At 39.1% G+C, this 54761-nt stretch overlaps 4 protein-coding genes and 1 pseudogene across 5 annotated transcripts; 4 read left to right on the forward strand and 1 right to left on the reverse strand.

Moving 5' to 3' along the window:
* The first annotated feature begins 406 nt into the window (after window positions 1–406).
* On the forward strand, window positions 407–2594 carry ndufa7 (NADH:ubiquinone oxidoreductase subunit A7). Its single transcript, XM_079220466.1, has 4 exons — window positions 407–491; window positions 770–819; window positions 1470–1607; window positions 2383–2594. The coding sequence occupies exons 1-4, from the start codon at window positions 441–443 to the stop codon at window positions 2468–2470; spliced, it is 327 nt and encodes a 108-aa protein (XP_079076592.1). The 5' UTR covers window positions 407–440; the 3' UTR covers window positions 2471–2594.
* A 1173-nt stretch (window positions 2595–3767) lies between these two features.
* Window positions 3768–18215, forward strand: LOC306739573 (low-density lipoprotein receptor-related protein 8-like; the record flags this gene model as incomplete). Its single annotated transcript, XM_079221593.1, has 13 exons — window positions 3768–3828; window positions 4699–4833; window positions 6354–6710; window positions 7499–7618; window positions 7806–7931; window positions 9441–9612; window positions 11038–11253; window positions 11947–12065; window positions 12310–12449; window positions 13912–14053; window positions 14241–14369; window positions 15057–15217; window positions 18180–18215. 13 exons carry the CDS (start codon window positions 3768–3770, stop codon window positions 18213–18215), a joined length of 1914 nt encoding a protein of 637 aa, XP_079077719.1.
* Window positions 18216–25351: 7136 nt separating this feature from the next.
* Window positions 25352–27105, forward strand: LOC306739574 (potassium voltage-gated channel subfamily V member 2-like; annotated as a pseudogene). Its single transcript has 2 exons — window positions 25352–25884; window positions 26824–27105. The product of its transcript is annotated as a potassium voltage-gated channel subfamily V member 2-like (transcript).
* Window positions 27106–33937: 6832 nt separating this feature from the next.
* Window positions 33938–35290, forward strand: LOC306739575 (N-acetyllactosaminide beta-1,3-N-acetylglucosaminyltransferase 3-like; the record flags this gene model as incomplete). The annotated part of the gene is made up of 2 exons (XM_079221594.1): window positions 33938–33978; window positions 34141–35290. The coding sequence occupies 2 exons, from the start codon at window positions 33938–33940 to the stop codon at window positions 35288–35290; spliced, it is 1191 nt and encodes a 396-aa protein (XP_079077720.1).
* A 6408-nt stretch (window positions 35291–41698) lies between these two features.
* jak3 (Janus kinase 3 (a protein tyrosine kinase, leukocyte)) lies at window positions 41699–53636 on the reverse strand (the record flags this gene model as incomplete). The annotated part of the gene is made up of 23 exons (XM_079220542.1): window positions 41699–42206; window positions 42555–42668; window positions 42809–42926; window positions 43177–43349; window positions 43936–44057; window positions 44801–44990; window positions 46113–46237; window positions 46465–46615; window positions 46876–47027; window positions 47248–47386; window positions 47493–47617; window positions 48002–48089; window positions 48194–48325; window positions 48469–48593; window positions 48782–48962; window positions 49315–49426; window positions 49510–49667; window positions 49789–49908; window positions 51834–52137; window positions 52326–52471; window positions 52868–52985; window positions 53193–53310; window positions 53438–53636. The coding sequence occupies 23 exons, from the start codon at window positions 53634–53636 to the stop codon at window positions 42087–42089; spliced, it is 3330 nt and encodes a 1109-aa protein (XP_079076668.1). The 3' UTR covers window positions 41699–42086.
* Between the last annotated feature and the right edge of the window lie 1125 nt (window positions 53637–54761).

Here is a 54761-nt window from a genome sequence, read left to right on the forward strand (position 1 = left end):
ATTTGTATTTCTCTTTGACTCATTAATCTGACTCCACTGGTGTTTTATGTACTGTATCATTGTTCACCAAAGAGAGGTATTAGATTAGATATTCCTTTATTAGTCCCGCAGTGGGGAAATTTGCAGGATTACAGCAGCAAACAGGGTAATGTGTACACGAGACATAGTAAAGAAATACAAACAAGTAATATAAATAAAAAACTGTAAAAAAAACTGTATTATATTTTCTCCATTAAAGGCACATGAACTACAAAAGCGGAACATAAATATAATTGAATTTCAAACAAGTACATTTCCCAGTGATTTATTAAGTTACATTTCAGGAATAATCGTTTTAAAGCTGCTGCCGTTTCTCTTTCTAACCGCCGGGTGTCACTCTCGTGCCGAGAACCGTTGTTTCACGATGTAGAAGAAGTCCAGTGTCCTTCACAACAGCAAACATGGCAACTGCTACCAAAATCATCCAGAGACTCCGAAATGTGTTATCAGGGGTGAGAGACGTAACCATAAACAAACGTTATACATATGGTGAAAGACAATATAGATTATCATTGGGTTATTTCTCGCAAAAAGAAAATTCTGAACAGGACTGATTTAACGGGCAGGAATTGCAAAGTATAGCTAGCGTTAGCTCTGAAGACCTTGCCTGAGTTGGATGATTTGCTAATGTTACATAAGAAAGATGATTAACTAGCCATTATGTTGTTATAGTGTGTTTATATCATGTGTTTTTATATTGTGTTTTTTAGCAGTGCGGTTTCTTTTTCAGCACGACTTGCAAGGCAAACTGCAGCTGAGATATGGGGAGATTGCAAAGAGGTAAGACTTCCTCCACTAGCGTTAACCTGTGAAACTAAGGCAACTGTATTAATTCAGCTTCTCCACAGTGCTGTTTCACACTAAGTTAAAGACAGTTGTATTGTTTCTTGCAACACATACAACCCAGTTAACAGTAAAATTTAAGTGGCATGGTGATCTAGCTAAGTTATCAGAGCAGGAGCTGGATCACCTGCCTCGACACAGGTGAACTATAGCAGCTAATCAGGGGATAGGAAACTGAATTTAATCTTTTTTTTTATTATTATTTTTTAAGTGGTCTAGTTATGGCATTTATGTCCCTTGAAATTGGGCTCTCAGTACCTGCCTGACTATGCACTGTTCCAGTAAATCTAAATAAATATTTCTGAATATGTTGCAAAGCTTTTATTACATTATATTTTAGCATCCAATAAGCCCTCAAAATCAGGGATCTGTTACTCAAACTGACCATCCTCAATCCCCCTAGATCATATTATATGTAATTTCACCACCACCTGAAATAACATTCCCCCACAAGGGCCTAACAATCCTGGCAAAGAGAGAAAGTACTGGTGCTGCTAAAATCCATCTTATCACTTGTGGACAGCTGGAAGTACCTGTTTTCACTGCAAAGATACAGGTACATTCTGATCAAAATGTGTTTTCTATAGGACGCAGCCACCACCCAAACTGCCAGTGGGCCCGAGCCACAAGTATGCCAGCAACTACTACTTCAGCAGAGATGGACGCAGAGAGTCAGTACCTGCCACAGTCATCATGTCTTCTCAGAAGGCTCTAACAGCTGGCAGGTAAAGGATTCAGTCAGTGTGTTTATGTACAATTATTATAACTAGATATGGAAATTATTCAGATTATTACAACATATTAAACAGCTTGATTTAAGGTATAAGAAGAACCCAATGAGAAGGCCGGAAAACTCACCCATCTTTTTCTTTTTTCCTTTTCTAAAAGTGACCTTATTTCTGTTTACAACCAAAAAGATGATATGGTCACAGAATGAAGGAAAACTTGTTTGATCTATGCTGCAATATGCACCTGCGGCTCCTCATTTAGATTGCCAGTTGTAAAATCATCAACTGTAGGAAAACCATGAAAAAGATCCCAATTGAGAGCAACCTTTAACCGGCTGACAATTACTCACTTTTCCTGCAGTAGTTTGTTAAAAGCTTTAGTCAATTTGTCTTTGCTAGAACTTTATTGTTTACAAACGGCACAGGAAGTGCTAAGTTTGCACTATCGCACACTGATAAGATAAAATATTGTTCTATATGCTATACTGACATTGAGTAAGCTAATGTGAGTAATATGTTAACAATCATAATACAATTATGTTAATTAAGCTATATTCATAGATGCTATATCATCTAGCTGTATCAGACACCTGCCAAAGATGCTCCAATGCTTAAATGTATTGATGGCTGCTCATGTGCTAATGTCTCTTGCTGCTTCAGCGTGAAGTTAATTAAACGACTTGTTTACATACATTTACTCCTTGTTAAGTGACATATTCTATTTGTAGTCAATATTGAAATACTATCATAAATTGTCTCTGATCTCTTCTAGTCAAGTTGCTGAAGTCCCAAAGCTTCCAGTGACCCCCGGTGCTGTATATAAGGAGCTACCACTCTCCACAGACCAGCCATACCTCTGAGAAGCAGGATTACCTCCTTCAACATCAACAACCTAATGTCTCCATCCAAACCTGCTGTGGAGGCCTGACCCCTGCATGTGTTGGTTGTACAATAAAAATTGTGAATAAAATATGTTCTATTTCGGATTTCTGTGGTTATTGTGTCATGCTATATTGTGAACTGAACAAATATGAAATATTTTCTCACAAAAATCCTCAAAACAGTTTCAGTTTTATTGCAATTAGTTGACAAAGGAGAACAAATGGTAAACACCCTTTACATGAAATAGAAAATCAGGATGTCTCATGCATTGTTCTGATAATTGTATTGTCTATTAAGTATCTTTATCATTTAAAACTAACATCAGGTTTGAGAAATGAAGGCCCACAACCAATGTATGATACATTTAACAGAGCATCCATTAAAGGGAATGCTTCTTGTCATTTTAAATTAGTTTGGTTGTTGCTGCTTTGCTTCTGTGAGTTAGACCCTGGATTATGTCGCATAAAACTGAAATAACAAATACCCTATGAAAATTATTTATTTTTTAATTTAAAAGTGTTATCAGTGAGATTAGAGTCGGTACACATTTACAATCATACTTGAGACACTATTCTTCAAACTACATACTTTCGTACAGCTGCAAGGTCAAACGAAGCATCAGATTATTTAAGTGTATCTTCTCAACAGGTGTGAGCCTGTTCAGACTGCTTCACTGACATTCTCTAGGCAGTAGTGACATTAGCCAACAGCAGCTACTTCAACTGGAGAGCAGGTCTAATCAGCAAACAGCTGGTGCAGACATCTATTATGTGCTGATAAGTCGTTGATGACTATAGTTACCGAATAATACACTTTAAAAGGTGAGCAGTTTTACGACAGGAGCTTTGTATCCAAGACGTTGTGTAATATAATGTGTAATATTTAGTACCAGAAAACTATAATATGAAAGTACACTGTTTAGTGAGAGAATGTTGTATGTGTTTCAAGGTCATGCTGGCACACTCAGCTGCATGTCAGTGTTTATCAGCGCAATAAAAACACTAAACGACTTCTATGGAGAAAACCAAACGTAATTCATATCACGTAACGTTAATTCAAATACTATAAGTTATTTAAAAAAAAAGTGAATTATTCGACGTCAACTAAACAAATAACATGCATAAATAAAATGAAGGAAAAATCAACAGAGGCGATATTAATTTAAATTGTTAAACTACCTCGACCTTTTTAAATCACCTACAAACAGAATCAACTCTTGCGTCATATTTCCGCGCCGCGTGCGAGCGAGCGATGCAACTGTGGAGGACATCGAGCATGGGACACCTTGGAGGGTTATTTCTTCTGCTCACGCCTTTAAGCTGGTGCCATATTTGGGGTAAGAAGCTGAAGTTACTTGTGCATGTGTGGCTTTAAAGAGGTGCTTGTTTTAAGTGCTTGTTTGTGTTTTTAAATGGAGGGACGCACTCGGTGGGAGTTTACAGTCGAGCAGACCTGTCAGTTTGAATGAAGTCCGTCTACATGCAAACAGTCAACTTGGAAAACACTTGTAATGTTCTCTTCGTTTCAGTGTTGCTTAACACATGTAGAAAGTTACAGGTAGCCTGTCTAAACCCTGTCATTTTGTTTTTGTGAAATATATGTGCGAAATGTGCCAATAAAGCTAGAAAAGATGAAAAAGAAGAGGGTTATTTCCGGATGTTAACTGACCCCCATCGTTACATATCTGCATTTTCAGGTTTGTCTGATGTATACATAATACTGGCATCTCAAAATTAAATATATATTTAATAATTACAGTAAGTGGAACTGTTTCAATGTAGCTCTGTAAACCCAATGAGTCCAAATTAGAGCATTAGCTCTGAGATCAATTATTTAAATCCCATGTTGAGCAGGATATTTAAGTGAAGAAGATGGGCTTTATTTTGATAATTTCTTAAATAACTTCAGGATTACCTTTTTTATAGGCTTTAATTCACCATATGACATATATCATAATGTACGACCAGAGGATGATCACATTGTTTTGTTGTTTGACATATGATATTTTTTGTATCAGTGCATGTTGTATTGACAACATTATATTATTAATTTTATAAGACACAGCATACAAGATGTAGCCTATAAATGAATTGTATCCTTTTGTCTATTATGGAACTATTATATTGTCCTTTGTGATGCCTTTGACCATCTTATCCACTGACACACTGCACATTAACAGTAAATCGTCTATTTTTATGGGTTTCAGGTGCTGCAGTTCTTTCACTGCCCGTCTGCCACCAGCAGCTGGAGTTCAGGTGCAGCGATGGTTTGTGCATCCCGAGACCGAGTGTGTGTGACGGACATGCAGACTGTGAGGACGGATCAGATGAACACCGCTGTGGTGAGTACATTGTTGACATGTTCACACACACACACACACACACACACACACACACGCATAAGCAGTATGTGTGTAGAATAAACCAAACCAGTTATGTAGTGATTTAAAACAAGGAAAGGCAGGCTAAATTTTAAAGCACATTTGAACAACAAGGCAATTCGCTGTGCTTTATGTAAGACTTGAAAAGGCATTCAGACAAGAGATGCAAGAAAAGCAAGGCAGTATCAAAAGATTTTTTCAGTTTCTGCTCCGTGCATCAGTGGCTTCACGAACACAAATGGTTCAAAGTCTGAACAGGTTCACACAATCGCTATCTCTAATTATTGTGTTGCCCTTTTACTTACACCGTCTTATTCAACCTACAGTATTGTGTAATGCAGTGTTAGCTGATTATAACAGACTCTTGTCTAATTTTCCTGCTCTGTGTGGTGAAAATACCATTGCAGATTTTGGTCTTATAATCCCGATGAGGTAATTAGAGACTTTTTAATTTGAATTCCGGAGGGATTTTGTGTTGAGCATGAACCACAAGCTGCATAACTTTAGCAAAGAAAAAGCCTGCAGGAGAAAGTGTTCTGCGATTAAACATAATGTTGACAGCAGGTATGAATATCGACAGTGTTGCTTGAGATGTGAGACCTGAAAGTCGCTGGTTTGAATGGCAGCCAGGAAAATGAAAATGAGTGAACAAAATGTACTTTCCATCACTCAGAAGTGGAGTAATTTCTGGTTCTACTGGGATGCAGTGGGACTAGATCAAATGGATAATTGCGAGATGAAATTATCTGTTGTCAATCATAGAGCAACCCAATGAAGTCCATTCAGATTAATAAAGAGTTGGTCAATTTAGTAATTATGGGTCTATTAGGATATTTTGGTATTGGTTAAGCATCACTGCTCCAATGTGATGATTTTGAGTTTTCAGTGGTTGATTTGCTGGGGCTCATAAAACAACTGCTTTTTTTTTACCACTCATTTTACTTTTTACAGTTTCTCAGTTGATATTCTTGAAAATGTACTATATCACAATAAACATCAATATTGTGATATAAAACTTCATATACCATGAAAGAGCATTTTTATGAATATTTCTCACATAAAACCAAGGTGACGATCTGGATGGTTGTGATCTTCTGGGTCATTGCTTATGAACTAATGTGATGGACCCATTCGACAGTTGGTTCTGATGATAAACATGTATTGGGTTTCATTAGCCTGCCCACATAGATTCGCCCCGACCAAACTTTTTTTTCCATATTCTTTTCTAATCTTTTTCTCAATGTCGTTCTCTCTGACGTTGCATTTTTCATTTGGTTGCTATCTTGAGTTACTCTGAAACTGCAATTAGAGATCTAATTGTACTGAATTGGACATTAGATACCAAGCTGTGGGAAGCCCTGATGTTTCTGGTAATGTTAGTGGTCTGAATGAAAATTTCACTAACTATATCATGTAAAAACACTTCTAAGGGCTTTACAGAGTTACTTGTTGATGTAACTTGTGACTCTCACTCTTCACAGGTTTCTTTTTGTGTAAGAACGATGAATTTTCCTGCCGCAGCAGACAGTGTATAGCTCCACATCTCCGTTGTAATGGCGTGGACGACTGTGGCGACTGGAGTGATGAAGCTTCCTGCCATAACTGCGCCACCCCTGACTCTTTCTTCTGTGGGCTGTCTGACATCTGTCTGCCCAGAAACAAGCTGTGCGATGGCCGAACTGACTGCAGAGATGGACGGGACGAGGCTCGACAGTTGTGTAGTTTGTCTCAGTGTACACCGTCTGAGTTTCAGTGTGGAGATGGACAGTGCATCCGCCACACCTGGAGGTGTGACCACTCACCAGACTGCTCGGATGGCAGCGACGAGGACAACTGTGGTGAATGACACAGCTTCACTTCTCACACTTGAATTCGCAAATAAAAGAAAATCAGTGTCAAGTAAACGATACAAAAGTATGTAGACAATCTTATCCAAATATGTTTTTGTACTTTGGTACTGAGGCTGTTTCTACATGGTTTAGGCTCTTAGTCCCAACTAGAACAATGACCACAAGCCAGGTCTTCACAACCAAACGTCAGCGTCCGAGATAAAGGCAGTGGTTTGCTCGAACACGTTCATAATCGTTCAAATGAGGATAACGGAGCACAATTTCTGACCGGCTCTCCTCAAAGTTATTTATGCTGTTGCACTCAGTCTTTCACATGAAAGCAGCAGGAGTAGAGCATCGTGGAGGTGAGAAGGTTTCAGATGCTGTTTGAACATCCGACGAGCACTTCTGTTGCAGACTGACATACTGATTGTGACGCCTTCAATGCTGCTGTGCCTGAGAACGAATCGTTGCTGCCAAGTACTTGATTTTAATAATCAGCCAGCAGAGGGCAATGTGGCACCGCTGCTTACTGCACCACTGCTTTACAGAAAAGCTTTTAGCACCTTCATCTCCTGAAGTTTGCGGATGACAACACCCTCATTGGACTCATCTCGGGTCTATGTACATTCCTTTCATCCAACATTAGTTTGTAATCCACCTGAACACAATTTGTTTTATTTAGGATGCCATGGATGTAACTCAAAACACCGTTCTGTATGTGAGCATGAACAAAACACAGCTTCACATTTATCATGCTGCTCACTGATGGTGATGTAATGTTTTTGTTTTTGCAGATCAGAACGAGTGTCAGGTCAATAATGGCGGCTGCTCTCATCAGTGTGTGGACCTCCCGCTGGGTTTCCACTGCGACTGCCCCAACAACATGAGGCTGGTCGGGGACAGCCAGTGTGAGGGTGAGTGGCAGCCTGATGGAGCAGCTTCGTACCTCTTTCACGTCAACAGTCAGAATGATTTGTCCTGATATATCGCACCGTATTTGCTGTTGAGTAACAGGAACCGTACTTCCATGTACACAGTTTTTAACACATTCCTAAGCTGCATCCTTGAAACTCTTTATCAAATGTCCGTTCTTTCATCTAGAGGTCGACAAGTGCCTGGAGAGCGATGTGTGCGATCAGCTGTGTGTTCACGCGAACGGCAGCCTCACCTGCGACTGCAACAAAGACTACCGGATGAATCTGACAACCAGAGAGTGCAAGGCCAAAGGTGAGAAACAAATTATTAGAGCATCTGGGAACCTGTCAGTGACACCATACAAGTGTTTATCTTACCACAGAGATCCTAAGTTTGAGCTAAAGACCTTCCTGCTTGTATTCTTTTAATTGTTCTGGCTAAAACAAACACCCATAACAAAACCCTTCAACCTCAAGGCAGCATGAATTTTAAATTGTAATGCTCTTCTGTCTGAACTGTAACAAAGTAAGCATTTTCCCCAGAATACACTGACCAGGAGGCAGAGTGCAGCCTGTACAGGTCACCATTTTATCACAGGACCAACACATAAGACTATATGCAGACTACATGACACGGTTTTTTTTTACATCCGAGGCAAAAATCCTTCAATCATATTTGATTATATCATGGGACGCTATTATGGGATGGGATATGAAGATGCAGTTCAGTGCAAGCACAACAGGAAGCTTGGGGCTGGGAAGGAGAGTTTCTCAAACTGAAATAATCTTGTGCTTCCTGCCTGAGACCGATCAGTTGTGATGTCTCTGCACCACAATGGCAGAAAAAACAATGTATTGTGGTTTGAACATCACAGCTATGATGATTTTTAAAGTCTTGCCGTTTGCACTAGCTTTAAATTGACACTTTTATATTCATTTTTGACACCAGCATGTTACAGACTCCAATTTTGTTAAAGCTGCTCTAATTAGTATTTTTATATTAACAATTTATCAAATAAAAAAGTATAATGGACTATAAAGGGCTCACCTATCATTTGACTCCACAGTTCTGCAGCACCTAACTCACTTAAACCCAGCGTAGATGGTCTGGTTTAATAACAACATAGAATTTTTACATTGGTGAAAACATTTTCAATAAACGTGCCCCTAATGTCCCTCAAAACACGATGAATAGAGCACATGGTGTGAAGGGTTGGTTTCTCACTGCTGGGAGCCAAATCGGAAGTGCATGCCGTCATGATATTTGTATAAGAACTCACCAGAATACATGTTTGCACGTGAATTTGTATTTCATCTGTAATATATGTAAGACGTTTGTTCTGGTTTGAGTACTTTGTCAGGACATGTTCCACTTTATTGAACTTGGACTAATTTAAAGAGTACACTACCACTAGCATCACTGTTCAGTGTGGTTCCTTCATATTCTTTTATTAAAGTCTTATTTTACACTGATATGGATTACATGTTGAGTAGCTTTAATTTTCCACTTTAATTGCATATAGTTAAGCACTTTTTAAAACCGCACGCCTCATTGCCACCATGTTAGTTTGATACTTATTTGAGAACTAGCATTAAGGAGGTCAACTCGAAAGTTAAAACGACAGCAAAATATGTCCAACACACCCATTACTGGCATACAGTGTAACAAGTAACAATAAGTGGATCAAGTACCAAGCATTACATGTGACAATAAGCATTGAATGAATACATGAAGACTGGCACACAAGCATCAAGCTCAGGACATCTTTAGACATGAGACGAGAACTTTGTGTATTTTGTGCGTGTGTGTGTCTCCTTCCAGGGGATGAGGCTCAGCTGGTTTTCCCCTCTTCTAAAGGAATACGATGGCTAAGCATCACTGGCTCTGAGAACAGGGAACCAGCTCCACATTTAATGGGGCCAGGGCCGGTGGCGGCTTTGGCCTCTAACCGAACACTGTACTGGGCCAGGCAAGGACGAGGCTCTGTATACAGGTAACCGAGTGGAGTCCAAACTCCACTTTATATTACCTTACGAAGCCAAAGCAATGCTTGACGTATACGACAGTGGCAACTAAAGCGCACATCCTTGATGCATACAGAAAACTCCACCCATCCATTATTTATCCATTATTCATCCTTGTGTGATTACGGGCCGCTGTGGCAGCAGGATAAACCAGATAACAGGATGTTTTCCCTACATTTGTCCTGCTTCTCCTGGGCCATCCCAAAACTTTCCCCAGACAGATCTTCATTGCTGGACATGACTGGAATACCTCCAGAAGGGACATTTATTTAGTGTATTTTTATTTCGTTTTTTGGAGAGTTTTTGTCTGTAGAGTATGTCATCACTGGCCAGATGGTAAAAAGAGAACAATACAACATATCTATTCATATACACAACATAATATAGAGGCATATTATCGTACAGTACACCTCCGGCAATAAATCTGAATCAAAATAACAGGAATAACAGAGAGAGATCAAGATGCAGAGAAAACTACTAATAGTGTGACTTGTTAATTTATTAATGAGCCACAGCTTCAATTAAATGGTGAAAGAACTGAAGAAATGTTATTTGAGCGTGGATAATACATTTAATTATTTTCAGTTTAGCTTTCAGAAAAGGTCGCTATCTGATCTTATAATCTGAGCTCTGACAAAATCACTTCAGTGTAAACCATCAATTATTCTAAATGTTATCTTTTTACTGATTTTATCTATGGAATTCATTTGTAGTTTTATTTCTGTATTATAAGCACCCATGTCCTTTTAAGATTATTGCACACTTATAAAGGAAAGGTCTTTGCATTTTACTCCTTGTGCTGAACATTACCCTCATAAAGAACCTCCTGATTGAAAATAAACAGCCAATCAGTTAGTAAATGGGTCCTTGCCTTGAACCAAATCCTCACATCAGCATGCGAATGTGCTCACAATGACTATGCTAACATTCTGATGTTTAGCACGTATAATGTTGTTTACCATGATCACCATCTAGCATGTTAGCATTCTGGCATTTCCTCGTTGACGTTAAACTCGTAGTACAGCTGAGGCTGATTAATGTCATTAGTTTTGCAGGTATTTTGTCATAAACAAAAGCCAACATGTCAATTTTGACCTGATGATGGTGATAAATGAAAAGTCAAAGGATCACCTAAGTCATGAGTCTTCATCCTCTGGGGGACTTTAATATCTGTATACAATGTCTCAATCCATCCAGTAATTGATGATAGAAGAAGATATTTCAGTTTGGATCCAAAGCTGGCTAAAAACAACACATGTTTGTAATAATTTGGTTGCATTTTGCTATAAAGTTTTCAGAGTTTACAATCATAATGGGAAGAGATGAATGAACCCTTTGAAGGATGCAGTCATGTATCGTCTTACTCAGTATCTTACTATCTGGATGTTTTTCAGAGTTTCTGTGGATGGAAAGACGGAGGATTCAGAGTTGGTGCTAAAATTTCAAGGTTCAGCGTCGGGCCTGGCTGTGGACTGGATCCACCAGCTCCTCTACTGGACCAGTATGGAGAGCGGTTCTGTTAACGTTGGCCTGCTGGACGGTTCAGCTCAGCGCCAGCTCATTACAGGACTGGATCAACCTTCTGCGGTGGCTGTGGATCCTCTGCAAGGGTAGGATGGCCAAGTTGTTTACTTTTAATTTTGATCAACAGTTAACAGCATCATCAAGGAGGTTCAGTGTACTCGAGTCAGCAGGACTATGGCTATTCAAACTTTTGCTATGATGACGTATTGTTTTGTCGTGATCTTCAGATTACAACGTTTGCTTTAAAGGTTTTACCTGGATTCACTTCCAGTAAGAGCTTGTTAAATACAATACTTTTTAATGGCATGCATTTACCCAGGGAAGGGTAATATGGTACAGATATACAATACATTCAACAGATGGCAGCTGCACAGTAATGAAAGCTACACTTTTGTTCTTAACTCTAATACATTCAGGTCTAACCACTTGGATTCAGCTTAGTTTGAGTTTTAGCGTATCCATTTTATCCGTTTGTTTTTTCTTTGTTAAAGTGCGATTTCTTTGGCAACTTGGGGGGAAATAAAAGCTTACTTTGAATTTACTTCCCTGGGTTTTAAAATATAGAGCTTCTGCTATCTTTAAATAATAATGATAATAAGACAACTTTTTATATTGCACATTTCATAGAACAGGTGGACTACAATGTGTTTCACAAAATTGTACATATACATAACTAAAATGCAAGAAACAGGAATTTACAGAAGATCCTTTTAATAACAGCAAGAATATATTTATATAATATAAAAACAGCATTTTTCATCCGCTGTGTGTTTTCTCAGGCTACTCTTCTGGGCTCAGTGTGGCAGCGCTCCAAAGATTGAGAGAGCTAGCTTGGACGGAAGGGACAGGATGGCTTTGGTCATTTCCTCACTACGCCAGCCTGTCGCTCTCTCTCTGGGTATGTCTGACATTTCACAGAGATAATGATAGTGAGTTTGTTGAACTTTCCGAAGGTGTATAAATCTATGCAAATTGTTTAAAAATAAAAGAGAAATACCCACAGCTTCCATTTTTTTTTCTTTTTTTAAATTATATAAACTGGAACTTTATATATGCCCTTAGCAGAAGTTAGAGGGATGATGCCATCACAGTTCAGAGTTGCTCAATGTTGCCGCTCATATTGCAATTTTGTTTTTTCCTAGATATGCCTCGTCAGCTGCTGTACTGGGCTGACCAGGGAATGAGAAGCATCTCGAGAGTAAATCTAGAGGGCCGTCATCGCAAAACAGTGGTAGAGTCTAACGGTTATCTTGACCGGCCCTTCGGACTGGCTGTGTTTGAGGTAATAAAAACACTTAACAGCCCTATGATGGAATGGAGACTGGTGTACCCATGTCATCCTATGCATCCGGGCTATACTGGAGAATTAAAGTAACAAGGCATATACAGTGTGATGGAAAGGTCATAACCATTATGAATGAATGAATTAATATATACTTTATTAATCCCCGAGGGGAAATTTGGTGTCGAAGTAGCAGCAATTTACAGACAAAAAATAAGATATAAAAACAACAGGGGTGTGTGTGTATGTGTGTGTGTATATATATATATATATATATATATATATATATATATATATATATATATATATATATATATATATATATATATATATAAAAAAATAGTATGCAGGACAAAGGGAAGTACAGGCTCGACTCATTTCCTTTCATATCGAACCTCTGGAAATCCTTGAAGGTGCTTCAGGCCAGGAGCAATACCTCATAGAAGTCAAATATCAGACAAACAAATGTTCTTCTCACATTTTCCTTTTTTTTTTTTTTAATCAAAAAATGGTTTGCTACACACACTTCAAGTGTTGAAGACAGAGCCCAAAATAATTGTGACTGTTAATGAAAAGAAACTATTAAATAAAAAATGCGAGAAGATAATGTGTGCGTGTTTTCCGATCGTATGTGAATCCCATTACCCTCATCAATACCTTCCCAGTCCGAAACAAGCCTCTTTGTTCATGACACCAAGAAATCAGGAAGAAATCTCAATGTTATTAAGTTGTTCTTAATCCTTGAATAACCTTTTTTTTTAAATAGTTTTCAGTACATACTCACAACATACAGAGAGAAAATGTACATGCGCAACAGACACATCGGTATACACACGCACAAGAAAATAAATGATTTAAACTAGGTTTCCTCTTTAGCTAATCAGTTTCCTGTTACCATTTTGCTGAGTGTTTAAAAGTGATATGTTTGTCTCTACTGGCCCCTTAAAACTGCAATCCCATCTGTGGAAATAAAGAACCACATGATAGGAAGAAAACTATTTATTATATATATATTTTCCCCTTTCTTTCTTTGCTTTTCACCTTGTTTTTATTTTCTGTACAGACAGAGATTTTCTTTTTACTAAGTTAACAGTGGAGTTCTTGACCACTAGTGGCATTGTAATGCAAAGAATTTAGGCAGACAAATGGCTGAAAATGTCTTATCTGCTGCCAGCTAGGCTAAACATAAAATCAACCAGTGTGATGTTGAATTAAACTTTCATTTGGCATCTATTGGTTTCAATGAAGGAAATGGATTCAAGACGTTTGTTATGCTCCGTTCACACCAAAAGCTTTTGGTGTGAACACAGCATTAGACCTACACAACATGTAGTTGAGAATATAAACACAACTGTTGGCCACAGAGCCCCTTTAGCTCAACCTTCAACTGATAATAAAAGTTATTTGATCCCATTTTTGCCATGAAATAACAGCTCTGCTCACTCGCTCCATTCTGCTTCAGGGTTTTGTATATTGGAGTGAAGAAGTGACGCGCTCCATCTGCCGAGCCAGCAAACACAACGGCGTCAACCTCCAAGTGCTGCTGTCAAACATCACCTCACCAGGTGGTGTGGTTGTCATTCAACCTGTTCTCCAACCCAAAGGTATGATTCGTCAAAGAAATTAAACATGCGCGTCTCACACTTTATGGTGATTTAGCAAAGGGGTTTATTTAGTTTTTGAAAGAAGCTCAGGGATTGATTCAAGTGTATTGAGAAATATTCTGTTTGTTCTTCTGGCCGTTGACTTTAGAGTCACAGTAATGCTGTCTTACCTTTGCCTGGTTCTTAGGGCCATCTGAATGTGGACGTACCGGGACAGTGTGTTTGCACGGGTGTGTTGTGGACCTGCTGACTGAGAGCCTAGAGTTCAGCTGTACTCCTTCAGATGCTACATTTGCTGGAATCCTCTCTCTTATCGGTAAGAAGCTTTTTATTATACCAAAATATTTTGTCAAAACCTCCTGTTCTTATCTCTCTTTTTTCTTCTTCTTTTTTTCTTTTGTTTACACTGGAAAACGCTAGTGTTTAAAAATAGCCAATTTCCTGTCACACGGAGAGTCAACACAAGTCTCCAAATGAAATGCTTCATGAGTTTAATGTCACTTACAATTTTCTACTGTGAAGTACAGGATATAACGGTGACGTGACCGTACACTGAAGTCGACATGGTCACTACCCGATGAGTCATAAACATGCAACAGTCAGTAGTCGGGGCACACTGAGCAACTCGTTCCACATACAGAGTCATTTAGCATTCAGGAATATGTTTACAGCTACAATTTTAAAGGCTGTAAAAGAGAAAAGCAAGATTTTCAAAAGTTACAACCCTTCCTTGGTTTTAAGCTACATCTATATGTACTTACTTAGTTCATCATGTAATCTGTATTTCAGTATGTAGAGAAGCAAATAAAGTATTTTAGAATGATTGTTATTGTTGTTTATGTGTTAAATTAAGTTATCTCTATTCAGTCACAACAGCCACCTTTTTAGTTTGTCTTCTCAGAAGGCGAGGGGGCGATATGCAGATGTATTTAGATGGCCTCTGTCAAATCTGCAGAGGCTCCAGAGAGTGATCTGTGTGTGTGTGTGTGTGTGTGTGTCCCAGTGTTTCTCAGTGTGCTGCTGGTAGGAATGGCTCTGTGGTGGTGGAGAGAGGAGTTCAGGCCGTTCAAGTCTCTCACTGAGCAGAGCGTCTCCCTCAAAGAGTCCCAGGACCCACTCATCATCCAGAGTTTGCACATAGGTCCAAACACATGTCCCGTCAAGGTAAAATAAGTTTGGACACACACACACAAGCAGACACACACTCAAAAAAAGCAGACACACACTCCTTCATTCATCTTCAGAGAGGAGATACCATTCATTCAGCAACACAAGTACACTCAATGTGTGTCTATCTATCTATCTATCTATCTATCTATCTATCTATCTATCTATCTATCTATCTATCTCTGTATCTATCTCTGTATCTATCTATCTCTGTTTTAAAAGAGTTGTTTGTTTGTTTATATATATAAATAAACAAACAAACAGCCATTCAACGATGAGAGAAGAAGACTTTTAAAAGTACAGTAAGTCTCTTGAATGTCTTTCCTTTTAAAAGACCCCAAAAACGTTTTTCCTGAGATCAGCTTCTTATCTTAAAGAGACGGTTTCCTCACATGGACAACATTTCCTGTTGGAGCAGTTCTGGTAGTTTCACATGCGCCTTTTTTTTGGAAATATGTTTTATTGCTTTTCACAGTTTTTATCCCACCAGAGAAGAGGCTTCACGCATGTCTGAGGACAATTACAGATTGAAATTGAAGACCTCATTCACGACCCTACCCACACCAAACACCCCACCCATCCACTTGTGCTCACAGGGCAGGTGTTGAGTCCACAGGTGTCCTATTTACCATGATCCTGGATAAACTGGAGGGTGTGACGCATTTAGTTTGATTGCTTTTTATTGAATTCTCCTCAGCTTTTATCTAACCTTCATCTTAGCAGATGGATTTAACACCATTCACAAAATTGACAAAAGGTACAAGGTCAGAGTCACAAAGTAGATCCAGTCTGTTTGTATTACTGCTGGCTCGGCAACAGATTGCCCCCAGGTATAATACAGATGACCTCACCTCAACCGCATTGTTAAATCAGGAGGAGGATACGACTGACATTAATAAACAAACAAACCAACCAATCTCAAACACATTATTTGGAAATTGTGGTTTTTGCCAGCAGAAATCCAGCTTTCATAAGAAATATTTAAGAAATATTCTGAGATGAACACTAAATATTATTGCCATGAAAGTAATCTGCAGCTATTTTGACACAAATTATCAGAATCGTTTATTTGACAAGTACTTTGCACATGCAAATAAGTTGACGATGTTAAAGGTGCAGAACAATAAACATAGACCGAGAATGAAAGAATAAACGTATAATAAAAAGAATAAACATAGTGCAATAGTAGATAAATGTGGTAAATAACAAACAGAAAAAAGTACTTTAGAACAAGTGTATATATTATTAAATAAAAGTGGCAACTGTATTTTAATAAGAGAAGAAAAGATGTGCAAGGGTGTTTTGAAATTGTCCTGGGATGTCAGAGTCAGAGTCCGTGAGAACTGGAATGGGTGGTTGTGAGGCATAGGCCCCAGCTGAGCCGGTTATTATGTAGATGTAATTTGTTTACTGTAACAAATTCTGTTTGTTATTGGCAGTTTTCAAACTATTTTTGAGAGAACAGTTTGAAGAATCCCTTCTTGGTAAAATCAGTGTCATCAGTCTGAAGGAAGAAAGTCGGTTGTTTTCATCCTTTCTGTGATCTAAGAACTGATGTCGGTGCAACCATCGTCTCTGGCTGAAGAAAAGCAGCTGCTCCCGAGTCACCGGATCAACAGGTGTTTCCTCCTCAGGAAGTCACGCTTTTCCCAAATTTGTGTTTTCATTGTTATCCATGTTATTCTTTGTGACCATGGTGAGAAAATATTCATTCTCAAAATGTGTAAAGCACGACGAGACAATTGGAATTTAGACGTAAAAGTACAGTCTGTGTTGTTAAATTGCTTGTCAGTTAAAATACTAAATCTTTGTCACTTAAGTAAAAAAACAAATATCAGGAATGGTAGGAAGCCCGAGGACGAGCTGTAGTAATGAAAGTTCTGCAAATAGCAACCACAACTGCAGTGTGTGACATGAGACATCTATCAATCAGGCAAAGATAACCGTTAAAGCTGTAATAACTTCTTTAATAAACAATCATTTTCAAAATCGCCACCAAAACGCAGTTGAGATGATCATATTATTGGTATTAAAAAAAATCTATTTATCTTGAACTTGTGTAGCAAATTCCATGGCAAACCATCCCATCAGTAATATCACGCAACCCGTCAGTGGATCATCAAAGTCAATAGGATTCGTCCTCTGGGGACCATGAATGGCCTAAAAATGTCATGCCGATCCAATAGTTGTTGAGAAATTTTAGACCAAAGTCCCGGCCCAAAAGGTCAACACAGCCCTTTTTAACCATCCTCTGGAGATGGCTTTGATTTTGGAGTGAAGTCACTTAAGTAGAGCCAGTAAGGATATATGACTGCAGCCTGCGACCCAGACCCTTCCTCTCCTCACTCACCACATTTCCTGTCTTTGTCTCCTCAAGAGTAGCTTTTGATAGGATTTGAGGACACCTGAAAACGTTTGTGTTCCAGCTTTTAAAGAGATTGAATTTGTAGGTCTAATAAATGTGTTAACACAGCTTATGGTCATGTTAAGAGGTGTTGAATTTTCTCCCGTCAAGTCTGACTGATACAAACCTGTGATAGAAATGCAGCAATAGTTATAAGGAACTTTAAAATGCATGAACTGCTACATAACGGTTCTCTTTGAGTTTTGAACCATTGGTCGGACTTAACAAGACATTTTAAGATTTCTCCACGGTCCTCTGGGAATTGAGATGAGCAATTTAGTTTTTTGCTGACATCCTGTCGACCAAATTATTATTTGAGTGATCAAGAAAATAATCGGTAGCTGAATTGATTTAAAAAACAGCCTTCGCTATTAATATTTCTCGGTTGTTTTTGTTTACTGTTAATTTTGAATTAAAGTTTAGTGCAAACATTTTACTGTTTATTAGCTATGTGTGATTTAAATATATTTGCAGCTTCCCAGAAACTCTCCCATCAGGTTGAAGGCTTATTGGGGTGCAGAGTGTCGACTAAGCTGCATATTTCTCTCTCGCCAGGAAACTCTGCTTAAGGTGGACTTGGATGGCGAATGAAGAGGTGCGACACGGATGACCAGCTGACTGGGCTTCACCCGCTGCCGTCTCAACCCTCACAGTGATCCCAGGGCTGCAGGTTAAAATCACAAAAGAAATGACACGTTGGTAAATACTAGAGTTCAGATGGGTAAAAGGCTTTCAAACGGTTCTGTTTTGAAGTTTTACTGTCAGTCCTCCAGAGTTCCCCTCCGCTGCGGTTGATGTATGTTTGTTCTAAATGATCAAAACAAAAATCATCACGTTTTTTTGTTCTTTGAATATCAGCACAGATGACATGTTTGCCTTATTTTAAGAACCCTGTTATGAACCATTTACTTCAGGAGGTTACTGGTTATGTTACAACTGCATTTCAGTGGGGTTTGGATTATTTGATGAATCGCTTATTCATTTGACAGATTTTTTTTTTTTATTGAAGTCAAAAAGTAATTTTCTAGTTCATGTGGTTTTCGGACTGTTGATTGGACAAATCAAGCAATCGAAGACTGCATTTTTCATTATCTGAGATTCTACTGCCCGAACGATTCATTGATTGATTGACTAATTGATAGTGGTACTGCAGATTTTTTATTTTATTCTTAAATAGCACTTTCCCTCAACATTTATTTAATCTTAATCCAATCAAAGCTATCTAACGATCTTCTCGTCTAAATCCCTGTATTAGGTGGCGAACGGACAGATCGACATTTTCATTGAAACATTGCCTTTGTTCTGTACGTTTTGGGAGCTTTGATCCCACGTGCAGTTACTCTATTTGTCTTTCATTAGTTATCCTGCCCCTTGCCTGCAGTAAATATAGGACAGGGTGTACGCACAACTAGCTGTAAAATGTCGTACATAGTCATAAACTGGCAGTGATGAGTGATGTAGCATTAATGTGCCTATTCATAACCTCTTTTTGCAGTCTAATAGTCAACTTGAAGTGGCCTTTTAAAGTTAAATCAATAGAACAATACTGTAGGTTTTATTTTCAACGGAGACTAATACATCTGCAATAAACACATCTGGAAATGTGTAACTGTAGCACCCTTTGGATGAAATCATCCATTGATTAACTACAGGGTATAGATATCTGCTTCGTTACACTCACACTTTTTACTGAATACTGAACTACTGCTGTTTTTTTTGTTTTTTTTTGGCTCTCCGAGAAAAAGAGAATTGAGTTCTGTGACATTTTCCTCTTGTCTGTCTTTTGAATGTTGGTAGAAATGATCTGGTTCTACATTGGGAACAAATTGTCCAGAGGTGAAAGTCTGTTGGACCGATATATAAATCCATCTGCAATAAGTGAGAGAACTCTGTGCTCAAACTGCTGAATTATGTGGTTGGTATTTATTTATAACAAAAGGTTTTATTTATTTTAGGTCAACATTACATCAAGTGTTGTAGTTGATTTGCACCATGGATAAAACTGTCAAATGCTGTAAATTAATGAAATAAAGTATTTTTGTTTTTTTCCTACATATTTATCCATAAATCATTATTAGATGTTGAGTCTTCTCTGCGACGTCTCAACTTGACTAACAAATGTCTGTAGTTGATTAACCACTGTGTAAACGCAATTACCTGAACCCATGCGAATTGTGCTCGCCTAGGGCTACGAGCCAGATATTTATCAGTTTATTTCTAAAACTTAACCTAAGGTAATTGTCTGAGTATTCAGCGTGAGCAATGTATCAGGTGACACGATCAAGGAAGGTTTTCTACTGTCAAAGAATGAATAACAACAAATGGCATACAAATATAATCTATTTGTCAACCCTTTAAGTCCCCTTATTTAGTATTTATCAGCGATATCTTAACATTTAATAAATTGTTCATAACAGACTTTAATGTATGCATAAAAAGGTTTTTGTTTTTGTCAACAACTATTACTCCTTCTATGCAGGCACTCATAAGTAGTGTTTGGTGTAAAAAAACAGATGCAAAATTAAAGCAGTAAAATACAGTTGTAGTAATTTAGGGTGTCGGTCCTAATTGCTGACAAATGCAGTAATAAACACTTAATGTCCTCATATCTACATAAAACTACATTAGTGTTTGTATACTTGTTTGATTATTAAATCTAATTGCTGTCACTTGTTAACTCTCACTAACTGAACAAAAAGAAAATGAACAGCATTTATCCGGTTGCTGTTTTTTCTTCCAGTGGTACAACTATGTAAGAACCAATAAGATGAGCACAGATCATAGAATAACATTTGTTGTCAACATTATGACGAATTAAATTCCATAAATGAAGCATCTTCTCTTGACATTGTCCGATTGGAGATTTTGACGACTAACACACACACTTTCTGTTTCTTGCTGTCATCACTTTAGATTGCACAATAAAGATAGTCAGGAAATGGAGCATGTAGTTTTATTGCTTCTCCATCCTCAAGTTTTAGATGACATTTGTAGGTTGTAAAAAGTGTTGTAAAGTGATGCTGCTTATTACCACTGTCTTAGTGGAACATCTTCTGACTGTGTACAGATTGTCCTAAGGTGTTCACTCTGAGATATGAGTTTACAGTTTCCCATAAAAATCAGGCCAGTCCGACTTTCCTGGTCAGGTTATAATCTGATGATCAATCATGAGTCTGGACAAATGGGTTAGTGAGACAGTACTGCAGCTTTATGTGACGACAAGACTACAAAGTGTTATTAAACATTTATAAAGTGTGTTTTTATTCTAATTCATCTAACATACTTTGTGTTAATAAAAGCCACTTTTGTTGTCTATCAAAAGGTTTACATGATTTATCGTAAATCCACCATACATAACAATATAAATACAAAGCTCATGTTAACCCAAATAAATATGACCCTGAATAATCTAATGTAGTGCTAGTTAAGTCTAATTAACCTACTTGACGAGGTTAAGGCATTAGCTTTGCGAGTTGTAAGCAACTCCATGTTGTAGCAAGCTAGGGAATGTTAATATGGTATCTCAACATGGCAAGACCTCCTGAGATGAGGTGCAACACAGACATCAGACCTCCATCTCTGTTGAACTGTATAAGGTAACAAGCAATAATCAAACAACTTAAACAATTAGTAAAAAATTCAACCATCCAAGTACACTGAATTATCAGTATAACTGTTGCATTTTGGTTGTGTGTTCTTTGGTTGCCATGGTCTTGGTGATCTGCGTCCCGTCGCTGATCCCTCATCGGTAACAGTTGTTTACTGCCGTTAAGAATACATTTTCTACAAAAAAAACGTTGAACCCTCTTGTGTATCATGCTGAATTGTTGGCGTTCCTTAATCCCGCTTTGTGCACGTGATCTCGACAATGAGCTAATTCTGCAGGTAACCTAAAACGGCCGCTTGCTCAGTCGCAGCATCCACTGCTGCATTTCTGGTTGAAATGAGGTCAGAAAGCGTGAGTCTGAGCATTGTCGCGGCAAAATGTATTTTACCCGCTGTTGAGTCTTTTACCTGAAATAACGAAAATCATTAACCAAGAACTTGTCTTTAAGATCTTTAGTCTCTAGAGAAATGTGGGGGATAAGGATGAGACTTGAATGTCTGTTCAACATCATCTTAAATCTAAACATCCTGTGGAAAACTCTGATCTGTGTTGGGAGAGAAATACATCCTGATACCATTTAACAAGGCACTCATATACCATAAACCTTATCTACGTTGTTATTTATGGTCTTGTTGAGTGAGTTCTCCAAATGTAGGTCACATTATAGAAAGGAAAAAAACTAATACAATGTAGATTTCCCATCACAGTTACATTTGACAACAGACAGTTTTAGGAAGCAGTATGGTTTCTAGCAAGTCGGCCACGAGACAGTGGTGAGAAATGGGGTTGTCGGAGGATGTCAGGAAGAATGCCTGCAAGAGCCACAAGTTCTGCAGCTTGAGCAGAGAAGTGTGATGGCAATTTACTGCTGCACAGAGTCATATAATGAGACTACAGCTAACCCTGCTCCTGTGTCCAGCAAGCAGTTCTAAATCAGCATTTGGCAGGGGGGTGTCTGAGAGGTCGAGTCTCGGTGTGCAGACCTGTCCAAGAGAAATAACAGTTATGCGGCTCTCCATCTGCTGGTGTAGGAAAGAGAGTGGCAGGATTAAGGCTAGTACATCATTTCACAGTAATGTTAGGCAATCCAATAAGGTGTGCACTGTGCAGAGAGGTGAGATGTTTTTCTGTGTTTTTAGGCTATGGGAAACTGCATTAGGGAACCTTGAGTGTGAGCTCACCATAACCCACAATGTCACGTGTTTCCACGTCTGCACTCTCTCCAGCAGCAACGGCACGCTGACACAGAAGAAGGCCATCTGCTGCAGGGTCTAGTTTAGTAGAGAAATATGCAGCAGGTCTTTGTTGTACCCCGTGTCACGTAACTGTCTTTTTGGTCAACGTATTGTGTCACGTTTAGGGTGTCAAAGCGTTCTGACAGTAATGTGCTCTTTTAAGTCATGAAAGGCAGCAGACAATAAGTCCGTCCAGGTCAGTTTGTCATGCGCATAAAGATGTTTACCATGAATCATGAGAGGGTGCCTCTCTTTCTGAGTAGTTTGGGACCCACTGTCTACAATATGAGGTCATTTCTAAGAAGCGCATCAGTTTTTTCTTAGTTTTTGGTTTAGGCACAGAGAGAGAGATATGAAACTTTAGGGAAAACGAATTGCAATTTGGACACAAATGCACTTTCTGAATATGCCTGGGGACACCGGGTCCAGGCCCCTCTTCCTTTCAATGAGAAGGCAAACCAGATTTGACTGTCTTTGTGCACAGAGAGAACAATTCATTAGCCAAGTTGACGACGGAAATATGGGTTGTGCTTTAACTGCTTGTAAATGTCTGACAAATCCCCACTCAGTTGGTTCCCTCTGGTCTTGAATGTTCTGTATCAGATAAATTGGGGTGCACACTGGTGAATCATCACACGCAACTATTACACCACCCTTTAACAAAGACTGAAAAATGGGTAGTCTCTTATTTGAGTGGATATTGTTTCATGCATGAACGGAAATCAGATTTTGGGTGAAATCCCAGAGATGTCGCACCCCTCACCATTCCTACGCCATAGAGAGAAGGGCACCTCGGGCCAGCTCAGCCATGTCGACAGATGAGAACATTTCAGACCATGGTATGTATGTTTTACTGCTTAATATTAATATATATCTTGTTTTTTATACTTCACCCTGTTTATTTTACAGCCTTCTTGGATCCTCCTTTTGTGGGACTGAAGTCAGTGAGTTGAGTCCGCCTGGGCAGCCGACCAGCCATGTCCTTCCACACCCTTGCTGGGGCTCGTGCCAATGACACGTGGGAACTGTCCTTGAAACAACTCAACTTGTAAATACACACATCAAATCTATAATGCATGTTTAGGGCAGTGATCAGACAGCAGGAGTGTGTGTTTGGCTGGACAAATGCTTTGTGTATGCTTCACTAATTGATATGGCCCATGAGCCAACAGCCTTGCAATATTGGCCACTCTTCTTGGGAGGGACAGCTAAAGCAGATGTACGCAGAACTGAAAGCGTGACTCCTGTATCAATCAAAAGTGAAACATTTTTGCCTTTTAATAGTTAATGTGACTTTCTAAAACCTTTATTTTCATTTGAATACATTTGGTATGAGTGTGAGTGGTGTTTGTGTGGTTTATAATGTGTGTATTGCATGTACAAGTTTGTCATAGTCAGAATCTAAATTGAACTTTTGAACCCTTTTGAACCCTCTGTGTTGTGATGTGTGTGCGTCGGTTGGTCCGTCTCTGGGGTCCGCCGCGCCGCCTGCTCCTTCCCTCAGGCCGATGTTGAGCCCTCCCACAACTCTTGTCTTTATTCCATGGAGATTATGGGGATTCTCTTCTCCAATGCCAAAGTCTCTGCTGCTCCTTACTCTGTCTTTTCATCCACTCCCTCTGTCTCCTTCTCCGCCTGTCATGGCTTGATACATTGTCAGCTGGGTATCTTAGTTGATCCAATTATTGTAGACTAAAATTGCCTTTTTAGGAAACCCCATTTTTATCCATTCTTCCAATTGTTCGAAAGACTTTGTCCCACATTTACCACTTCGAAGTGTCTGTTCTCTATTTGTCAATGTTGTATTTCTCACTTGGTAGGTGAGATTCTTTTTACCGATTTCAGAATCTGAGCGCCAATCTTGAACCTCGTCTGAGGACAGACTCTTACCTTCCGGGAGGATTGTGGCCTCTGTCGTCCAACAGAGTCCAGATCACTCGTCCATGTTGTGGTGGAAATTATTTGTCCGCACGTATACTCTCTTGTTGGATTGAGCTAAGACGTCAAGGCCGGGTCCAGGCCTTGACAGGTGCTGCTATTCCTACCGTCGTGAGAAAGCGTTAGTTTGTGAGCTCTCACAATCATCAGGTTTTGAGACTACAGCAAGTCGGACATAAGATACATTTGTTTGGTGGCGAGTTACATCTAAAAAGAACATGATCAATTGCCACAACACCTCTGACAAATTCTTCCAGCTGCACGATATCCTGTTTGGTACTGTTTCAAGCAGCTCCTGCTTTAAGATGAAATGTACTGTATATATTTGATATTTTTAATTAAAGAATAAACTCCCCTTTAGAATTTATGCTTCCCCTTTTAACAAGACTAAAAGTATTCCTTTCGAATTATTTCTTATGAGAATAGTATTAGGAAATTTACAAAGAACATGTATAGTCTCAGTTGGCTCTTGGTTCAATTCAAAATCCTTAAATCAACTTTGTTTCCAAATCCCGCCTCCCCCTATATTTACAACTTCTTAGAGGCTTGGAAGAGCACCAGTGAGATTAAACGGATGAAATCCTTTGCTGCTCGTCCTTGATCTCCTTGTCTGATGAATGAAATGCACATATGTTGTCTGCACCCTAGTAACAGTTAGAGAGGGGAATTTCTTCCTGACTCTTTGGACTACAATCTCAGCCACAATTGAGCCAGAAAAAACAGGAAGAGCTGCTATTCACTGAGATATCAGTTCCTGCAGGACCAAACACAACTTTCGTGGAGTGTTTCCTGTTATGCTTTTCTCTCTCTCTTTTTCTGTTTCATTGGCTTCCTGCCTTGAATGACCGTGGCTTCAGAGAAGGCTAAACTGCAGAGATGTTTGCAAAAGCGTTGCACGACTATCAACTGTCTACCAAACGGTGTAGATGACAACAAAACATTCCCGAATGAGTCTTAACAATGTTGAGGAACTTAAAGTGTATACAATCAACGGTAAAACACACATGGAATGGGTGGAGATCATCACTATTGTGTTCTTCACCTTTGAATATGTAATTCGCCTGGTCACCACTCCTGACATGACAATGTTTTTAAAGAGTGGACTCAACTTCGTGGACATGATGGCAGTCGTTCCTTATTTCATGCTTATTTCATGCAGATCATCTTTGAAGTCTTGGCTGACACGGAGAATACAAATGCACAGGAAGAGCTCAGGGCCATGGCCCAGGTCAGCAAGCTCAGCCATGTCCTTAAGGTCGTCAAGCTACTGCGGATCTCTCGGATCTTGAAGCTGGCTTGACACTCCACTGGAATGAGAGTGTTTGGGTTCACCCTGCGACAGTGTTACCAGCAGGCCTCTTGTATCTTTCTCTTCATCGCCATGGGAATCTTCACCTTTTCTGCTCTCCTTCATTCAGCCGAGAGGGAAACTGAGGGATATCCTATCAGCACTACCCCATATGCCTGGTGGTGGGTTGCAGTGAGTATAGCTGGAAAACTTAAATCTACTGTAATATTTGTTTTCCAATCTGACACCACAGCAGTTTGTTTTACTGGTTACAAGCTCTTATATATCTACTAGCTGCAGTGATTTGGCTCTTCCACATAAAATAAATGTGTTTACTTTATGAATCCACTTACTTTTCATATATTTGGTTGAATTATAAATAATCTTAGGTTGTCAAGTGTTTAGCAGTTGGTGTCATCATGTCTCATGGAGATGACACGTCTGGAGCAGTGGAATTTGCATCCCTAAAATGCACCGAAACTGTTTTGTGGACTGAGAGTATTTAATACTGGAGGTTTTTGTGAATACTGGTTTGCAGAAGCAAGTTTTAAAAATAATTGACTTAAAATCATTGAATTATTTATTTTCCCATTATGCTTTTAATAGAGGTCGTATTTTTGTCGGTCAACCAAGGAAGAAAGCATTGCACTGCTTCCCTGACAATAAGGCATTAGGAATAATCTGTTTTGGATTATTGCAAAAAAATAACATCTGTGGAAAAGACAACTTTATGATATACTTACACCTGAAAATAATCATCACAAATGAACACCATTTTATATTTTTTGACACGTGATTGCAACTGGCAGAAGTAAAAGGCTAAACAATTCATAGTCTCATTTAGCCACTTATTTACAACCATTTTTTAAAGACAAGTTAATGATTCCCCCACTTCACCCAAGTGATGAAATCCTACAAGTTATGCCTGTTTTGCTGTCAATTTATAGAGAGAAGAAATGTTCTCATTATTTGGCAGAGCCTTGGTTGTTGTGCCACCAGGGCCTTGTATTACCTTAAACTAATTACATTCAATGTTAACTCATTATTGTAATTATTACGAAGAATCATATTATATTCAAGAAAATGTTAGTGAAAACTGAATAACAGGTACGGTTCACTCTTCTCTTCTAGGTCAGCATTACCACTGAGGGCTATGGGGATGTGGTACCTGTAACTGTTGTGGGCCGCATTGTGGCCTTTGACTGCATCTCATTTGGTATTATCCTCAATGGTATGCCGATCTCTTAACATCTCTTTAACAAGTTCTCAGATTACTACGCCAAGCTAAAAGCAGAGGAGTACAACACAAAGTATGTGGAGCGACGCTTTAAGCTAAAGAGGCGCCTCCAACGCAGAATGGAAATGTGTTTTCATTACTCAGAGGAAGAAAATAGTACAGACTGCCCATGCTGAGTGAAACTTAAAGTGATCATTTATGGGGGGGTGTTTAGTGAGATCATGTTGCTTGATAAACATGAAATCTCTCAAGTTTACCAGACATAATACTGTGATAGATATAGTTGAATGTGAATACAAGTAAAAAGAGACTGTGAGTGAGAAAGAAGACAGGAGGATGAAGTGAATGATTATTTTGCAAAATCACAGATGCAGTTGATTGCATTGTAAACAGATAGCTGAGAACCACAGAAGAATGGTTTGGACGAAAACATAATGATTTTAAGCCATTTTATTTGCAGTTTATATTCAAATAACGTATGGCACCGTTAAAAGAAAGTTGAGGGTCTGTATAGGGCCTTACGTTTATAATACACAATTAAGTTGCACATATGTTGCATCCACATTGACTCTTCACTCGACTTAATCTAAAAAGCTTGCGAATTGTGAACGATGAGTGCCTGTAACTGAATGTATACAAATGTAATACTTAAGGCTTGACAGTGAAAATTTTTTTTGGTTAAAACACCCCTGTGAGTAACACCACTTTTAATTGCTGTCATATTTGTGGTATGAAACACATGGTTGAGGTAAAGTGGCCGATACCAATCATATCTATCCAGTGAGTATGGAGCTACAGTTAGCTTAGCCAACTAGCATCTCATTGGATCCTGTCTTTGTGCGAAGCTTACCAGCTGCTGCTGTGGCCCTTTATTTATTGTACAGGTATGTTAGTCTAATAATCTCCCTCCTCTTGGTCTTGGTGGAAATATTTGCTGCGAAATTAGAAAGTTGTCAATGTCTTTTGTATTTCCGTCAATTTGTACCGGACCAACACAGCTGCCAGTACCTGAAAATGCAGCTTTAAATTAAAGCAGGAAAGTAGTGAATAATTAAACCTATGAACTAAACTATGAGCTCGAGGAAGCTCAGTTCATGTCTTTGGACCCAATAGCAGAACTCTCTCGTGATCAGGTATTACATGTTCAAACTAGTATAAACACAAATAAACAAGGTTCAGTTAAGGAAAAAGTCAAATAGAGTTTAGCTGAGGCATTAATACCATGGTCGCTAGCTGAACGACCTGGCGAAGAATGGAGTGTAGAGCCAGGGTAAATTAGATTAGAAAAACGAAACAAGACACATGACTGACATCAGAAAAGATACTAAATCTAAAAACCACAACTAAAGGTGTTCATTAAAAATCTAACTGCTGCTGGTACAAAAAAAAGGCCTTCTCAGTCGTTAAGTAGACCACTTTGGCATCCTGAATCGCTCACTGAATGAACTTCTGAGTCCTAAATGTACTGCAGGAGTTTGATGAGATCGATTGGTCTAAGCTGAGGTGTGCAGGTTTCTTAGCAGCAGGAGTGGAAAGGAGTGCCACTCTCAGACAACCATAAACCAAAAGAGGGATAAACAACAGAAACAGAAGGAATGAGGTAGAGGCACAGCTGATACCAGCTGAATGTTTAATCAGGGCGGGCCGTTAAGCCTGTGGCCGCATTTTGTCATTGGTACCTTTCTCAAGCAGCTTCATGTGCCCACCACATACATTGTTTCAAACCTATATCATCCTTCACAGGAAGCCAGAAGCAGTCCATTTGTCATAATTTGTCTTTGAGCCTTGTCGCCACCCTCCTGTCCGGCTGATTCATCCCCGGTGTCTGAGGGAGAGGTACCGCAAATCCTTTCTTCCCGCTGCTCATGGACACTTTATTCACTGTGGACACTTTAATTGCACTCACCTGGTGCAATATAAATACATTTATATACAAGTACTTTATATACTCTTATTCCGTCTGTATATTTAATTTTCTACTATTGTTTTTTACTCCTGTTTTACTACTGTTTATTGTTATTTTATTTATATTACTTGATTGTTTACTATGTGTCTCTATTGTGTACAAAGCTGCTGTAATCCTGCAATTTCCCCACTGCGGGACTAATAAAGGATGATCTTATCTTATCTTAAAACATATTTGCGAGGCGCCATGTCAATATTGATATTTCAGCAGTTTATAACATGTTAGTTCTTAGTGTTTCTGAGTTTTATAAACTGAGCTGAGGCATTAATACCATGGTCGCTAGCTGAACGACCTGGCGAAGAATGGAGTGTAGAGCCAGGGTAAATTAGATTAGAAAAACTCATATGTTGAAGTTATGATGACAGACTTCGTCCTGTAGCATAGTTTTCGAGTAAGCTAGATATGGTCGCAGCAGGACAAACTCGTTGTCTCCGTGCTGTGGCTTAAAAAGCCTTTTAGAGATATTGTCGGTTATGCGAACATAACGTTTAGACGCTGCAATGTTTTAACCCTAAATTTCTTCTTCAAGGACTTGAGGATGGCATGAACTGTTCTGTGAACTCCTCGTCTGAATCTCTCTGATACTCATTGATCTAACCTTGATTTCATTCTCTAGGTGGATGAATCTGAACTACGTGATCCATCACAGGACATAATCGTATTGGTTTTGTTGTTAATTCAGATTGTGCCACATTTGCATATGATTCTCTTCCTTACCATTTCTCTGCACAGGCAGCTGAATTGGTCGTTTTAGATTTCTCAAATCTGGTGGTAAACCTTGTCTTCCTAAATGTTTTTTCTTTAGATGTGCTGGGTTGTCGCATGGGTAGGATACCTTGCGACAAAAAGAGTGGAATGGTTGTCTAATGGCTAACAAATTGATAAAAAATAAAATAATTTGATTCACTAAAAAATGTTCTCAACAGGTTCCACAGTTTGAACATATGCTGAAGGTAAAAGTACTGTTAAGTATAGCAGACATATGGTCTGAATAAGTTGAAGTTTCTTTTGCCTGTATCAAACAGCTATACGTTGTTCAGTCAAGTAATATGCTGAAGGTAACACGGCAGCAGTGCAAGGTTTTTTTTACTCTAATACTCTACTGCTTAGATTTTTAGGAGACCGACAAAGGCTCCTCTCCCATCCACTGCTTTATGCGAGAACGTATTGTGTGCAACGAATCTCTGCTTTGTCTAAATACAAGAAAGCAGGGGTTTGCAGCCCTTCCGAAGGAAGCCACATGTCCTTGGCACAAGCTATAGCCTGGTGACTTCGTGGTCGTGAAAGACTCATGATTCACACCGCACTCAAAGTTGCTGAGAGAGCCACCTGGATGCACGCATCCCACTGCAAAAAGGTTCCGACTCCATCCGATGTAGAGCTGACCAGTGGAGGCGACGAGACGACGACGACAACTACCAACGAGGAAGTGACTCACCGGAAGCCACATACGGATTAATATCACATACGGATTACAAGCTTGAGCAGAAGAATCGTGGACAGGTTTCGTGGAAACCTAGCAGATGCTAACACAAGCAAAATTGTTCATACAAGATCAGTTGCTTGGGTGAACTTCATGCAAACAGACTGAATGAAAAACACGCATACAAACAGGGTGCAACAACGATCAAGGAGTCCACTTCATCGAATGGGTGGGCCTTAAGGAACTATGTTTTCATTGTTACCAGATGGAAAGACTATGGCTTGTATCCTTTACACCAATATGACGAACATGAAGTTGACTTTGACACAGACACTGACGATGCTCCTGAATGGTATGAGTAGAAGTGATGCTAAATGTAATACATATTTTTGCAATGATAAATGATTACTATGTAATCAAAAGAATGGAATGTAATGGGAAAATATGTATATGCTGTATTTTAATATACATTCATTGATTGAACATGGGTTTAATAATGTGTCTGTTCAGATAATGAGTAACGACAAGTAAGACGTGGAGAGACTGATAACATAGGGGTTAAAGGTACTCAAGTTCAAACCAGCTGATAAGAACTCTAAGATGCTGACTATCTGGTAAAAGGACGTTCAAAGGTACACATCACGCAGAATCGATTGACGAATATGCTGATGTAAGAACACCGTCATCTTTCTATACATGATCTGATGTATGTGGAGACAGTGGATTGGTTGAAAATATAATATAGGATTAGGTCAAAGTACAAGACACGTGGAAGATCTTCAATGTATATGGTGACGTGGAACACACAGTTCAATGTATATCACATGTGGTATAGTGGGAACCAATGAGAGATGAGATGGGTCTTAAAAGGATGGTCATTTGAAAAGTATATAACTGACTGTCAAATTGATGAGTGTGGTTGAAAAACCCTGACAGACATCGATGATTCGTGGCTGTTAAGATTTCTCCCTGCTTGCACAAGCATGAATAAACGAACGGAGCCATGTAGCATGCTGTAAATATAGTGTAATAGAAATAATTCTTTCCATTACACTATATTTACAGCATGCTACAAATGAAAATATACTCAACGGTGTTTTATACTTCACACGTCAGTGTGCAGTTTGTAGTGGAAAGAGATATTTATTTGGTGTTTGTGATGTTTGTTAGCAACTGCCACATGTGAAACTACTGCTTGAATAAAAACATATACTGTAAGTATATAATATCAGTAAATAGGGGCATACGCCCACCTTGATAGATAGATGCTCTTATGTATTATTTTTAATTTAATTAGTTTTTTGTTGTCTAGTTTGATGAAATGTGTAATTGTATAAACTTTAATAAAATGATTGAAAGGAAGAGGAGACAGTTAGGTGACGCGCTCCTGACGCAGCAGAAGCGGGCACCGCCCAACAGGCTGACAGCCAGCCGCCCCTCGCTGCTGCCCATTGGATTTGTCAATTGTCACTGGAGCTACAGAGACACAGCAAAACAACTATCTCCTTTTAACGGTAAGCCTATAGTTAATTATACAAACCAACTTCATATAGGCCTAAATGCAGTTTGTACACTACGCTATAGCGAACTCGTTTTACCCACTTCTCCGGGTGCGTTTTTGTTGTAACGGGAAATATTACGATAGCCTATCAGTAACATATTTATTAAGATTTGTCTTTATCACGCTTTGGTCGATACATTTGTATTACATCTAGTTGTGATATGTCTCCTTGATGGGCTAAAAGTCTGTCAGATGCAAAATTAGGTCGTAAAAACAACGCCTCAGTTAGAAAAAAAAAAGTATTTGTAATCTGTCTCGTTTTAATGAAAGCTTTTATTTTAGTTGTTTATTCACGGTTCTATCTTGCAGAGACAAGTCTATTAGACATCGTTATGAATATTCCTTTATTTGAAATAAATATAAAAGTCACATTCTTAAAGATATGACTTCCTCTCTGCATTATACTGATAAAAGTCTGCCAGTACAATGTTTTATGCTGTCCGAATAATTGTGCCCTTAAAACCTGATGATTTGTTTTATTATTATTATAATATATATTTGTGTGGTTCATAAAAAAAAGTGGGGTTTATGGAAACAATCCTACTGAAGAAAAAGTACCAATACAACGATGGAAAAATACAAAATTATATATATATATATATATATATATATATATATATATATATATATATATATAATATATAATAATAATAATAAAATACTTTTATTTTTTATTATTAAATAATACTTGAATTCAGGACTAAAACTGTACTTTAAAAAAAAAAATTCAAAAAAATTCTGTTGAAAAAATTTACTTAAAGTGTCAATCATTATGCAGCTGAACTGCCCTTAATCAGTGTTGGCTGTATTATTATTTGCTATATTATTGGATTATTATTAGTGCTGATGCATAAACATGTAAGCGGCATTATCATGCTGTAGCTATAAGAGCGAGCTTGTTTCACTGACCGAAGTGTCTTTCGGTCAGTGTTAGGAAGTAAACACCTCATGTATATTATAATAGCATAGGAAATCAGCTGAATCAAGACTTATATAGACCTAATAGTCTTAACACAGTAAAAAAAACAGTATGGTTTTGTAGTCTACAGTGGTACTGTAATATAGGCATAAAATAAGATTTGTTATCAATTTGATGAAGAAAATAACATTGTAGTATACTTAGAGTGAAAAAAGCACTGGCTCTCATATGAACCTATCTTCTCTTGTTTCGTAACAGGGAGAGGTCTAGGTGTGCCATTTTACATTGAATGTTAATGATTGTTTGGGACCTTCCCTTTTTTTCACATTTCACTGAATGAGTATTTAGCTTTTTCTGATGCTCAAATATCTGACATCATCCATATGTAACATATTCCACCCATTTTAGGAGACATGACAGCATTTGATTTGTTTCCACCCGATGCACTGTAATAGTACAGCATGTGTGGATTCTGCAGGCAGATGCCAAACCACCTCATGTCTGCTCTGACGCTCAGTCTGCTCGCTCCTGTTGGTCTATGCTTGTTATTCAAGCAGCAACATGAAATACGCAAAAGCTTTCATTTATGGGGATTCAACCTCTCTGTACCTGATTGGTTTTAGATATTTGAATTGTACAGTCTATATTTCTTGCCTCCGATTTTGAAATATAAATTAATAAAAAACCTTCAGAGTGTCTTTTGCATCGCCAATAAATCATTTGTTTATTGAAAGGATGCTCTACTCATGAGCAGGATATACAATTCAAATGTTTAAGAGTCCATGTTGCAACATATTAACTGAAAGACCAACAGACCAACAAAGTATTCTGGTGTTCGCTAACTTTGACCTTAATGTTTAAACTGGTGCGTTGGATGTTTGAGTTGGAGCGGATCAGGTCCACTAAAAGTGGCACAGGAGCTGCTTTGCTCAGAAAAAAGGATGTATGCCCTGTTTCACAGGGTGGCTGTGGTTTTACTCGTCTTAAAGTATTTTAACGTGTCCACAGCTGTTTGCTGACACGATTACAATGTAGTTGTTCAACACTTATGAACACATGATTATTCAGGAACAAAGGGATGAACAGCCAAATTGAGTTGATGACTGAAGCAGTCCAGGTGCTTAACGGTTCTGATGATTATGAAAGCAAAACAGCTGCTGGTTTACTTTGCACTGATCAGGTACAAATCTATGAAACTGTGGCTCCCCACATTGATTTATGTTAAATTGATATAGTGTGTGCAGGTGTGATATCCTTGATCTTCCTAACTTGTCTTATTAGTTGCCTTATATCATACTGAGAAGTTTTAATAAGAAAAATGTGCTTTGTTTTGTCACTGCAGAGTTTCAAGGATGAGACACATCAGGACGAGAACTCTCTTGCTGGTGGGAGCTCTTGGTCTGTTGGTCCTCCATCTCTGTAAAGATTTCATTGACAACAAAAACATCCACCTCAACATAGATGTGAGAGAAGATGACATTAAAATAAAGCAACCCTCCATAAATAACTCCTATGTGTACTCCTGGCCAAGTTGTCTAAGAAACATGTCTGCTGCCAACATCACAGGCTTCAGCTCTCTTTCTGGTGATGTGCAAGACTTTCTCAATTATCGACACTGTCGCCATTTCCCCATGCTGCTGGACCTTCCTGATAAATGTGGAGGAGTTGATAAATCTGCAGAAGTCTTCCTTCTGCTTGTCATTAAAAGTTCTCCCGTGAACTACGAACGCCGAGAGGTGCTGCGTAAAACCTGGGCTAAAGAGAGGTTACACAATGGTGTGTGGATCCAAAGAGTATTCATCTCAGGAACAATGGATACTGGGTTTGAGAAAAAGAGACTAAACAAACTACTTGAACTGGAGCAACGAGAGTACAATGACATCCTCCAATGGGACTTTCAGGAAAGATTCTACAACCTCACCTTGAAGCAGATACTCTTCCTGGAATGGATGGAAAGAAACTGTCCTCACGCTCGCTTCCTGTTAAATGGTGATGATGACGTCTTTGCCAATACAAACAACATGGTCGAGTACCTCCAAGGCCTTAAGGACAATGACGGAGGTAAGCACCTATTTACTGGCCATCTGATCCAGAATGTGGGGCCCATTAGATCATCATGGAGCAAGTATTTTATCCCAGTTCAGGTTCAGGAGTCAGACTCATATCCCCCATACTGTGGTGGTGGGGGCTTCCTCCTGTCTGGCTACACAGCTTTGGTCATATTCAATATGTCCAAGTCCATTACTATTCTCCCCATTGATGATGTTTACATGGGGATGTGTCTGGCTAAAGCAGGACTATGTCCTTCTTCTCATATGGGTGTGAAGACGGCCGGACTGCACATTCCCTCCAGCACACTCGATGGATACGATCCTTGTTATTATAAAGAAGTTTTACTGGTACACAGATTCCTTCCAGCTCACTTGTACCTCATGTGGCACAGAATACAGGATGCCAATCTGAAATGTGGTCGCTCAAAAAATAGGCGTTAGCAGCACCAAACTGCGACTCAAAGGTGGTGACACAGCACGTTGACACTTTGATTCCTGCACCAGCACTTAGGTTGTGAGTACAGGTATGACCTTCTTCATTTCATCATTCCACCATGAGAAAAGGTTTGAACAATGTTCCTACCATGGTTCAGCTGCAGGTGGAACATGTTTTATTCTCAATGGCATCACTGCGGGTGAGCAGTCAGCTGCACTCAAATGAGCGCTGCTGTTCGTAGTGTCGTTGTTGTTTTTTTCACATGCTGTGTCATATGTATGGCCCCTGACGAAGCCCACGATTCACTGGACTTTGACTTTACTGGTTGCACTCAACTGTTGAGAAACAAGTTTCCCTTTTTAACTTGGAAAATGTTATAATTTTATTTTTCAGTTTGTTACTGTGGAGGTACCATACACAGACAGCTGTTTTCTGCTGGAAACAGGGTGGATCAGAGCCATGAGATTCAACCATACATTCAATTTGCTGTCCGTAAACAAAATAAACAGCAACCTAAAAAGACTAAATGTTTCCCAGAGCTGTTGGGATAGATGGCTATACGAGCATCTCTAACTTTACATGGGGTAATTAGCCATTCCCTAAACAAACATGTTGGTGGAACCAAAGTATCCACACAAATACATCATGCTTAATAACATCTTAACAAGGCATTGGTTGACAGTGAGCTAGCCTTTAAAAACTATCTCACCAATGTGACAGCTGCTCTGCTTGGTCGGCCCTGCTGTTGCTCTGTTTTCCTTCTCCAGGGTTACAGACCAATCAGAGGTTAACCAGCGGTACACTGATTTAGCAAAATCCAGCTCTAGGTGTGTGTGAGTGATGCAGGATGATAAATTATACTGTGGTGTCCACAGTATGACAACATATCATTAATAAATCCTCAAGACAAATGATACAATGTTAGTTCACAAGTTTACATTTGTATTTAATTTATAGATATTTTTGTCAGTATGTGCCTGTATATTTGTACTCATGAAAAAGACTAATGTATGTTTTTGTGCCTTACATCAGTGCTTCTCAAACAGAAACCATTGTTAGAATTGCAAAAAGATGTTTGGCGGACTGGAAGCATTTATGTACTTTATATATGTACTTTTGTATATTTGTACTTTATGTTTATAAAGAGTATTTGCAAGTACATACATGTAAGTAATAACAATTACAAATAATAATTGTCCTGTAACATTGCTGTATGCTTTTAGGACTCTTTTTTTAACATTAGTCTGTTGAATATAGACAGAAATATCCAAATATATTTAATTGTATGCTGCTAAGAAGGGGGTCACATGTTTTCCATGTGTGTGTCTTCCCAGTGTTTCCTGATTGTTTATTCCCTTCACCTGTTCTCGTTCCAGACTCCTCCCCTGTTGTGTGCCTTTCCCCTGTGTGATTGTAAAGCCAGGCCCTCATTGTTTCCACCTGTGTCTCATTGCCTGTCTTCCCATGTGTATTTAGTCTGCGTCTTCCCCTTATCAGTTGCAGGATTGTCTCCTTTTGTCTTCGTTGTATATCCACATATTTCATCGCCTTCTAGCTGTACATTTCTAGTGTTTTGTGACTTTGTTAAGTTTTTGATTTTGCCTTGCCTGGACTCCTATCGTCTCCTCTGTTCCTGAGTTTTTGCCCCACCACACGTGACAGATACTGCATATTGTGATATTTATTTTATCATTAATGGAACATGTGTACTGCATATAACAAACATGTATATAATGTGAATAAAAAAAACTAATGTTGGCGGGCATAATGTGTTTTAACCTTTTCAAGAGCACACTTGATGTGTGCATATACACATATAGGCGATAGCCCTGTGTACAGCTGTAAACATTCCAACACCATTAAGTGAGTTTTTGCAAGTGACCTAAAATTAAAGGAAAATGTTTGTGCAGCATAGATTAAGGACATGGGACCTCTTTGCATAATACTGCTAGCCTGTATAAAATGCCCCTTTTAGAACAAGAAAAGAGACTTAGTGACCTGAGAACTGTTGTTCTTCTCAATAAAAAAACACTAACTCACTATAAGCAGAGGAGTGTTTATTTGACCTCAGTTACTGTGCAAAGGCCTCCACCGTGTGATTAATATCCAGTACTGACCAGGCCATTAGAAGCATGTAGAGTTATAACTTGAAGGGATATTCTCCTATTAAGATACTGTGCGTTCTCAACCCATCACGTTTGCCATTCATGCAGTTTACCGCTCAGTATCTCCTCATGTTGCTCTCCCCATAAATGTTTACGCTATATTCCATCAGTTTAGATTTGTGTGAGTGTTTCCTTCCAAAGACAACATGAGAGGAATATTATCTGATGGCTCAATCTGGTTGTTCCTCCTTTAAGAAAGATATGCAAATATACATGTGATACATTTGCAAAGGTTTACTATGAATAGAAAGTCATGTGATAGGATTTGCACTATTTTTCAGTTTGATGAATGTGAGAGCTTCCTTATTTAAGCAAATGTAGCTATCGCATACTATTCCTCATTTTCAAATGGATATATTGGAGTAAGAACTAGATGAAACCAGTTATAACGTGTGTACTGCTATTGTTTCCTTGTAGTTAGGTGAATGCGATAACCTCTTACTGTTTTTTTTATATTGTTGGATTACATCAATATTACCTTGTATCTCTGGAATTTGTATTTCCAAGGAACAAGGATGCATCACACCGCTCAGAGAGTGAAGTAAAATTAAAATACAAATGAAAGGATGACTTATTTGGGGATACATTGACTTTACAGCAGAGTGGTAGGGGTGTGTATACAGTATGACTAGTTTCAAAGGGGAACATGATAACTGTGTGGCGTCCTCTTGTTTCCAAAATATGTTACTACAGTACTAAATTACTACACAATCCTCCCCCAGGTAACTCATGTGCAACATTCAGACCACATGGCAAGTAAACTGCAATGTGATTGTAATACTTATAGATTATCAAATCAAAACGAGCAGTGAAGTGTTTCACAGGCCGACATCAAAAGAACAAAGAAAGCATACAATGCAGATACACACACATTTCTACATACATATGTATATATTTACAAACACATATGAATAAAGTCCGAACGAGGTCTGCAAACTACAATTAGCCTACAGATCTAACAGGGTGAAACTTTGTTTGTGACTTTCAGTTTTTTCTTTGAAGGCAACTGAAAACTGCCGGACTCGACCGCAGTGTTTTGGAGTGCCGCCCACTGCTACCGCCTGCTCATCTATCGCAGGCGAGGTGCAGTTCATCTCATGGTTGTGGTACCAAAGAACTAAGAAGCAGGGGAATGGGGAGTCCTCTTGTGGACAAATGTTGTAACTACAGGACTAAATGACAAAACACATTTGAGAAACAAACAGTGGTTTAAACAGTGGTAAATTGAGGTTGAGACCTTGCCATTTTCTCACTTTCTAGGGTGTCACGAAGTGAATATTGAGTCCCTGAGTCATGTCCAGGACAACTCTCATTCCTTGATTTTTCTGAGTGGTTCCTCCACCAGGCTTCCCTGTGTAGACGTGTACGTTTCAAGCAAATGAAGAAGTGGCATCACAGGCAGCCCAGATCTTTTTTTGATATCCATATTTCTTCACTTGCTGGCTGCTGACGGGCTGGTCCTGGGGCTCGTCTTCATTTTGGAACTAGCTGAGGTCAGAGCATAGAGCCCTGAGGACAGAGCATAGAACCTTGAGGTTAGAGCATAGCACCCTGAGGACAGAGCATAGAACCTTGAGGTTAGAGCATAGCACTCTGAGGACAGAGCATAGCACCCTGAGGACAGAGCCGAGAACCCTGAGGTCAGATAATCTATATTTCTTCACTTGCTAGCTGCAGAGAGGGTCGTCACGGCCACCTTGATGAGTTGTGATCAGAAACCACACGGGCAATGTATTGTGTCCCGCACCCAATTTGCAGCTGGGATATATGAGTATCTATATAGTATATGAGTATGAGCAAATAAAGATTGGTTCCCGCAAGACAGAGGCTAAAATGTGCGGGAACGTGCGAGCAGACGGGAAAGCAGGGGCATAAAAACAAAACTCATGTACACACACACACACACACACACACACACTATAAGCAGGGGGGTGGAGTTTAAGTCAGCGCCAAAAATGCTGAAATGCAAGACTAGAGACGAGGCGCTCTGAGTCCACTGCAGAGAAGCAGCAGGGCCATCTGCTGTTTGTAAGCACAAGTAGTGACAAAGCGCTTACAGCTGTGGATCAGTGCTAATAATCAAATAAGAAAAAAAGGGTCGGGCCTGGTCAGTACTTGGATGGGAGACCGTCTGGGAACAGGTGCTGTAAGCTTTTTTCACTCCTAATCACTAAACCTCCCAATTGCTCCAGTCTTTAAAAGCCCCTTTGGTAGGATAAGTTTTGGCTTACGGCCATACCACCCTGAACACGCCCGATCTCGTCTGATCTCGGAAGCTAAGCAGGGTCGGGCCTGGTCAGTACTTGGATGGGACACCGCCTGGGAATACCAGGTGCTGTAAGCTTTTTTTTACTCCTTTAAAAAAAAAGCACAGACTGATTTTCTTACTTTCAAGGGTGTCGCTAAGTGAGTTTTGAGTGGCTCCTCCATCAGGCTTCCCTGTGTAGACTTGGCTGAGGTCAAGGCATAGAACCTTGTGGTCAGAGCATTAACCCTGAAGTTAGAGCATAGACCCTGAGGTCAGAGCATAGAACCCTGAAGTTAGAGCATAGAAACTTTAGGTCAGAGCATAGAACCTTGAGTTCAGAGCATGGAACCTTGAGTTCAGAGCATAGAACCTTGAGTTCAGAGCATAGAACCCTGAGTTCAGAGCATAGAACCTTGAGTTCAGAGCATAGAACCCTGAGGTCAGAGCATAGAACCTTGAGTTCAGAGCATAGAACCCTGAGGTCAGAGCATAGAACCTTGAGTTCAGAGCATAGAACCCTGAGGTCAGAGCATAGAACCTTGAGTTCAGAGCATAGAACCCTGAGGTCAGAGCATAGAACCCTGAGGTCAGAGCATAGAACCTTGACGTCAGACCATAGAACCCTGAGTTCACGCCTCCCATTCATGCCCCACCACCCCAACACATTTCTAACAAAATAGTCCATGCTGAATTTTTATTGTAATAACATTTTGTGACTCCTCCATCCGTGCTTTTTCAAATAATAGAATAAAGAAAATTGTAATCCCTTTAAAGTAAACCAGATTGCTCCATCAGACAAAAACAAACCACAGCCTCACGAACTGGTAGTGAATTTTACAGCAAACTGTTCCTTTTATATCCTCGAAAGAATGTGACAGAGGATAAGCTATCAACATTTGTATTTCCTGGTTAGTGGACATGGGCCGTGAAAGGCCACTCCTACGACACATCTGCCTCACACATGGAAAAATAAACCAGTTTAACTCGCAGATACCGGTGGTACGAGGAAGGTTGGCTCCCTTGAAAAAGACATGGGCTAAAATAACATTTATATAATGTCTTTAGATGTTTGCACTCTGTTAATTGTAATGCAGCAAATCACAGAGACAAATCCCTTATGTGTTTACGTTTCTTGGCTATAAAACGATTAAACTAGCGGCTAAGTGCCATGGGTGAGTTCAGAGGAGACAGCTGTTGATTAGAGCGTGGGATAAATTATTGGTGTAGTCTGTAATCTTATTTTTGGTCCTTTCCAGCCACTGGACTGTCTGACAAGTAAAACATCTCACTTTTAAATGAGATCAGTAAATCCACCTTTTGTTCTGTTGACATACTGCCTCACCTAACTGATAGTGTATAGTTATCATGACAACATGGGGACAGCTCCTGCACTAATCAATATTCCATTAATATGATTACTTTTGTACGTTTAAGTGTCTCTTTAGCAGAAATAATTACCTGACTACTGTTTCACACCTATTCTCGATCTCCACACTGATAGTCATGCAGTTAACTACATTCTTACACGTTACCCCTGTATCTCACATGGATGTATAACGTTAAAGTCTCCTCATCAAATGCTTTCTTCTTCACTGGGCTCTGTCCATCATTTCTCACAAATGTACCTGTAAAGACAAACCAGAGAGGAGAGTTATGGTTTACTGAGATTGTGTTTCATTTAAATCCTGAGCTGACGTGACAAGAGGTATAAATAGCATTATTTACTGGAGTAAAAATGTCCGGAAAAACTGTAATCTTGGCTGCAGATGTTGTCAATTTCTCTCTGATTTTGGATCACAATGTGTGCTGTGTTTAGTTTTTGATCAATACACTTTTAATTAGATTACTATTCACAGTAAGCTACATACATTGTTAGAAACTGCAGGTTTATTTCCCTCCGTCTCTGCAAGAGGCACCAAGTAGTGGTTCAGTATACTTGTGAGGGCTATGATGGAGAACTGGATTCAATGACTTCAATAAATCTTTACAAAATCTTCTTCCACAAAATTGCTTTATTTGAAACACATTAAATGATGTAACTAAGACTACAAAATAACAAAAATAAAAATAATTCATTGACACTGAATTACCACAGTATGAATGCAAAAGATTACAAAATAATTTAGTTTTCAATACTTTTTCATAAAAGAAATAGAAAACAAAGCCTTAAAACTGTTTAGTTTCTGTAATAATTGGACTTTAGATCCCTTTAGACTCATGTAAAAGTGATACATGTTGTCCTATACTGTACATGCTTTGCAGTCCAGTGTAGATTGCATTTTATAAATCATACTGTATTCATTAATGATACTATTATTCTGACATGAGGGACATGTTCTAGTAAATACTGTTTTTGAAATGTTGACAGTAAATTAACAGGGCTCCTTGTCAGCCTTTGGGGCTCTCTCTCTCTTCCTGCATGATAGTTTCAATTTGTTTCCCCAAGCTGGAGAAACACGGTCGCTCCTCGAAGTCGTACGCCCAGCACTGCTTCATCAAGCAGTCCACCTAGAGTCACAGTAACAAAAGAAATGTCATAATGTACAAAGTAGAGAACTGTTGATATTTGTTGGGGTATACACAGTAGTTGTGTGACTAGTGACTAGTTCGGCGAGCTGATTATAAAAATAAAATGTTTAACATATGTATAATGGCCATACCTGAGAAGATTGTCAACAAACAAGGACAAATACTTTTTTGGGGATGTGTATTAATTTTGCACTTACATTGTCAGTGATGCAACTCAGAGACCACGATCAACTCATCAATGATGATTTACAATGAAATTATCCCAATAATACAGCATATTTGTTCTTGGGTTATGTGAATGCAGGAATGTGGCAAGGGGGAACATACCTTGGGAGGGCAGTTTGGAGGAGTCGGCAACCTCCAGTTGTTCTTCAGAATATTTTCCAGATGCATTGAAATTGATGGACTCTGCACATAGTGTCCAATCTCCTGCATGTATAGCTAAAACAGTGACAATAAGGAAACAATTTTAAATTGGGCAAAACCACAATGATGTTGCAATTTGATGAAACAATTCTTCATCATTTTAAAATATTGAAATATTGTCCATGCATGAATGTATCAACATTAAACCTTCTTACCCTTTTTGGGTTGTAGTTTGTGTCGCAGTAGCAGAAAAGCTCGTGAAGAACGACTCCAAAACTCCAGACATCTGACTTGTGTGAAAATCTGGATTCGTTGATGCACTCTGGAGCGTACCTGCATTAGATGAACAGTGTATGGTAAGGTGGACCTCTAGGAACTGAAAACTTAAATATAGGATATACATTGAGCAGGCGTTTAGCTTAGCTTAGTGCAAAGACTGGAAACGGGGAATCAGCAAGCCAACTTTTGCAGACTCATATTCAACAAACTGCTGGCTTGCATACAACCCTCCAAAGCTGCAGAAAGTCTGCTTTACCACTTTTAATCAAATCATATTTTAATTTTCAAACGTTAGTTACGCTACCAAAAGATGGGGCTCTCTCCAGGCTGCATAACTCTGTAATACTCCTTGTCAACAGAAATAATCTTGGTCAGCCCAAAATCAGCGATTTTCACCAGCGATTCACTGGCCACAAGGATATTTCTGGCTGCGAGGTCTCGATGCACATAACGCAAGGTCTGCAGGTACTCCATCCCCTGTGAAAATTCAAAACAATAATAGAGAAGAAAACTAAATAAATGCTGTCCCTTCTATTTTATGCTGTGCAATAAACATTTGTTACTATCTTACAGGTAGTGAAAATTAAGTTGATTAATGGATTCACAAGATAATCATCCTGCAGAGAGCCGTGGCTTTGACCCTTAAATTCCTTACTGTTGGTTTGAATGTTATGTTTGTAAAGCATGAAAGGTGGTTCAGATTCCTTTTTACAACATTCCTGTCGGAAAATTACCAAAGCAATTTTCAGTTCTTTCAGGATACAGTCAAATTACTAGGTTTCTGCAGGGATTTCTGGTGCACTGTTCCAGGAGGAATGACCTTTACATTTACTATAGGACTAGGAAAAAGTGTGAATTCAAAACACTTATTGAGACATCCACATTTTCTAGCAATAGCAACATTAGATTGTATACATGCTTACAAAAGGACTCAAAATCACAATACTTGAATGATCACTGTAAAAGTTGCAAGATTTTGTCAGCCAAGTATTAATCACAGATCCAATTAAAACATAGTTTACTTTACATTTTGTGATGACATGACCTCATATCTGACTCTTACCTTACAGATCTGAGAGGCAAAACGCAGCATCTGCCTGGTGTCGACATCTTGGTAACTCTCTAAGTAACCAATAAGGTTGCCGTATGGCAGGTACTCCATCACCAAACTCATACTGAGGCGACCTGTGATAAGGAAAACATTAAACATTTAAATCAAATTGAGAAGTTGAAAATGTTCCTCGCTTTGGTCGCGGCTTGTCATTCCGGGGTGATGGTGAGTCCTGCAGCCAGACCAGTTGAAGCACTGCCCCAGACCACATGCATGTTCTTACTAGAGTTATGTCCTTCTCAACTGTGACAAAATGGAGAAGGGATGGTGATGTTCATATGTGCCCATGTGTATGATGTGACTCTTTGCGGTAACACAGTAAAAAATGTGGCTCTTAGTCTCTGACTGCTTGGCCACCCCTGCTCTAAAGGTATACAAAATAAATAAATAAATAAGTTCACCCAACAACAGTATTTTGTTATTTTGTTGTTTTATCTTTGGTGCAAAACTAGACTCAAGTTCTGAGCTGGTTTTATTTTTGTAATAACCCTAAAATTCCCCTGAAATTAAACTGACAAACATATCTATTGGCACCGAGTTCATGATAAAAGATCAGTATTTTAATTTGTTATTGATTATGGGGTATCACAGTTTGCATATATGTGTAGCATCGGTGGCAAATATTCAAACTAAGAAACAAAATTGTATGAGGAATACAAAGTTGCAACAAATTCAGTTTGATTGCATTGTTTTCTACTGGAGTGTTTTAACTGGCCACAATCAATAGATATTTTAAATCTTAGCAGTCAAACATCATTTTTATTTTACTTAAGTTGATTATTTTTAGTACATTGTGTGCTATGCGTGTTTTTATTACCTGTGCTGTAGCAGACTCCCTTGTATTTGACAATATAGTCACACTGAAAAAAGCTGAGGATGTCGACCTCCTTCCTGAAGTCCTCCATGGTTGACTTTTTGTTCGGCTGCATCTTTTTCACAGCAACCAGCTCACCAGTGTTATCGCCCAGTGGATCATAACGGCAAAGTTCAACGCAGCCAAAGTTTCCCTGAAAAAGTTTTAAATCACTGGCTTTGTCCTTGGCATTCCTTTAGAGCCGTTCATTAAATCTACTTCACACTTTGCAGATTTATTGTTAAGGACCGAAGGGGGTGCAGTGTTGAATTGTTTTGAACTCGACACACATTCAATATGAATACACTTTGAATACACATGTGGTAGTGCTCTATGTAGCTTCTGGGCTCTGCGGAGACGAGCATTGTCATCTCCACCATGCCGTGGCTAATTGACTGAAGTTCACTTTTGCTGCTGTATGCTGGATATACTAACTTCCCTGGAGTGAACGAGCATGGTTCTCGACAACGCTGCAAGAAGCACATCTGGGATCGAAGCAATGCTCCAGATGCTCCGAATCAGCACGCTTTCCGAACTGCAACAACGCATGAAGCAATACCAGGAGCCAAGCAATCAACAAGTGGCAGGCCGTCAGGGCCTGCTAAGCCTTCTTGTTCATGGAAATATGAACAAGCTTCCGCATGTAGAAAATCCACAGCCCGCCACTGCAATCAATGTGTTCTAAAGTGGAACATGCTTCGAATGGCCACACCCTCAAAGGTCATCGCACTAGTCTAACTCTAAAGAATGTCTGTCTGCCTGTCCGTCGTTTATCTTGAGAACCATGCATGCAATCTACTTCACACTTTGTGGATGTATTGCTTTGTTTTGCGTGACAGTACAGCTACTAAACTCTCAATAAATGTAGTGGTTGATGTGAATCATTGCTAGATTTGGTCTTTTTAGGCCATGCAATTTAAATTGTGTAGCTCAGGGGGATGAGTGGTCGTCCTGAAACCGCAAGGTACCCGGCTCGATCCCCAGTCCCCCCATAGCTCACATGTCAAAGTGTCCCTGAGCAAGACACCCAACCCCTGGGCGCCTCAAAGGGCTGCCCACTGCTCCCTAACCAGGGATGGGTCAAATGCAGAGAAGAATTTCCCCAAGGGGACTAATAAAGTGCATGTTTCTTTTCTTTCTTTTATCATGGACATACAGGCAATGGCCTCATCAGATCTTCTCATATCATAACTTCATGTAAGTGCACTGATTGACCTAAAGGGGTCTGCATTATGAATATTATGGTCTTCTTTTTGTTCTGGTGCTGCAGACTTACTTTCCCCAGAGAGCACATAAAGCGAAGGTGTCTCTCCTCAAACAATATCTGCTCCGGTTGAGCAGAGGTTGAGGTTCTCCGCACAAGGGTTGCGATGGGCTCAGTGGCATGAAGTGTAACATAGTCTGCCATGAAACAAGAAAACACATCAGTAATATTTTAGTTTTTCTTATGTAATTGAATAGCCTAATTCCCTAAAAACACTATCCATTTGTTAAAGGATCAAAGGAAACCTAAAGTTTAATCTGGGTCAGGTGAGAATTTATAAATTCGGTATTTTATTAACATTTTAAGATATGTGGATGATACTGGCCATATTCATTAACAGTTAAGTAGTGATACACATGATTACCTGAAGTGATCAGACTGTTGAGTTGTCGGATGATACTACGACAGGAGGGTCTGAAGTCTGCCTGGTAGTCCATACACTGATTGACAAGATCGGCGAGCTCTGTCCACTGGGAGGGAGGCAGCTGCTGGAAGCTCTCATAAAACTGCCGCTTCTGCAGAAAACACATGAGTAGCTCACATCATTCACTTGTCTGTTTGCCCAAAAGCTTAGATAGTGAACTGCATGTATGCAATTGATATCTTTCACAGGTTTAATCCCATAAGCAATTCACACCTTCAATGCATTTTTCTTTTTTTTTTAACTAGTACTGGTCACTTAGACTCACAAGCAGTTGTTTATTTAATGGACAGTACTTTGACAACCTGCTACCCTACCAGTTTGTTTGACTAATCAGGAAAGAAGTGGGAGTACCTTGTCCAAGTCCCACCCTCGCAGCGGAGTGTTCCCACTGTTGAAGATTTCCCACACAGTGGCACCAAAGCTCCACTTATCACAATTCAGAGTCAGTTTGTCTGGGGCATCCAGCAGCTCAGGGGCCACCCAGGGGATCCTGTCCAGAATCACTAAACAAACGCACACAGAAATATTCACACACACATGAAGAATGCACAAGGACGAGTCTTATTTATTTGTTGAGTGTTACTGAATTTATCTTTATGTACAACATTACATCAGGTATCTCTTTACTCTTCATACTCTTATATACATATTTTTACTAGAAATAGACCTGATGGTGTCAGACATGGTTACACGGAAATAAAAATAAAAACCTCCTTGATTTACCATCCTTGCCCAGCATGGGGACACTGATGCCCGGGTCGCTCAGCTTGATGAAAGGAGAACTGCCCTGTGATGGGTCAGCTTCTCTGGCCAGCAACAGATTTTTGGCGCAAATATTTCCATGAACAATGTTCTTTTCTTCCTGCAAGAAAGTTACACGTTGATGTTGACTCATTTACATGTAACTGCATTTGCATTACCTTTGTAGGATCTGGTATTAATACCCTAAATCAGATACTTTATCTTACCAGAAAGTTGAGGGCAGACGCGAGCTGTTTGGCTACGTCAAGTTTCCAGCTCACTGACACAGATATCTTTCTCTTCAAGTAAAGGTCAAGGGCGCCGCACTCAACAAACTCCTGCACCATGATGTCTGTAACGCACAGTCAGGTTTGTTTCCACAGCTGTACTTCAAACTAAACACAGGGTCATAAATGCTCACCCACAGACAAGCGACTGAGTCGGAGTCAAATGAGGATTTCATCTGAAGTTTATTATGTTGCTCAAAATGAAGAAAATTATTTATTGTTTCCATGAATTTATTTTTGGCAGATCAGGAACAAAGCTTGCAAATGCTTTCTAACTGAGCCAAAGTTAACCAAATACAATCTGAATTCCCTCTTACTTTGTACCTCTATATTTACATTATTCACAGACCATTAATACATCTGGAAAACATAAAGAACATTAGCAAATTAACTGAATAAAGCAAATAAAGGGATAATGTGGAAGGACCTGCAGTTTGGTTTTAACTTACTTTTGACTCCATGAACACTAACACCATAGACAAGGAGGAGGTGTTTGTGTGAAATCTGACTCATCAAGCTAGCAGCTTCAAAGAATGACTGAGAATAAAAAAAAACAGCATGTGTAAGATGACAAACATAATTATTTATAATTCACAAAAATACTTATTAACAATAATGTATTTTAATCTGAAGAAACCCACCTCCCAGCAGTTTTTATGCATAACATCGAGCTCTTTTAGGAAAACAGGTGTCACGTATTTCTCCCCATCGCGAATGTCTGTTTTGTAGCCTTTGAAGTTTCGGGTAAAGGATCCCTGTCCAAGGCTGTCACCCTAAAAACACACACAAACATACAGAAACTGCATTAAGAAATAGATCAATCATAAATAACTTGAAGTACCTTTCATTAAAAGTACTTTATGTTAAAGGTTATTTAATAACAGGCCTGTTTCAATTGGAGTGTCTACACACTCACACATTCCAGGTCTTGATATTTGATCATGTGAAATTGGATGTGATTGAATTTGTTTCTTTCAGGTGGTGGAGACCCTTGAGCTTCTACAGAGCTGCTGTGGCGTATGATGATCAGATTAGTGAGCTCTGTTGGAACGGCAGAAAACATGTTCATTGTTATCTAGTCTGTAAAGGTTGGAACTCTTAAGGCACATATCTCAGTTCAAGAAAAAAACAAAAAAAAGTGTTAAATTGATGCAGAATTTACATTTGTTTTTAACACAGAATGTTAGTGGTGTATATTTGGTAATTTGATCATATCTTGGAAAACACACCTTTGTGTTGGGGTGGACAGCAGCGGGCCAACTTGACAGGCACTTCAGCGAGTAGAAGCTTGTTTTGTTGGTAATAGCTGGTGAGTTCTTTCAAGCTGGTAAAGGATTTTTGGACTCCAGGGAGATTGTAGCACTCATTCTTAATAATGAGACAGTCTTTATAGTCAAGTCCAAGTGGAGTCTGCAGAAATATAAATGTTACATCAGACCTTCTTTGCTGAAGAGGTTGTTATAACAGCATTATTGAGCAGACTTCAAAAAGAGTGCAAAAGTGGTTAGTGTAAACATTTTAGTGGGAGAACATAATAATTACTTTTGCAGACATTCGAGTATGCAGAAAGTTATTTTTGTATGTGTCATGGTACAAAACTTGTCACGTACTGAATAGTTAAAAGGCATCAGAACATTGTCAACAGATCTATGAAATACTAAAAACATGTATAGACATTACGAGTAAATTACCTATATACTTACTTTTAGTATAAATTAGTCTTGTTCTACGTCTACTATGTTACTTCAACAAGAATCTTTACCTGAACACAAACAGTGAGGAAGAAGTTGTCATAGTTCTTGGGACTCTGCCGGAGAAGGAATGTCCCGTCTTTAAATCCTGACTTTTTCAACTTGTTGACTGCAAACTCTGATCTGATAAAACAGGATACAAGGGGCATATCTCAAAGTGCGTGTAAATAGTGGTATTTGATTCAGTATTTTTCTAAATGACTCACGTGATTGGGCCATGACAGTGGTTTTTGATCCCCTCCAGAACACTTAGAGGGGCAATGTTTTGACAGAAGTAGTGACTAGAGTCTGTGGTCAGTCTGAAGTAGCCATCAACAAGAGACACAAATGAAAGTGCTTCTTTGAGACTGTGGAAGTTGGCTTCCTGTTGTGGAAATACATACAAAAAAATAGACTTATTCTTTTGTATCAACATCTGAAGAAAAACATACAGTTAACAGAGACTAATAATTGGGGAAGTGTTGAATGTAAAATATGTCCTTTACCAAGCATCTGTCGTCTTTACGGGTTATTGTCACAATCCTTCTGTCTTGGGGAACTTGCTCATGGCATACCCTCTTTATACCAATGTCGACGATTTCTTTAAAATCACAGAAGGTATGCCACTCCAAAAAAAACAAAGAAAAAGATTATTCAACAACATTTCCTAAATTGAGTTTTGTAACTTAGTTGGACCACGCCCCGAGCACTATTAACCCCAGACTTCACGATCAACCCATGCACATTCGCGGCGCACCACCTCATCAGGTCAACGTCACAGCCCCCCTGCCTTTACCGTAGCTCCTCGTTAACAAAGCCAACCGTTTACCATAAGAATCGATCACGGCATGTCCCCCATCCGCCTTGCAGGCCAAGGAGCCCGGTCACCTAAGGCAGACGTCACCATGGCCTTCAAAGTCCTTCCCACCCACCCCGACTGTTGATAACTTTTCGATTTCCTTTGGAAGGGTGCGTATTATTCTGCCATGCGTCTGTCCTTCGGGTACAAGAGCACTCTGCACACTGCAAATGTCCATAAACTCCCGTACGTCATACATCTCTTAGACGACTTCCTCACTGTCACACTACCTTCCTCAACCCGCGGTCTACACTCTCTGACTTCTGCATTGAAGCTATCTTTTGGGGACTCTGCAGTATCGAAGCTTCCAAAGAGAGAGCCCCCACGCAAGAGTCTCCACTCCCCCAGTTCCCACCAGCCACCGGACATCATGGTCAGGCAGATTCGTGTTTAAATGGGGGAGCATGCAGGTCATCTGTTGGAATGAGAGACTAAGGCTTTGTTTAAACTCACTCGTGGCACAGTAGCATGAAAGCTCAACGCACTATTTGTTGCATTATTCTCTGAAATACCAGTGGGCATGTACTGTGAAAACGCAGAAGGATAATGAGTGTAACCGGCAAAATTCCATAAACCAACCTCTGCAATGCAGTAGAGGAATTATAATTAACTGGAAACTGAGTTAGTATAAACAAAACTTTAAGCCCCGAATGGACCTATATAGGTCCTTTTTTAAAATTTTGATTAAACTGTGTAAAACATTACAATAATCATGAACAAATATATTGATGCTACACATCAAATTAAACAAGAGAACCTGGGCTACCATAATTAGTCAGCCATTTCAACACAACTCAAACACCAACGAAAATAATTAATAAAATAAAATAGTTATAATTTTGTCACGAGTTAGCCCACTCTGCATGTTTCCGGAACTAGCAGCCCGTAGCTTGGTGCTATCAGAAAAAGACAGATAGCAAAAAGCAAGACAATTCCACACAGATTCCAAATCTATTCACCAAATCCCTCTGCTGCAAAGCGTCACTGAGATATGAACCAAAGAACACAGCAACATAAATCGCTGAGTCAGCAAATTTTGAAAAAAAATTGAGAAAATAGCAAATATAAGAAAAAATGCATTTCCCTCAGTAAATCCCCACTAATACAAGTTTATTGAACATCATAAGTCATATACAAGTGAAATATAAGGTTTGCTACATGAAAAAATTCAAATGTCACAGATGCGCGAAAATATGCGCAAATGTGCCGAAATGCAAATTTTGCATTCTCGCCTGAATTCTCTCTGTACTTTACCCAATCTGACTTTGTTCTGCTTCACTTTTTCAAGTGAAAACAGTGCAGAGAGACTGTTCACATATTGTGCTATGATTTGGGAGAGATTCAGGGCTTAGTGAAGCATCATTTCAAGGAGATAATCATCCTAAAAGTGCTTTTTTCTATAGGCGGACCTGGAACTTTTATTTTGTCTGTGTTTCAATCTTTATTTACTCTTAGCCAGCAACATATATACTAATATTTACACATCTGACCAAAAGCTCACAAGGGTTGCCTTTATTATAACACCAAAATTATTCAAATAGCCCTTGTGGTTGCAGAGATACACCCTTTTTAGTTTGGGTATGCAATTTCGAGCTAAATCCTAAAAAATGCCTTGGGATTTAACGGGGCTTATAGTGTTAACTAACCACGATGCCTCCTTACCACCCCATCCTAACTTAAACTTGTTCTTACCTGGGTACCATCGGGATCACAACTTCCACTCGTTTCAATTCCACTTTCCCAAGTGACCTTTACGAGAGAGAAAGTTGACTGTGAATGGTAGGAAGATGGATTCACTTGGAAGGTTTCGCTTCCCAGAGAGGGCACGATGCCAGCCAGTTCGATCAGGTACTTCAGCTTCAAGCTGCACTCATCTACCGAGCAGTTGCCAAGCTTCTTTAAGAAACGTTTTAGGGTGTTTCGGATTCGATACCGGTCCAGGCGGTTTCGTCTCTGGATGTCATGGCGATGTGCCATAGGAAGGCATGATTTGTAGCTGAAAGATGAAGAGAATAATTATATTGTAATGACTGCAAACTACAACAAATGCAACACATAATTTGATTTGAAATGTATGAAAGTCATTATGTTTCTGAAAGAGAAAAAGTGTATTCTATAAAGGTTGTAAACTTGAAATGGTGGTTTTGGTTTATGCAAAACTAAGCATTCTCCAAATGTCAATACCTGACAGTCTTGCAGAGCTCTCTTAGATTCTGATGGCGCTCTTTAGCCATTCTCCACAAGTCCAGCACAGCAAGGCCAAGGCATTCCTCAAGAGCACTCAAAGGTGGACACACTCCTGCCACACTCGCAATAAAGTCACTTCGCAACTATGTAGCAAAAAAAAGCAGTGATGAGATCTTAATATTGGCCTATACATGAAACCATTTCTGTCATTTACTGTTTGATCCTTCCATATTATTATTTTGCTGCACCGTATACAGGTATACATTTGTGTACTTTCACTATTTGTAAGGCATTTCAGGAGGATGTCTTCAATATTATGCCAGTGTCTCAAATTTAATGTGAAGATTTGTTTAACCAACATATTGATAAATGTCAATTAGATGAAGAATTACATAATACTAAGAATATTGGTGGCATACAACCCAATAATTACAAATACTGATTTATATCTACATTGTACTAGTTTAATACAATATACCATGAATGATGTATCTCGGAAAGTCAGTGGGAAAAATGTTTTGCCTTTTTTTATACTTAACCTGAGTAAAGAGATAATCAATGACACTGCAGTCAAGCACTGGACTGATTCTGTCTCTGGTCAAACTGTAGCGGTATGATGTTCCTGGTCCTTGTCCAAACCAGTTTCCAAAGAAAAACCTGTAAACCAAAGATATGTCCATTGCACAGCATAAAATGACATTATTACAAACCACTGAGTTAACTTCTTAAAATATACATATTGACTTTTCCACTTACATTAGGTATGCTGGTTTGAACGTGATACATAAAATACCTTAACATAAGTGTGTTCTACACTAAATTCTGAAGTTAATGAACATGATGCTTCAGTCATGTTTCACCTACCTGACACGAAAGTGAACTTGTAAGTTTTCTTCTGTGTTGAACATGTGCGATGGAGGATACCAAAATGAGAGATCGGGAGATGCCAAACCAAAAACACTTTGGTACACTGGTAAGATTCCTGGTGAAAGAGATCACATATATCATCATAGACCAGTCGATGATATAATGCATTGCAATTATTATTTTTGCACAGTTTTGTGGCAAGAAGCCTTTTTGTCAGACTTATGTTTTGCTTAAACTCTTACCACATTTTTTGCCTGCTTGGATGCAGACATTTTCAGCAGAGATTTGGCCAGATGAAATGTGTATTGTTGTTGCATCCTTTGTGGCTGGTAGGAAGTAGAGGTGTACTTGTAAACTTGGATTATTGCTAGAACTGGACCTCTGGCTGCCTCCCCGGTCTCTGATTACCAGAGGGGCTGACTCCTCCTCACTGAGATCCATGGGTACTGCTGAGGACCAAATCAAAGTGTTTTCTTATTATTATCATTATATATATATATATACCTTGGGTTCCTTGAGAGGCAATGGTAAGTCATCGTAGTTATTGTCTGCCTTCAGTCCAGAAAACAAAGACAGTCAAAAACACAGACTTAAACTTAAAACACAACCTGATGTTGAGAGCGATGTTCTTTACTCATTGAGTGATTCATTTAATCATCATTTAGCTACGACAGGTTTGCTGAACTGATCCAAATTCACACAATTTTTGTTGTATGACTTGCATGGTCCGAAGTTACTGAGATAACAAAATGTGATTCAGTCATGTTCCCCACCCACAATTTACGAGCAAGCCTAAAAAAAACTAATCACAAAATGACTCTCATGGTATGTCTCATAATGTTTCCAGTATGTAATACTGGTATAACTATACAACTTTGTACATTGGTATACTAAAGTTTGTGTATTATCACATGTGGAGAATTCCCATGACTTAAACATTTTGTTGTGGGGATTCCCGTTGTATCACGAAAGCGTTCGGCTGTAGCAGAATCAGGAAGACAGTAAACTATATAATACTCTTTAATATTACACAATAGGGTTTCACATTTTCATAACTGGCTTTCAAATACTTTACTTTGATATTAATTCAGTTCTGATTACTTTAATTTGGCAAATATTTAACACAAGCAAAGTTTACATATGAATGATCAAAACCCTTTATTAAACATTTGTATAATAGCCGGTAGTAGCTGAATATAAGTTAAAAGAAAACATAGCTGCAGACGAAGCTAAAATATAGAAGCACATTCTCTACAGTGCATTGTGGGTCTTGGATATGAAACTGACATTTCTTCACACGACAAACCAGCTTTAAACGTATATATTATATAACAATATTAAGTGTTATTGAAGGTATTTTTAATGTTACCTTTTACATTTGTACAGCAAACGTCCTCACGTTGATCATTCGTTGCTGTAAAACAGGGCTTTCTTCTTTTACTTCTCTGTTTGTGCTGTATGTATGTGTGTTTGCGTCTGACAGGAAGTTCAATAGGATTTCCTGATTCACATAAGCTCATAAGTTTCTTGTCATCTCTGCCGAGCCAGTTTCGTCCCACTTGTTAC

The sequence above is a fragment of the Taurulus bubalis genome (assembly GCF_910589615.1).
Source record: "Taurulus bubalis genome assembly, chromosome: 7".
NCBI lineage: Eukaryota > Metazoa > Chordata > Actinopteri > Perciformes > Cottidae > Taurulus > Taurulus bubalis.

Coding starts and splice junctions, on each gene's coding strand:
- ndufa7 (XM_079220466.1), top strand. CDS start 441: ATGGCAACTGCTACCAAAATCATCCAGAGACTCCGAAATGTGTTATCA. Junction 492..769: donor TCCGAAATGTGTTATCAGGG/GTGAGAGACGTA, acceptor TTTCTTTTTCAG/CACGACTTGCAAGGCAAACT. Junction 1,608..2,382: donor AAGGCTCTAACAGCTGGCAG/GTAAAGGATTCA, acceptor GATCTCTTCTAG/TCAAGTTGCTGAAGTCCCAA.